Source organism: Mixophyes fleayi, chromosome 4 (genome assembly GCF_038048845.1).
Source record: "Mixophyes fleayi isolate aMixFle1 chromosome 4, aMixFle1.hap1, whole genome shotgun sequence".
Lineage (NCBI taxonomy): Eukaryota > Metazoa > Chordata > Amphibia > Anura > Limnodynastidae > Mixophyes > Mixophyes fleayi.
The window spans coordinates 223,515,106-223,587,194 of NC_134405.1; positions in this window are offsets into that span (position 1 = coordinate 223,515,106).

Sequence of the window (72,089 nt, forward strand, 5' to 3'; positions counted from 1 at the left end):
TTTGAGTATTGACGACTTGCAGCTCGATATGCTTAGAGAGTTAGAATTGGAATCGGCAAGGGAAATCTAGCATAGGCCGAATACAGTAAAGGTGTGTTCATGTAATTGCAACATAATTAGAAGAGGCATAACTCTCAGGGGGGCTGGAGGGCTGGTGCAACAATACCCAATGATGATGACGATTAGTAGCACTAGTTAGCTGCTGGTTACATCTTGACCCCTCCAGTTGCTAGTACTTAAATCATTAGTGTTGCATATCAAGTTGTGGCCATCTATTTGCATTACTTAATTGACTACTGCAGGGAAGATTACAGTTTGAATTTTAAAGGGGAAAACAACAGGTGTAATTTAATTTAACTTAATTTAATTTTAATTTATTACCATTTAATTTGTATTTCGTGCTTGTATTTAATTATATTTTATTATTGCATTTCTCAACACAATATTATCTTTTGTGTACTATATATGATACTTCAATTTATAAATGAGACACCACTGCTAGCCTGAAAAACAGTGTCTAAAAACATAATTTACTCAAACAGTCTTGTCCTAAATGCATCTTTTAGGGAGTTTTGAAGGTTCTCAGTATCCTTCCAATTGTAAATGTAGCAAATGAAGATAATCCCTCAGCGTAGAAGACAGAAAAAGGGAAAAAACTTATAGTGTAGTATGATCAACACTATACAGACCATATACAGGTTAGTTTATCCATGCTCACCTTAAATTTGTGAATGGCAGAGAACAGAAAAAGAGAGGGAAAATTATAGTGTAGTATGTTCAACACTATATAGATCAAGTACGGGTTAATTTATATATGATCATATAAATTCATGAGCGGCAGGCTTAACAATCACTTTATTGGAGTCCAGCTTCCAACATATGCAGCCAACCAAGCACAGATTCTTAATACTCCCTTTGCAGCAAGATAGTCTCCTCCAATTAGGAATTTGTTCAGAAAATCTTTTACATATTGTGTCTTCACAGATGCAACACTGCATACCCTTTTCTTATCGTCTCTCCTGAAATAGAGCAATTACATATTAAAGACATTGCAAATAAAATACAGTGTCCTTGTAGTGGATCTACCGCTGTTGTAATATTCATGAATAATAAAGATTTTGGGGTATATTTACTAAACTGTGGGTTTGAAAAAGTGGAGATGTTGTCTATAGCAACCAATCAGATTCTAGCTGTCATTTTGTAGAATGCACTAAATAAATGAAAGCTAGAATCTGATTGGTTGTTATAGGCAACATCTCCACTTTTCCAAACCAGCAGTTTAGTAAATCTAGCCCTTTATCTTCATTTTCTATATAACACTTTGTTACATTATTATATTGTGTACAAATAGGTTAATGTGATTTTGTCATAAGCTTTCTCTATGCCATCTCTCCGCTATCATGGGAAACATCTTGAGATGTGTCCAACTGAACATATGCACATAAATTAAAAAAAAAATTGTGTGCGTACTTCTACCTATGTACGATCTGAGTACGTATGCATTCTAAATGCTCACCATAGTGTCTGAAAATAAATAGCTTACACATTCAAACATAAACTGGAAGTGTGTATGACTTTCTGATAAAATTATGTTCATGTGAAACAAGAACATTGGGAAGTTTGCTAAAGAATATACACAAGTCGGTTTAAAATAAATTTTTCTTTTACTATTTTTTTCTTTGCTATATGACATTAGCAATGGATGCAAATAGAAGTACAACATTGCATTTCTGACATGATTTAATGCAATATATATTTTATTTCTCTACAAACTGCTGTTTTGTGGTCAATGATACCCATGGGCACAAATATTTTCTTAAATCACAGACATTTGTCCTTTCCTCCAAATTAGTCATTTTTATTTTTGTGAATGTGCTGACCTCTTCTGGTCACTAGATATTTTGTCAACGTTTAAGATGCAACAGAATACTATCGGTGCAAGTTGTTGAAACCAAAACTAGTAAAAAAAAAATCACCAAGTTTTAAAATGTTAAAATGTTAACATTTTAATTAAGTAAATTATATTGATAGACTGTCAGTTATGATCAGATATATGTACAAAGCTTGCTTAACAATTCTAAAAGGGAGATCATACAAGATGATATCACTCATTCATCCGATTATAATCTATAACCATTTACATATTGCTGCATTATTCATTTCAATAATGTTTAACAAGGAATATAGTATCAGACATTGTTCTTATAATTAATTTACTAAAGTGTTAAAGTACTTTACATATTTTGAGGAAATAATGCTTGAGCTGCTCAATTAAATTTAATAACTGTCTGGATATTGGTTCCCAAAGTTATGAAATGATAGTAAAACAAGACTTCTGCAAATGTCTGGAAAAGTACTTTTGTAGACCTTACCCTGTTCTTAGCCTAAAAAGAGGAGGAGAATATTTCAGTATTAAGAAGAAGCTGTATTTTCTTAGAGTTTTAAAGTGGACCTGTCACAGCCCACAAAATAATGTCTCCAAAGTGTGTGGGTGACAGGTCCACATTAAATATATTTTTCTTCATAATAATTTCAATTATATTTTTTAATAGCAAATTTGTATCTATTTGATTAATAAACACAAACTCATTCCCCAAATCATTGCTCCTTGCTACGTCCTGTCCTGTAGTGAACTTGATTGGCTAATAAAGTGTAAGGTTTGATACCTTATATTTTACAGTAGAAGTGTTTTATTCCAGCTAGAGTGACCACTTGTAGTGGGCACTGTTGAGTCAGTAGTGAGGAGACAGAGAAAATACAAGAATGTGAAGCTCGCTCCCTTATTCTTTCCTCTCCACCCTCTACCTGTCATCTCGATCCCATCTCCTCTCACCACCCTCCTCATTTAAGCACGCTCTTATCTCTCCTATCCTCAAAAAAACCAATCTCGACCTCACCTCTCTTGCTAATTATCGCCATATCTCACTTCTCCCCTATGCCTTCAAATTACTTGAGGAGATTGTCTGCAGCTGCCTCACCAGACACCTCTCGGACAATTCCCTCCTTGACCCTCTCCAATCCGGTTACCGCCCCTCCACTCCACCGAAACTGCCCTGGCCAAAGTTACTAATGATCTCCTATCAGCCAAATGCTCCTCAACCTCTCAACGGCCTTCGACACCGTGGACCACCCCCTACTGCTGCAAACTCTTCTCTCTCTCTTCCTCTCTGGATCTGTCCACACCTGGTTTACCTCATACATTGCTAACCGCTCCTTCTCTGTATCTACGTCTGGTTCTTCCTCCACTCCCTCCCCTCTCCCTGTAGGATTCCCTCAGGGCTCTGTTGTTGGCCCTCTACTGTTTTCGCTCTATACTTCCTCCCTTGGTGCTCTCATCTCCTCCTTCGGTCTTCAGTATCACCTTTATGCTGATGACATTCAACTCTACATCTCTTCTCCTGATCTTTCCTCCACCCTCCTCTCTCGTGTGTCTGACTGCCTCTCTGCCATCTCCTCCTAGATGTCCTCGCGCTTTCTCAAAATTAACATCTCTAAAACTGAACTCATTGTCTTTCCTCCCCATAGACTCCCCTTCTACCATGACCTCCCTGTTGTTATTAAAAACACCACCATTTCCTCTGTCTCCCAACTTCGCTGCCTGGGTGTCACCCTCGACTCTTCTCTCTCTTTTGCCCCCACATTCAATCCCTTGCCCAAGTCTGTTGCTTCCAATTACGCAACATTGCCCGCATCCGGCTTTTCCTCTCTCAAGATGCCACCAAAACTATTATCCACGCACTCATCATCTCCCTCTTTGATTATTGCAACCTCCTCCTTACTGGCCTCATCTTCCTTTCACACCGCTCCTCCTCTGCCTCCCCTCTCTGCCTTGCCTTACACTGGCTCCCCTTCCCCTACTGACTTATTTTCAAACTCCTTACCACCACTTACAAGGCTCTTTTCTAGTCTACTGTCCCCTATATCTCTAACCTCCTCTCCATTCACACTCCTGCCCACTCCCTGCGCTCGACCAATGACCGTCGCCTCTGCTCCACTCTGATCACCTCTTCCCACTCCAGAATCCAAGACTTCTACCGTGCGGCCCCCCTTCACTGGAATGACCTCCCTCGCTAGATCCATCTCTCTCCTAATCTGTGATCCTTCAAACAGGCACTTAAAACTCACCTGTTCCTCAAAGCCTACCAACCATACACTTAACCCCCTCATCTCCTCAACTCATTATCCCCTCTCTCCTCCCGGCCCTTCTTTTCTCTTCCCCATGCTGCAACTGGCTCCCCATTGTGCCTGATTTTGTTTACCCCCCTTAGGATGTAAGCTCGTATGAGCAGGGCCCTCTTCCCTCCTGTCTCCATACCTGTTCTTCTGCTCCGTCTTTACTGCATTAGTCTGCCTGGAGTTTCTGAAGTATTGGTATTTTTTGGTTATTGTTCTGTACTGTTTCTCTCTGTAGAGTCTAATGTTTGTACTGTGTATGGTGCTGTGGAAACCTTGTGGCGCCTAACAATAAATGATAACAATAATAATAATTATAATACCTCCACAGTCAACATGCAGTGATGTTTCATTTAGAATGCTGTCCAGACTCCACTGCTGTCCAGAGGGAAACACAGGATTTCTAGAGGGGAGGTATCCAAGTGTTAGATATCGGAACAAAAAACTTGAGAGAATAAGCCATCACATTGCTCCCCCCTGCTTGACAATGGCCCCCTCCCTGCAGCAACCCACCCTGCTTAACAATTTTCCCCCCTGCAGCACATTGTCCCTCCTGCTAGACATTGCACCCCCAGCCGCAGTAAACTGCCCCCTCCTGCTTAACAAATTCCCCCTGCTTAACAATGTCCCCACCACAGCACACCCCCAGCCCCGCTTGACAGTGTCTCCCCCTGCAGCACACGCCCTCCCTGCAGCACACTGCCCTCCCTGCTTCACAATGTCCCCCCCCCGCAGCGCACACCCACTGCAGCACACCACACCCCCTGCTTGACAATGTCCCCCTGCAGCACACCATGCCACCCCCAACTCCCATACACAATTCTTTACTTTACTTACTTTTCTTCATGCTGCTGTTGTTGCTCCTCTCTGCTGGACTCCTCACTGACTGTCGCGATGTGATGATGATGTCACTCCTGACAGTCAGTGAGGGGAGAGAGGGAAGAGAGTGGAGAGGGGCGGGAGGCACGTTGCGTCCTATTGTTAGTGGGGGGGGGGGTGGCAGTGATCAATCACCCCACCCCGCCATTGATCTGAAGCTGTTCTGGCAGCCGTTAAGGTAAACTCAACGGCCGACGCACAGCATTACACAATATGCACAATTTCATTGGCGCCCCTCCAGAGCCCGGCACCCTAGTCAGCTGCCTAATGTTGCCTAATGGGCCTGCACATACACAATTTTGTATTTTGATATTTATTACTTAGTTTTAAGTGACTGTTTGAGAAAAAATTTTGGGAATAACGTTCAAATGTTATCTACCTGCAGCTGTCTAAGAGAAACTGTGGCTCTACAGCTATTGTGGAACTAGAGAAGTCATGATGGTGTAAAATGCTGAAGCTTATAGTTCTTCTGCAGCTGAAGCCTCAGGTTACCTATTTCTGCCCTACAATGTTTCTGAGAGGGTTTATAGTAGTAACACAATAACAAAACTTTTAATATCTGTCACAATTCTGTTTTTGAATTAGCATTAGCCTACAATACATTTTACATTCCTTTAAACAATCACATTTTGCATAATTTGAAAATAAATAAAATGTGTGTGTACAATTACACAGTCGGCATCTCTGCAGTTATTATGTAATGCACACAATACTTACTGCACTGCTCAGGAAAGGCCCAAATGGAAACTGTCAGCCAAGGACAACATTAAGTGTCACAACTTACCTGTCCTCGCTTCAGCACTTGCGGCGCTGCTGCCTGGCACTTCCGCGTGTTTTTCAAATCTGCTTTTGACTCACCAGTCCTCGTTCCAGCGATGTCTTGTCACCAGGGACCTGCAGGGCGCCTCGAAATTAAAAAAAAATGGAAATCCACGGGGAGGAGAGGAGGGAAGGGGCTATTGAATCTTACCTGCATGAAGCTGCTCCTCTCTGCTCTGTCTTCTCCCCTCCGCTCACTGACAGTGACAAGCCGTGATGATGTCATCATCGCGGCCCGACAGTGACTGTGAGTGGAGGGGAGAAGACAGAGCATAGAGGAGCAGCTTCATGCAGGTAAGTTAAAGAAAGACATGGGGAGGGGTGGGGAGTTAAGCGCAGCGGCGATTTTTAAAGGGGGGGCGGCGATTTTTAAAGGGGGGGGCGGCGATTTTCACACGGGGGGGCGGTGCTTTTCACACCGTGCCTAGGGCACCCAGGACCCTAGCACTGGCGCTGCTTGTCACGCTGCTACTCGGCTCTTCCGTGTGGCGGTTCACGTGACTGTAGCTAATGCAGGAGTTTCAAACTTGCTTTAGGTGTTTATCTGCGCTTTGACACTCGCTCAGTGTCAGAGCAACGTTGTTGCCAGCTCCTGACTCCTGGGTTGTGTCTAGCCTCCTGGATCCTGATTAACCTCCTGTGTACCAGACCTCTGCTTGCTTTACCACAATCCTGTTTAACCTCATGTGTACCAGACCTCTGCTTGCTTGATCATGATCCTAATTAACCTCATGTTTACCAGACCTCTGCCTGTTTGACCTCGTTCCTGATCACCTCCTGCATTTCTTGCTACTAATTTTCCCCACTGTACTACTCCCTGGGGTACCCTAGAGGACTGCAACCTGCGGGTTCCCGGCAGCAAACTCCACCCTGCCTTGCGGCGGTACTTGGTGAATACCAGGCAATCCGCAATCCAGACTCTGCACCTCTTGGCCTGCCAACGTCTATCAGGGTTAGTACTAGGGATGTGCACCGGCAACTTTTGGTGTCTCGTGTTTTGTGTTTTGGATTCGGATTTTCGTGATGTTTTGGGTTCGGATTTGTTTCGCAAAACACCTGCTGAAAGGTTTTGGTTCAGATTTAAGGTTTTGGATTCTGAATTTTTTTGAAAAAAGCATAAAAAGTTCAAAAATCATGTTTTTGGGCTTATTTTCACTCCTACACTATTATTAACTTCAATAGCATTCAATAACAAGCATTTCCACTAATTTACAGTGTATTCTGAACACCTCACAATATAGTTATTAGTCCAAAACGTTGCAACGAGGTATCTTTCTGGACTGCGTAGTGGAGTGGTCCCCACAATATAATAAGAAAACCATCAACTGGTCTTAATCGCACCAAAAAATGTACCTGGACTGTGTAGAGGAGTGGGTCACCACAATATAATAAGAAAAACCATCAACTGGTCTTAATCGCACCAAAAAATGTACCTGGACTGCGTAGAGGAGTGGTCACTCACCACAATATAAATTAAAAACCCTGAACTTGTATGATTTGCACCAATAAATGTATCTGGACTGCGTAGAGGAGTGGGTCACCACAATATAATAAGAAAACCATCAACTGGTCTTAATCACACCAAAAAATGTACCTGGACTGCGTAGAGGAGTGGTCACTCACCACAATATAAATTAAAAACCCTGAACTTGTATCATTCGCACCAATAAATGTATCTGGACTGCGTGGAGGAGTGGGTCACCACAATATAATAAGAAAACCATCAACTGGTCTTAATCGCACCAAAAAATGTACCTGGACTGCGTAGAGGAGTGGTCACTCACCACAATATAAATTAAAAACCCTGAACTTGTATGATTTGCACCAATAAATGTATCTGGACTGCGTAGAGGAGTGGGTCACCACAATATAATAAGAAAACCATCAACTGGTCTTAATCGCACCAAAAAATGTACCTGGACTGCGTAGAGGAGTGGTCACTCACCACAATATAAATTAAAAACCCTGAACTTGTATCATTCGCACCAATAAATGTATCTGGACTGCGTAGAGGAGTGGGTCACCACAATATAATAAGAAAACCATCAACTGGTCTTAATCGCACCAAAAAATGTACCTGGACTGCGTAGAGGAGTGGTCACTCACCACAATATAAATTAAAAACCCTGAACTTGTATCATTCGCACCAATAAATGTATCTGGACTGCGTGGAGGAGTGGGTCACCACAATATAATAAGAAAACCATCAACTGGTCTTAATCGCACCAAAAAATGTACCTGGACTGCGTAGAGGAGTGGGTCACCACAATATAATTTAAAAACCCTGAACTTGTATGATTCGCACCAATAAATGTATCTGGACTGCGTAGAGGAGTGGTCACCACAATATAATTAATAAAAAACCCTCCACGGGTCTGAATTTCCCCAAAAAAAATTCTGGACTGTGTAGTGGGGTGGCCCCGGTACTAAATTTGATACCGGGGCCACAATACCTCCTCCAAGTTCCAAGTGTAGTGTTTATAACATATTAACACTACACTAATTCTAGCACGTCAAACTTTAACAAACCAATCATTTCAGCGACAGGGCCTACCAAACAACTGTGGCTGAAATGATTGGTTTGTTTGGGCCCCCACACCAAAAAAACAATTCATCACTCCCTGTACAAACTAAACAGGCTCTACTGAGGAAAGATGTCGTCCTCATCCTCAACCTCTGATTCCTCTCCCCCTACAGTGTATACTTCCTCCTCCTCACACATTATCAATTCGTCCCCGCTGGACTCCACAACCACAGGTCCCTCTGTACTATCTGGAGGGCAGTGCTGTACTTCATTGAGGAATTGATTATTCATTCTTATAAACATCATTTTTTCAACGTTGTGAGGAAGCAACCTCCTTCGCCGCTCACTGACCAGGTTCCCCGCTGCACTAAAAACTCTTTCCGAGTACACACTGGAGGGGGGACAACTCAGGTAAAATAGAGCCAGTTTGTACAGGGGCTTCCAAACTTCCTTTTTTTTCCTGCCAGTAACAATATGGACTGTCTGACATGTCTATTTGGATGGTGTCAGCAAAATAATCCTCCACCATTTTTTCAATTGTGACAGCATCCAATGCAGCGACAGTAGACATGTCTGCAATGGTTGGCAGGTCCTTCAGTCTGGACCAGATGTTATCAGCATCCCCGCCAGCGGCTCTTTTAGGAAAACTGAGCTTTTTCCTCGCAGCCATAGATGTGGAAGAATATGAGGGTGGAGCTGTTTGCATGTCACGGTCCTCTTCAGAGGACAATCTCCTGACAAGAAGGTCTTTGCACCGCTGTAGACTTGTGTCCGCCGGAAACAGAGACACAACATACGCTATAAACCGAGGATTGAGCACGGTGGCCAGAATGTATTCCTCTGACTTTAAAAGAATGACCACCCTCGAATCCTGGCAAAGCGTACGAAGGGCTTTATCCACAAGAGCTACATGCTTTGTTGGATCGCAATGCTTTACCAGCTCCTCCCTCACTTTCTCCAGCTGCTTTTGCAACAGCCTGATCAGGGGAATGACCTGACTCAAGCTGGCCGTGTCTGAACTGACTTCTCGTGTGGCAAGTTCAAATGGCTGGAGAACCTTGAACAACATGGAAATCAGTCTCCACTGCGCTTGACTCAGGCGCATCCCCACTCCTTTGCCTATGTCGAAGGTGGCTGTGTAGACCTGAATGGCCTTTTGCTGCTCCTCCATCCTCTGCAGCATATAGAGGGTGGAGTTCCAGCGCGTCACAACCTCTTGTTTGAGGTGATGGCAGGGCAGGTTCATGCTTTTTTGATGTGCCTCTAGTCTGCGGTAGGCACTGGCTGATTGCCGAAAGTGTCCAGCAATTTTGCGCGCCACCGCAAGCATCTCCTGCACACCCCTGTCACTCTTGACAAATTAATGGTGTGTGCAAAACATGGGACGTGCTGGAAATTGCCCATATTTAATGCCCGCACAATGTTACTGGCAATGTCTGACACCACAAATCCCCATGAGAGTCTAAGTGGGGTAAGCCACTGGGAGATAATTTCCCTCAGTTTTTCTAATATGTTGTCAGCGTTGTGCCTCTTATTAAAGCCTGTAATACACAATGTTGCCTGCCAGTAACACGAGCAGCCATTTTGTAGATGCTGCTACTGATGCAGCTGTTGCTGTTGCTGCGGAAGGCGATGCATCTACCCAGTGGGCTGTCACAGTCATATAGTCCTTCGTTTGCCCAGAACCACTTGTCCACATGTCCGTGGTTAAGTGGACAGTGGGTACAACCGCATTTTTCAGAGCACTGAGGACACTTGATCGTACTTCTCTGTACATTTTTGGTATCGCCTGCCTAGTGAAGTGGAATCTCGACGGGATTTGGTACCGGGGACACAATACCTCCATCAACCCTCTAAATCCCACTCCACTGATGGCGGACACCGGGCGCACGTCTAACACCAACATTGCAGTTACAGCCGCAGTTATACGCTTTGCAATAGGGTGACTACTATCATATTTTGTGGTCATGGCAAACGACTGTTGGACAGTCAATTGTTTTGTGAAAGACTTAGCGGTCTTACGACTTCCCCTCTGGGAAGATAACCGACTAACAGCAGCAACAGCAGCAGTGGCAGTAGTAGGCGTACCGCTGCAGGATTCCTCAGATGAATCCCATATTGGGGAGGACTCAGTCTGGCTGCTGACTTGGGCTGCAGGATTCAATCTGATGGAGACCGTGGAGGAAGTTGACGAGGAGGGTGTTGCTGGTGTGTATCCAACTGGACCACGGGATTTAGGTGTCCCTGTACCGATGACGGTCCTAGCCCCAGTTCCTGAACTAACCACTGAACTATGAAGGTTATTCAGGTGACGTATAAGGGAGGATGTCCCTAGGTGGGCAAGATCCTTACCCCTGCTTATTTGAGCTTTACATAAGCTACATATGGCCATACATTGGTTGTCCGGATTTGGATAAAAACAACTCCAGACCGAAGAGGTGCATTTTTTGGTCTTCTGACCAGGCATGACGATGGGCTTTTTCATCCCATGGACATCAGCTGTTTTCCCCTCTGGTGCCTCATTTACAATAACCACATCACCATCCTCATCATCAAGTTCCTCCACAGCGCCAGCTACATCATCAATAGCCTCCTCCCGAGCCACCTCTTCCCGTACAGTGATGGGAAGGTCAGGCTTGACAACCACCAACACCCTTGGACTCGCCTTGGGGATTTGTGATAATTTCTCTTTAGAAGGCAGAGTTGTTTGCTGTTTTGTTGCTGACAGCATAACTCTTCAATTTTTTGTAGGGGGGGAGGAGGAGGAGGGCTAAGATCCTTGGGTAAAGATGGACCACTAGTCATGAACACGGGCCAGGGCCTAAGCCGTTCCTTGCCACTACGTGTCGTAAATGGCATATTGCCAACTTTACGTTTCTCCTCAGATGATTGTAAGTTTCTCTTTTTGCTTTTTTTTGAGAACTTGCGCTTTGTGGATTTTACATGCCCTGTACTAGGAGATTGGGCATCGGGCTTGGAAGACGACGTTGATGGCATTTCATCGTCTATGTCATGACTAGTGGCAGCAGCTTCAGCATTAAGAGGAAGTGGGTCTTGATCTTTCCCTACTTTATCCTCCAAATTTTTGCTCTCCATTATATGTAGCACAAGATACTGCAGAATGTGTGAACTTGGTAATATTGCAGTACCAATGGGCTTATATTGCAGGATTGGTTTTGCAAATTTTGTTGCAATTTAAAATTTTTAAAAAAAATTTTTGGTATTTATTTTTATAACTTTTTTTACATTTTTTAAACACTTGGGAATATTGGGGAAATAACTATACCCTTAGAAGCACAGAGCACGGGACACAGGACCACTGGACTGAACAGGACACAGCACACAGGACCCAGCAGCAATACTGAACTCAAAATTGACAGAGCACAGCACACAGCACCACTGGACTGATACTGCAGAACACAGCACAGCACAGCACAGAACTAAACAGCACAGCACGAGATCTACCAGAACAGAGGACCACCTAACACACCCTCCCTCTACCCTGATCAATGCCCGAGTGAAGATGGCGACGACTAACGGGGAATTTATAGGTTCCGAGTATCGCGAGATCCGACAGCGGGATTATGACTCCGAGCTTTGGTTTCAATTTTTCATTTGGCACCAATACCCGGATCTGTCTCGGATCCGACTCGGATCGGCAACGTTCGGGTGGGCTCGGATTCAGGAAATCCGAGTGCGCTCATCTCTAGTTAGTACCAAGGTCCTCTGCTTCAGATTCGTAACATAAGGGGGTATGCAAATACTAATGTACAAACCAATTGTTAGGAAGAACATAGAAACTCCACACAGGGCTGAAATTTAAAAAAAATCAGTTGAAACGAAACATGTGTCGTTGTCATGCCTCATTTAAAAAAAAGTGGATAGACTTTGCCAAGCAAAAATGATGATTGACAATTTCACATATAGGCTTCAGGTGCCATTATTAGATCTAATTTAAATTGAAAAATTGGTTGACACAGACAAGTTAAAACGATGTTTAAGTCTAGTGTGAGCATTAGTCATTAATAGAGCTCATATCGATTTTGAACGAAAAACCCATGTAAGATAGAGTTTGCTTTAAAGTTTGAATGGTTCTTTCTGTTTGTTTGTTTGTTTGTGTGTGTGTATAAATGGGTTGCAAGTGAGTTTCAGTTGAGTAGCTTTGCAAGGAGCATTCTAAAATCAGGAGGCAAATTCAAATGCTCAGTTTGAGATCATTTCCTTTGCTAGCCTATGTAATCTAACAATTTATTTGATAATTCAGTGATGGCAGCAGCAGATGGAATGTTGGATAGAGGTGTGAAGTGAGCCATCTTGGTCAGGCGGGCAATAACAACATACAGCATATGGATGTTTGATATGGACATAAACCATATAAGAATTAACAAACATTTTGTAGTCCTTAATTAGTCCAGGGGATAAATGTATCATGGTGCGATTTTGCATTTCCAGCAATTTTCTCTGGCAAGTTTAAACTTGCTGATGTATTAAATGGCATTTTGATGTAAAATAGTTTCTTTCAAAATCGCTACAAATTGCACTCCTGATGTTCTGCCACACTAGCTATACAAATCGCCAAATGTATGAAGCTGTGATTTTGCAAACTTGCCGAGTTTGAATTTCATATTGCCAGATACAACACGCTGCTTTCTATAGTCGAGATTGCCAAACACATTACTGTTACACTGCAGGGCAATGTTAATATAACAAGAGGCACAATGGGAGTTTCAATAAAGCATATTATTTCTTTTAGAGGGGCAAAAATAATTGTGATTTTTCTTATGGGGGACAATTTATTTTAATAATAATTAGTGGCCCAAATTAAATTATAGATTATAATACTATTTCATCACCAGTGAGACAATAATTATATTTGTATGATGTGGCAACACTTGCATGCTTATAGCGATATTTCCAGATGGGGTCACCATTTAAAGTACATTTTTGTTGCACTGCAAGACGTTGCATTTTATAGGTGTTATTAGCAAAGACATCAGTCATTGATCTATGCAGGTTAAGGAGGACTATAAAAAGGGACCCAAATGCTTATTACTCTGAGGGTGCTTGAAAATGGTTAGGAAAGTCTTGTTGGTTGTCTTTGAGCAACATCTGATTTTGAAGTCAGCACCAACAGGGAGACAGAAACATCCACAGCACCTGGCTCCTATTAGACTGCGCCGGCCATGTAGGTCTGTTTTTGTTTTTTTGGTGTTTGTTGTTTTTATGTGCAGTTGCAATCATCTGCCTGCATTGTTGTTTAATTGTAAGTGATTCTGGATATGGGTGTCAATCCTGGTTTATGACACCTCTGTCATAGAGGGGTGATAGAATTTTTCTTTGGCCTTTAGAAGTTCATGTTCATGTGCCTTGATACATCTGGTGGCGTGCTTCTCTCTGCCCCAGGTAAGGTGTTGTGGTGCTGTCTGCTGCATAATTTGGCCTTAAACCAAGTCCCTGACACCAGCAATATACAGTAACAAACCAGGTAAGCTCATTCCAGCAGCTGATGTTAATAAATAGGAGGGGGGTGGGGTCATAGAAAGGATCGTCCATACTTATTTTTCAGGTGAGAATGGTTTTTAAGTAAGTGTAATTGCTGTGTAGTTACCAGTAACCTTGTTTTTAATTATTACCTATTCTTGTATAACCAACATCATTATGAACATCATTTTAGGGGTATATGTATGTTTGTTGAAATAACCATTTAGGCATTATTGAATGATAACAATATAATAAGTGTACCCAGATTACCCAAGTAAACAACACACATGTGCATAAAGAAAAAAATATTTCCTAACCAAATTTAAATACACAGAAATAGCACAGTCTGTGTTGCTAAATCTAAAAAGGCACTTTGCCATAAATGCAAACCAATAATTGATTTATTTTTTTTGCTGCGTGCTCTGGAGACTTGGCCCAGCTGGTAGATGGCTGTCTGCTACCCATGATCCTCCCACTGCTACGCACAGGTGTAGCGGGTAATGACGGGCTTGTGGTAGTGGTCTAACACCTGAAGATGTGGGCACTGGTAGACGTGACATTATTTGGCCACAAATTGTATTTAAATTTGATGACAGACCATGGACTGTGGTATATAACCTGTAAAAGAAGTTAGGATTTTTTTAATTAAGCAATGTTTAGCTTTCATAGAAATAGTTAATGTAGAAGCCAATTTGTTATAAATGATTAACTACGACTTCCGGTTCCAGTGGCAATGTGACCTGTCGCCGCAAGCAGAGCTCCACTGTAGACACGGCAGATAAAAGTGTACAAAACTGCATAGCGGTTAATTGATGTGGGGAAATTCATTAACTAGACCACAGTCTTAAGTAGACTACAGAGATCAATCTTACGACAGATCGAGAAGTATTTTGCGTTCTCCATGCTGTCTAAACAACAGCGCACCAAATCAGAGAAAATGCGCGGGGATTGCAATATGGCAGACTCGGCCAAATCACCAACAAAGCAGATGAAGGAGAGTCTGGAACAGCCTATACAATCAAATCAGTATATATCATTGTCACAGGCAACTGCTCCTGTTTCATACACTGATGTCGTGAAATCAATTCAAGAGACAATGGGGCCCCTTATGCAGGTTCAAGCAGGCAAGCTACAAGAGGCCATTAAAAGAGCAAATACTTCAGATGTCACAGTGTCCATGACGGAAGGTCAAATTGTTGAATTATTTCAAGATGAGGCGTCTCTCAAAAAAGTACAGCCTCAATGTATAGTACACAAAAAATACAAAATAAACTATACAATCTTGAAAATCGGTCTAAGAGGAATAATCTGAGAATAGTAGCAATGCCTGAAACTCTAAAGGGTCCAGATTAACATCGCTTCATAAGTGACACATTACCGGAGTTATTACACTTACCAACAGACAATGCTACATTTGCTATAGAACATGCACACAGACTGGGTCCCATGAGAGATAACACTGATTCCAGACCAAGAGAGGTCATATTTAAATGCTTAAACTACGTGCATAAAATGGCTATTTGGTCAGTTTCAAAGAAACGTAACAATTTATTCTGGAAAAAACATAAATTACGCGTCTTTCGAGATTATTCTGCAGAGGTGACCAAAGCCGGATAGATTTTTCACAAATCTGCACCATATTGGTGAAAGAAGAGAAAAAATTTGCTTTACTAAATCCGGCACACTTAAGATTGTTTCAAGGAGGTGAGCACAAATATTTCACTACAGCAGCTGATGCTTCTACTTATTTGCAAGAAGAACAAATTGCAATGAATGATCAACCAGAAACCAATGATACAACGACTGACCCTGATTGAGGAATCCATCCGATTTAAATCTATCATTACTTTTCTCAGTACTGTTACCTTATAATGTTGTTCTTATAACAACCCATACAACCTCAAGTAGATGCTGATCTTTACCTTCTTTGATGTTTCTTGGTTTCGTTATACAGTTAACATTTTTCAAGATTGAAGCGAACACATTACTCAACCAAAAATATGTCATCTCTTCCCTTTTCACCAGAGATGGCAATGTATGGACATTTCAGTATTCAAAGTTATAGAGGAAGAATATTTCCATCTTACATATATATATCCCCACTTACTACTAAGATATTATATTATCTTATTGTTTTCTGCTGAGTCCCTTAAGGAGCTTTATTTGCTTTCAATGTCTTATAATGCAGCACATGACTCTTTATCCCAAATAGATTATTTTTTGATAGCTGACAATTTATCATCCCATATTACGGAAATAGATACTGAACCAATTTGTCTTTCGGATCATGCTCTTATTTGGTTTAAGATTAAAACCCCTAGCCAACGAGACCCCAGTAAAGTATGGAGATTCCCGGCATACTTTACTAACTCTATAAAATTTAGCAATATGCTTGATGCAGCCTGGATGACTTACATAGGAAATAACCAAGATCATAATCAGGACCCATTACTACTATGGCAGGCAGCCAAAGCAGTGGTAAGAGGAAATACCCTCACATATAGCGGCCAACAAAAAAAGAACCAGGCTAACTTACTTAATATGACACAGGATAAACTAACTGAGGCTTATAGACAATATACGCAAAATCCAACTTTATAATCTAAATTGATATACCACAAATGTAAAACACAATTTGATGACACAGTGACACAATTGGCTAGTTGTTATATTTCACATAAGAGATATCAGTTTCACTGTCTTGGTAATAAATCGGGCAAACTTCTTTCTAACCTGGTAAGGGGAGAACAGACCCCTATATCCATTCAAGCCTTACAGAATGACTCAGGAGACCTAATATATCAAGGGGAACAAATAGCTGCACAGCTACTAAAATTTTACAACAAATTATAAACACAGGATTCTATAGATGAAGAAAATAGGGAACAGTTTTGGAGTCAAATTAAGACTACAATAAGAGAGGAGAGTGCTGAACTTCTGCCTTCTCCTATTATGGCAGAGGAAGTTTGCAGAGTGATACAGGGCCTAAAGACAGGGAAGGCACCGGGCCCAAATGGCCTAAATAGCGAATTTTACAAAATGTTTCCAAAGAGTGTGCAACCTCATGGCTGAAGTGTTCAATACTATAATATCCAAACAAGTAATTCCGTTGTATTTCAACTCAGCAATCATTAAAGTCTTACCAAAACCAGGGCAAGATCCAACACTACCGGGCTCATATTACCCACTTTTAAATGTAGATTGCAAATTATTTACAAAAATATTGTCCAAAAGAGTGAAAATACTTCTCCCCTCCATAATAGCTACTGATCAGACGGATTTTGTTTGGGGACGCCACTCAGTGGTTAATATAAGAAAAATAATTTCTGTAATGCAAAATTTGGAACATACAGGGAGACGGAATCCTAATTTACTTCTTTCATTAGATGCTGAAAAAGCGTTCAACATAGTAACATGGGATAATTTATTTATTTATTTAAGAAAGTTTGGTATCTCAGAGTTGTTCATTAATACATTGAAGATGCTGTACACCAGTCCCCAGACTCAAATAACATGTAATGGTGTTCTTTCAGCCTCCTTTCAGAGGGGTACAAGGCAGGGTTTTCGACTTTCTCCACTGCTATTTGCGGTAGCCTTGGAGCCCTTGGCAATTGCTTTAAGACAAACTAGTGATTATAAGGGCATATCAGTGGGGAATGTGGAAGCCAAGTTGTTAATCTTTGCTGATGATATGGTCTTATTAGTCTCTGGCCTGCAACTCTCAATACCTAGGATAACACACATTATTGACACCTTTGGATCCTTTGCGGGTTACAAGGTGAATTATCAGAAATTATGCCACTAACAGGTGGGAACAGAGTTGAAGAGATATCACATGTATTCAGGGCCGTCTCTTCCATTGGGCACGATGAACGGGTGCCCGGGGGGCCTGCAGGCAAGGGGGGGGGGCGTCCAAATCCTAAATAAAAAAATTGCGGTGACATCAGCGGTGATCCGGCTCCCTCCCTGGTCCCCTCTTCCATGCTGTGCTCGCAGTGAATGCTGGGCGTGATGTCACGCCCAGCATTCACTGCAACCACAGCACGGAAGAGGGCAGAAGAGACCCAGCGGTGCGGAAAAAAGAAGAGGATCGGACTTAAGGTAAGTTAAGGGGGCCACTATATATATATATATATATATATATATATATATATATGTAAAAAAAAAGTGATTAAGTGATTATATATATAATCACGTTTTTTATTACATACATATATATTTTTTTACATACACACACATACTATATATATATATATATATATATATATATATATATATACATATATATACATATATATATATATATATATATACATATATATATATATATATATATATATATATATATATATATATATATATATATATATATATATATATATACATATATATTTTTTTATTATTATTTTTTTTTAGGGGCCCGGTACACTGCATTGCCCGGGGGCCCATAAAGTAGTTAAGGTGGCCCTGCATATATTGTCAAAATTCACTCTGACTCAAACCTACCGATAAAATATTTGGGAATCAATATCCCACCATAGCTTGGATTGTTGTACAGGGCAAATATTACTCCAGCCTTGGGAAGAATTCATAAATTAATGGAAAACTGGCAATTTCTTAATTTATCATTGCTGGGATGAGTGGCTGTAGTTAAGAGTGTGATTTTTCCAAAATTGTCATACCTTATTCAAATGTTGCCTAGTGGTCTTAATAAAGTAGACGTCAAGACATGCATGTCAGCAATCTTTAAGTTTTTATGGCGTAACAGCAAACCCAGGATAGCTAGAGCCCATCTACAACTTCATAGGAAACAGGGGGGTGTGGGGGTCCCTAATATACATGCATATACACAAGCAGTTATGTTCCATTATATATTGGATTGGTTACATGATAAAAAAAATATACAAATAGGTTATTGGGAAGAGCAATATTTCACCATTATTCCCCAACTGCATTGTTACACTCTCCTAGATCTATGATTCCTTCGACTATTCAGTCCAATATTTTATTTTTAAGCACATATAAGGCATGGGTCAATATTAACAAAAAATATAAGCACAGACACACCAAAACTAATTATATCCCAATACGGGATAATCCCAGTTTTTCTCCTTGTGTGGAGAACATAGTCTATTTGCTGTGGTGAGAGAAAGTTTTTCAGGCCATAAAGGACATTTTTGACCCAGGAGGATGAATAAGGTCATTTTGTCAATTAAAAGAAGAATATGATCTACCAAATGGTAATTTTTTATGTATCTGTAAACTCAACATTATATACAATCTTTACCCAATCCTTTTGATTTAAACGAAAATGGCATACTGGTGGATGATGTGAACTCTTTAATACATTTCTTGAGAGGAAATAAGTATAAAACATGGTATTTTTATTTGGATCTGATACAAAAGACACAAGTTAACCTTTGGAAAGGAGTCTGTAAAAGTTGGGAGATAAATGTTGCTAGTATTGATTATCCAGATATATTGCTCAAATATCATGACTCTATTATGAAAGCATTGTCTTCTGCGATGTTCAGGAGTTTCATTTAAGAGTGATTAACAGAGCATATATTGCACAAAACCAAAGGAAATATATGGTTCCAGATGAAACTAGTCATTGTGTAAAGTTTGAGAGGATGAACACCTTCATTTTTCATGCTATGTGGGAGTGTCGTAAAATAAGCAAATTTTGGGATAAGGTGCTGTGTTTTATAAATACTACATTCTCTCTTAAATTGAAGAAGGAAGTGATCCCCATGGTTTGTGCAAACTTCGATATATGGAAATCAGAGTTAAAAGGTAAAGACATTTTCCCCATAATTATTCTTATACTACCAATATCAAAACAGTCATATTAAAAATTTACGTACAATACATACTCCACCAATTTTAGATACTATGAAAATTTTATTATTAGAGCATTTATACTTTGATAGATGAGCAACAATCCCTGATGTAGAGAAGGGAGTGGAAAACTTCCACAGAAAATGGCGTAGATATATTGATACAAAGGCTGAAGTTCAACAGAAACATATTATGCATCTATTTGAGTCTACTATATGGCACCTATATAGACAACTTGGAACTGATTCATAATTTGTGTTGTGAAAATTAAGGATTCAAATAGTTTATATTGATATTGGATGTGTAGTGGTAAAGGAACTTCCTGCTACGGTGGAAGTAATTGATATGGATGGCACCGGCGCGGGTTGCTTTTGATAATATACTAATCATTTCATGCCTCAAGTGATGCTACATGTTTGTGTGGATTAATGATTTAAATATTTTGATACTACACATGGTCTTTCCTTTTCTTTTATGTGTTTATTCTCTTTTTCTTTTTCATTTTATTTGAATTTTGTTCTTTCTATTAACAAACTTTCCAACAGGAAAATATTATTGAACAGTGAGAATCCTGTATGGGGTCTTGCCCCTTTAATTGTTTCTTGTTTTTTATATATACAAATATAGGTTTTATTATTGTCGTGATGCAGACAAGAATTTGTTGGTCTAGAGAATATATATTACCTTATTTCTAATGTCTGTAATTGTACAAACCTGTCTTTTTATGACCTATGTTCTGAAATTTGTACATCTCTGGCTCATTGTTTTATACAATAAAAATTATTTAACAAAAAAAATGATTAACTACAGACCTTCATAGCTAAAGGAATTCCAATTAGATTAACAACTTCTGTTTTAAGGATGAGCAGTTTAACTTCAAAAACTTAGATATAACTCATTTTCAGTAAAGATAAGCAAGATAAGCTGTCTGTCTTGCTCTAAGTAAGAAAGATTTGCAGATGTCTTTGTACAATTGATTGAAGGTCATAACTACAATGTAAAGGATTGTGTTAATTATTATATTATGTAACCACAAGAGGGTATGCCATGTTTTCTGTATAATATTAGTATACCAGTTTCTGTAAAACAGAACTGATTATTCCAGACAACTCTGTGTGTGTCTCAGATCAACTATCCAGTGCGCACTGTATACCTGAAATAGAAGGGATTTTACAGGTGGCAAAAGGTCTTCTACCTTTAACAAACCTTATTTAATGGTCCTGTATGTTTCGCTAGTACAGAAATCCTCTTGTTGGTTGTTTTTGAATCCCCCTCAGCAGGGCCATCTTAACAACATTATGGCCTCCAGGTAAAGCAGTGCACCAGGGCCCATATATATATATTGTGGCAAGAGCCCGCTACTGCTGAAACACACACAAACTACTTCTTCCTTTTTATGTAGTTTTATTGTCAGGATGGTAAATGTTTTGACATCATACAGTTTTTTTGGAGACCCTAAACACTAGCTAGACAAATACCAGCTCTCTAAAGACCAGCCAGCTTCCCCAGTGTTAGTCTCCCTGAACAAATGATAAAAGCAAGCTTTTATACATGATACTCCTCCCACAGCCCTAACTTGATGGGCAGGTGACACACCCACCTTTTTTTTTAGGAGGAAACTCCCATCAATGGTTCTGTTTGCACCGACACACCCTGTTTGTTTGCTGTGAGGAAGGAGCTTTTAAACCATGTAAGTTAACCAAACCTAAATTATTGTTTGTCGCACATAAGTCTTTACCTGGTTTAATATCAATTTAGCACTGCACCAAGTCTTATATATAGAACACTTTTTTTTACATGTGCTCACTCAGCATCCCTTCAGCTAGAGAATCAAATCCCCCTTAACTAACCTTTCTTGTTCTCCGAGTCCGATCCCCTTCTCTTCTTCGTCGCTGTCGCTGTTCTACGCTCCTCCGTGCTACGCTCCTCCGTGCTGCGCTCCTCCATGCTGTGCTCACAGTGAATGTTGGGCGTGATGACATCATCATGCCCGACATTCACTGTGAGCACAGCATGGAGGAGCGTAGCACGGAGGAGGGGACCATGGAGGGAGCTGGATCACCACCTGACCTGAAAAAGTTTTTTGTTTTTGTTTTTTTTACAGGAGTCTTGCCTCGGGTCCCCTTGTCCGCTGGGCCCCCTGGCACCTGCCCATCGTGCCTAGTCGGAAAGATGGCCCTGCCCCTCAGTGAGTCCTGGTGGAAGGCCACCAAATTCACCTGCACCTCACTAAACTGGCAGATGGACTGTGTAAATTAGGAACACTTTGCTGTTCTCCTTGGCTCGGGGGGGATATTCTGAAGAGGCTGTTGGTGCAGACTTTGCATGCTGCAGCACTTTAGTGACATCCGGCACACTTTCCAGGGTCATATACTCATCACCTTGTATGTCTGGTGCCTCCATATCCTATGTGTCCCCAATACTGAATACTTGGGCTTCTGAGGCTCCTGAGAAACAAAATGAATACCCATCATCTGGACAAAAGCAGTTAAAGGCAATTATCATTACAGGCAAATGATTCATAGCACCCTGCCCCCCCCCCCTTCATTACTACATAGGTGGATATACCTTCTAACAAGCCATTCTCCTCCTGGGTAATGTCTGCTGGCGCTGGGGGTGTCTGCTTTTGGTGAAGGTTGTGTGTACAAAGGTTGGAGATGTTTGATATTAATATATTTTCCCATTTACATGCTGTAGGATTACTTTTTTAACATAAAGGATAAACATTTGCACCATTATACATTACTAACCAGCCATAGGTTGAGACAAAAGTCTGTCAGTGTCCCTCACATTAATTCCTTCGAGGAGCTCAATTGGGATGAGCTGCTTTAACTCCTCCTCGTACGACATGTACTTTGTCACTAGAGCTGCCCCACCACCAGTCCCTGCTGCCTCTCTTCTCGCCTCTGCCATTTTCTCTTTAACTCTGCACTTTAAGACACTGATACATTTGTGACAGTTTTCAATTGTGCGCTTAATGGGGCCAACTGCATTCTCAGCATCACATAATTGTGACCACCGCTGCTTCTTATGCGCAAATGTGGTCTCTGCAGCAAGGCCCACTAAAATGTGCTCATATACACGGGCACTACATTGTGTATGAGTGCACAGTTTTCTTTAAAACTAAAGCGCACTATACGCCCAAACTTTGTTTTGCCCACAGAAGGGCCTGCCTCTTCCTCCTGCTCATCCTCACCTCCTAGCCTCTCTCTCTTCTGCTCCTCACAATCCATGGCCTCATCACCTCTCCTGCCTCTCACCATCCCAACAGACAATCACATAGGGGAAAGACAAACCAAAAAACAAATAGACTGACAAATAAAACACAGGGGAAATACAAAACAACAAGCAAACACACTCACAAACCAAGAGAGGGGGGAAATACAGTATACTTGCCATCTCTCCCAGAATGTCCGAGAGACTCCCAAAATCCGAGTAGGTTTCCTGGACTCCCGAGAGAGCATCCTGCCCACTTCCAGAGAGGAGAAGATTGCAATAATTAAGATGTGAGATGACAAGAGCATGGATGATGGTGTTTGTGGCATCCAGGGAGAGGAAAGGGAGAATATTGGCAATGTTGGTTAGATGGAGGCAACAGGAATGGGCAAGGGAATGCATATAGGATAAAAATATATAAATGGATAAAAATTAGGATGTAGTCAATGATAATCCAATGATAAGGGGATGTGACGTTAGGTAGTGGTAAGTTGATAACATCAATTTTGGTATGCTGAGCTTGAGGTAGTATCCAGCCATCCAGGTGGAGATGGCAGAGAGGTAATCATACACATGGAAGAGGAGAGAGAGAGAGAGATCCAGGAAGTACAGGTAGTGTATTAGATTGTCATCAGTATAGAGGTGATATTGGGGGTCAAAGGAGCAGCATTTTCCTGGCAAAATCACATTCATCTCATATTGAACAGACCTTTAATTCTACAGTAAAGGTGTAACAATGCATTGGTCAATTCACCTGATCTGCTTAGTATTTCAGGACAAGATATTGAATGATCAGGAAGGAATGAAGATATTGCATGCTTAAAGGCATTCCTGATTTTGCAGAGTGCTACAGGGCTTTTTAAATGTGCCAATGGACCTGAAATTTACACCACTCAAAAAGTTGCGGAAACCAGTAATTTTCCAATAATTTTTAGCAAATCCCATGCTCCATCTACTGTAGGCAAGAATAAGGTACAAATCACACAAATAAAAGTTAAACCAATATATTTAACATTGTATTTTTTTTTTTTTTTCAAAACTGCAATTATTATGCACATCAGATATATAGCTGGAAGAAGAACTTACCCAGCTAACATGGACATGTAACCTTATGAACAGTTGTGTATGCCATGGTGACATACTCCGGTGAAACCATTCTTTGTAGCAGATGTGCATAGGGTCCCAACAGTAACTCATCTTCTACATTAGGGATGACTCTACGATTTTGGAACCCTTACATGAAAAAAACATTTTTTTTGGGCCTTCCCCTAATTCAATCACTTACAACAGAATCAAGACATTTTACTGTACATTGCACAAATTGAAATAATGCAATACAAATATAAATATATTTATTTTAAAGAATACTGTGATATAACATAACCTTTAAATAAAGTATGCAAAGAATTGCACTAAAGCAAACATGTCTTGGTGGATCACTATAACTACTGCTTGTGATCAGAATATAATTTAATTTACAAAGTTAACCTTTGGTGCTGTAAATAAGATGAATAACTACTCAATGTATTAGAGCATAGAGCCAACGTCTGTTCATGATGTGGGTCATTATCGGGATACCTAACAGCAATATCGCTGGTCACTTACAGTCCACTAAGTAGCAGCTTCTGAACCATAAACTGCAGACCTTGCCCTTGGTCTGCAATCCCCTAGGATGTATGGAAGGAGGCCTGGAGTGTACAACACCTGCTGGTCTTCTATATTCATTTCCTCCTCTCCCAGCATTGGTTTGATGTTAGAGCTTGTCAGTTTTGTGTTTAGAGGGTAAGGAGCCCAAAAAAATTGTCAGAAGAAGAATGGGGTAGAGTAATGTAGAGCACCTGCTTACCTTGATTATAAGGTAGTCTCCTTTAAACTCCTTCTATATTGAAGTAAACAAATCAACAGTGTATCCTCTTCCTCATTTTCAGTACTTAACTGTAATGTCAAAACTCAATTTTCTAAAATAACACAAACACACACACACACACACACACATATATATATATATATATATATATATATATATATATATATATATTAAAGTCATTTTATCGCTTACCAATAAAACGTTGTCCAGTGTGATTGTTGTGGTTCCAAAGCACAAAGATATTTAATTGCAAAATATAGCAGGATTTACAGCAAGCCATTATCACGCATTAAAGATGTTACAATAAAGCAGGAAAGTATAAAAACACCAAATATATTACATTTTCCTTATAGTGCTTCACCCAGGTCCAAGGGATACAGTCATGGTCACATGTAGTCAGGATCAGAGGGACCGAACAATGGGCCAGCATGCTTATATGCAGCTTCAGTATAGAAAAAATACTGATGATTTCACTATGTATACAGATAACACTTAGTGAGGTCTTCATTGGTCCAGGGTTAATGACATTCCAGTTGCCTGCTGGTCATAGGTCAGTTCATTTGATCCTTTCAAAGGGTGAGTGGCAACTTCCCCCAACTGTTGTCTAGTGTCTTCCTTCTGAATAACCAGTTCAAACTGACTCACACACAAAGTACTTTTGTGTATTAATCTTATATTGCTTATATTTTGCGACCGCTAGATGCCATCACTACTAATATGAGACCAAACTCTTTATCTTTTACAAGACCTGAACCATAAATACCTTTACCATAGTATTATCTATGCATAAATAAACAATCTAATACATTTAACTAATAAATAAATGTGGATTGGAACCTTAATAAATGTGTATTATTTACAAGTGTAAGTGCGAATGTAAATGTGTGTGTTATGAACACATGCGATTGCATCATAGCACGTGGTGTATTAATCGCAATCGCACAGAAAAATCAATATTAATCAATTTGGTTTACTTCATCCAATTATTTGACTTCCACAATACATATATATCTCCAAGAAATCCCTGTGCTATATCTACACTAGCCGAAATCCATGAGGAGATGTATGCAGGAGCTTGATGATGACATCAAGTTACACATAAGCCTATATGCATTTTGTTCTGGTACGTGGAATACCAACTGGTGTGTTACAAGCGTGAATCTTTGTGTGATTTATCCCACTGGTGTTTTTAATACGGTGATCAGTGAATTACAGCACTGGGTGACCAAGTGGTTTTATGATATACTACACTATTACCGATTTCCATCTTTTGTATATGCTGTGAGATCCAGACGGAGGATCCTGTGTACCAACGTGACGTTTACATGTTATGAGCTTTGATCAAGCCTTCATCTAGTACGCATATAATATCACAAAATCAGTTATTTAATTTTATAGTACTACACTATGAGGCGCCCTGATCTTCTGTTGTTTTAGATTTATTTTATATATATATATATATATATATATATATATATATATATAAAAATAGATAGATAGATAGATAGATCAAAGGCTTTAACATTTCATTACAGTTATTGCAGTTTAGCATTTAACGCAGTTTAACGCTGCATATAAATGTTAGTTGCTGGTTACTTGAAACTTATTAATACTACGCAATATAAAATATTATGCATTTCATCTATTGCAGCATTGATTAGACCGCAAAAAAAATTGTGTTATTTAATTATGATGAACAATCTATGCTTGCAATTATTATTGAGTATATTACAATCGGGCTGACGGGTCAGGGGGGCATCTGCCCCACGTGGTGGTCCAATAGTTGGCTACCTTGAGCTGGATCACTGGACCACCTGCATTTTTTCCCTTTAAAATAGGCTGCTGAGTCCCCCCACGCTCAAATTTGCCAGCTCCCCCTGATAAAAATAAATTACATCACCTACTGTATTATGTTATTTAACTGACTGAGAAAAGGCATTATTGAGACTTAGTGATTGTGAACAGAGGACCTGATTCATTAAGGAAATCACCATTTATTTGTTGCTGTTCTTTATACTTGCAGAGGTGAACAGACAATTTATGTTCCAAATTGTTATTAACTATATGATGATACATTGAACCACCTGTTGCAGTATTTATTCAACTAAAAAATACAAGCTAATATCACAACTGGTATAAAATGTTAAAATATTTTTCACTGCCTATTGTGGCATTTGGTTGACTCAAAAAAAAGGCTAGGCTAACTGAAAGGCAAATTTCTATCTAAACAAAACAAATCTGTTAATTTGCATAATATGCACCTACCATTTATACACCTAACAAGATATTACCATCCAACCAGGACTGGTGCAAGGGCTCTCGGTGCCCTAGGCAAAATGTCAGAATCCCCCTCCCCTGCGAACACTCCAAATACCCGCCTTACAGACCCTTACATACTTGACTTTGTGCTTTTGTGTTTGAAAAAAAAAAAAAGATACGCCTTACCTCCTCCAGCGGTCCAGATGCAGTGATGTCTGATGCAGAACACTCTCCAGACTCCACTGCAGACAAAGGATTTCTAGAGGGGAGGTATCCAGGTGTTAGATTTCGGAACAAAAATCTTGACACAATAAGCCTATGAATTATGCACTTGTTAAAAGCAATGGACGGCCCTAGCATGTCCCTTCATCACACATATGTTCCTTCATTACACCACTGCCCCCCTCCTCTGCATCACACAACTGCACCCCCCTCTGTATCACTTGCAAACTATGGTGTAGAAATTATACCCCATAATTTGCAAGTCAAATATAGAGCATGAGGTGCCAATAAAATAGTCATTTTCTCCTTAGTTTGCAAGTCTACTTCCTAGATTGGACTTTGGGCACCCTATTTTTTTTTTTAAATAAATAAATAATTAGGTTGAATTTACTCACTCTTTTTTCTCCTGAAGTCTGGTCAGCAGATGCAGGGGGCTCTTCAAACTTCTTCTCTCTTCTCTCATGGCTGGCCAAACGCTCCTCGGTTTCTTCACACAGAGAGAAAAGCGCCCGCCTTCTGCAGCGCCGCTGATGATGAACGCCGCTGTCAGTGAAGAGGAGCCAGCAAGGAGGGAAGCTGAGAAGAGAACCAAGGTAAGTGCAAAGAGCGGAGGAAAGGGGATGCGGAGGAGAGGGAGAGCAGAGGAGAGGGGGTGTGGGGGCAGGGATTTAGGTTGGTAATTGGGATTTCTATCTTAGTGATAAAGTTGACATCTGTAAGCTTAGACATTGATGATGTATGGACTGAATTGCTGTCTTGCAGATACCAATTTTTATGTGCAAGGGATTTTGTCCTTTTGGAATTGTCAGTGTACATGATAGATGGTATGTTATTATAGCTGTTATGAGTTAAATCTCTAAGACAGTTTGCAGGTTAGTATCAGAGATTCATTTATAGAGATATTTTAGTTTATATAAAGTTAACTCGTCAGAGTTGTCCGTTTATAAAAATAAGAATGAATATCATTATCAATATCCTGCCACTTCCAGCTATGCACATTGCTCGCATTTTGCCTTTCCTCTTCCAGGACACTACCAAATCTCTCATCCACTCCCTGATCATCTCTCGGTTGGACTACTGCAACGTTATCCTTACTGGTCTCCCCCACTCATATCTCGCCCCTCTTTGATCTATACTCAATGCTGCTGCTAGACCTATCTTCCTTTCTTGATGCTCCACATCTGTCTGCCCCCTCTATCAAGCCCTTCACTGGCTCCCCTTCTCCTACAGAATCCTTTTCAAGCTTTTCACCCACCCTTACAGGGCCATCACCAACTCCGATGCTCCCTGCATCTCCAACCTCTTCTCTACTCTCACTCCATCCTACCCACTACAATTGGCCAACAATCGTCACCTCTCCTCCCCTCTGATTACCTCTTCTCACTCATGTATTCAAGACTTTTCCCGCCTCTATTGTAACAATACCCCTCATTCTATCAGAACATCCCCCATCTGAGACGTTTCAAACGGGTATTAAAAACCCACCTTTTCTTAAAAGCCTATCAGTCATCTGCTTAACTTGCACCATGCTGGTTACCTCTCCATCTCTTCCCTTCTCCCCCCTTCCTCCTGCTCGCTCTGTGTGACCCTGTCCTCATTTCACCCTTTGTGTCTTTGGTTTGTCCACACTTCCCTTTAGATTGTAAGCTCCTCTGAGCAGGGCCTTCTCTTTGTTTTTATTATTATATTGTATTTATTTGGCAACATGATTGTCTTGTTTTTGCTCCAATCATATATTTATCAATGTTTGAGTGAATCATTAAGTGACTGTATAATTAATACTATATATGTGTGAGGTAGAGTGCCTCAATTATTCTTCTGATGGTGTTGTCATAGATTATGAATCGTTGACAGATATTGTGGCAGTAGTTAGACCCTTTACAATACCTTGGGACTGAATATTGGTCCCTTATTACATGGACATTTGCACTACAAGAGCTGCCTTGCTATTACATCCACTATTACATTGTGTTTGTATTCAGCTATAAAGTTCAGGTATGACCACAAGATTAGATTTTTTAAAAAGATTATAATGCTTAAGTTACATATTTTGTTTTAAAATTAGTTTTGTTGGAATTAATACATTTTTTTAATATTACTAACAATTCAGTTACAGTTCTTTATTAAAATTATCTGTACATACTTTTCTAGAGACTTTTATTTGACAGTTTTATATACTGGACTTCTAAGTGCTGTGCCACTTTTGTTTCTTCCTCCTAATCTGCAAACTTGTCATGTGATTGCTCAAACCAGTTCACTATCAGTGCTGTGTCTCGGCAGGGTCGTAACGAGGTCGGTCATCCTCCCTGGATGGTCTAGCATTTGTAAAGAGCTAGGCAAACACCCATAGCAGGATGGCTATGTTTCCTCCGGCAGTGCACCGCTGTTGGGAAGGAGCATCTACAATTACAATGATTTTTTTTTTTTGGGGGGGGGGGCACCAGTGGTCTTTCTCGCCCAGGGCACTAAAATGTCTAGTTACGACTCTGCTCTGAGCTGTATAGGTTTCTATTTGTTTACTGGGAGAATTGCAAAATACAGGTTCAAATTAAATTGCTTTGCAGCAGTTCAGTGCAGAGTAGATTTATACACAAGCATGCAGATCAGGAATGTTTATAGACATGCTAGGCTGAGAACAGGGACAGTGGATCAGAGGGTATGTCTGGATATGAGCTGGGTCAGATTACACAATTCAATCAGCGACATCCACAAAGAAAATAGGATTTGAGCAAGGGATGGAGGTCCTTTGATGATTTATATAGTGTGACTTTAATTGTTGGAGCCACAAAGTATTTCCACAAAACTAGGTTTATAGCAATGATTCCAAGGAATCAAAACAGAGCAAATCTATTAGAAAGCCTATTATATACAGATCAATGAGATTGACTTTGCAACAAATCAAAAATGGTTTTTGTTCTACTACAAAGAAAAATACAGAACATACCTGAATGCAACTTTTTCTATTGCAAAAATAGCATATTACAGCAATATTACAACAATTTGTATATACAATAAATTGCATTTATTCTTTCAATATGAGCATTTTGTTATGAGATGACAGGTAAGTAAAATTTTTGTTATTTATTTATATAACACCACTATATTATGCAGTGTTGTACTCAGCGAATATTTAATCAATCATATCATCTCTGCTCCATTACAACCTAAATTCTTTACCACACTACCACTACACTACACACCAATTAACCTACCTATGTTTTTGGAGCACTCTGAGAAACCCTTTCAGACACAGATAAAATCATGGTTGGAATTGAACACATGGTTGCAGAGCTGTGATGCTGCTTTCCTATACAATATAAAGAAGGAACAAATGTGATGTTAAATACTTTTGTGTAAAAAAACCCAAAAGTATTATAGGAGCAAAAACATAGTAAAATAATGTTCAATATTTTTTACAGAGCCTGAATCTACTTTGCTGGTACAAAATTATTAGAACTAAGTGTATTAATTCATCCAAATTGAAACTCATATGATTTTCTTCAATCAGGTTTACAAAATAATTTCAGAAATTAGACCAGATTTGGACAAGATCAGGTGGATTTAAGGATGCTTTTTTTCTGCAACAGATTTTTAGAAATGGGCTCTAAATGTGATAATGACATACTCCTCCTTAAGTTAAAATCCAGCTCCCTATACAGACCCCCACCAATTCTTATGTTCCCATGATTTCGAAACTCAGCTCCACTTGACTTTTTAAAAGGATCACAGCAATCTTGACCTCTTTTCGTTTTCATTAACATCACAACTGTATAAAAAAAACGGGCTCATGAACGAGTGCTACTGAGAGTGAAGATGTGGAGGGAGAGGGGACTGTCATGACTATGCTTGTCGCCATCCTTTCTCACCTAGTTGCTTATCCTCAAACGCCCACCCAAGGATGACTCATTGTCTTCAGCCTTTACCATGGGAATATGTCAAGATATTCATTTTCTTTTTACTCTGCAGAACAAGTATTCTCTTATATTTTAAATTGAATTTCAGATTATAACTCTCCCTGTCACAATTTTTCATCCCAAAAATGTTGCAAACCCCCCCCCCCCCAAGAAAAAAAGAAGAAACAGCTTTGTGCTCTAGGCTGCAGCATAGTTAGGTTATTGGATAATCAGCCCATGGTTTTGTGCTATGTGCAGTTTTTAAAAAAACAAGGAAAGTTCAACTTTCTGAACAATTAAGGTGATTGAACCTATCTATGTTTGGCTTCTGGCTCTCTCAGTGCATTCTTGGATATTCCACTCCAGGAGCTATCTGCATTATATCTCCTAGTGTGTTCATGGTTACACTATCCATGCCAGTGTGTTGTTGATTACTTCGTCCATGCCAGTGTGTGACTGGTGTCAGGTTTCCCAGTATGAAAACCAGGGAGAGTAGTGTAAATGACAGAGTGTCTTTATTTTAAACAGGATAACACAGGTAAATACTAGATCCAGGGAATGGCACACACTGACAACACAAGCCAATAGATATCACAGGCAAACTGATGCAGAGTTCAACGAAATAAGCAATACAACAGCAGCAGATATTGGGAGTGGTAGTTGTAGCAGTAGGAGGATAAACACAGGTGATAGCTGAATGGATTAGGTAGGATTCTGTAGCAAAACTGCCCAAACACAGGTGATGGCTGAAATGCTGGGCAAACCACAGGAGGTAATAACAGACTCGGTATTTAGCATAATGCTTAGTCTAGATATAAAGGGAGTTGTAGGCTTACTATCTTGTAACAGGGGCTGGGTAAACACAAGTGATAGCTGGATGTACCACAGTAGGAGTACACAGGAGGATGGTCAGAGAGCCAGTGTCAGAAGCCAGGAGATCCAGAACAGTACCAGGGGGCAAAGAGGAGCAAGATCAAACAAAGCTGCGGTCAAGGTCTTAGAGAAAAGGTTCAAAACTAATAGCCAAGCAGAAGTTAGATATATATAGACCAATCTGCTACAGAACACAGTAGTGCAGGAACAGCAAACAAATGATGATCTGGCACCAGTCTGCTGGTAAGGCAGTCTTAATAAAGGCCGGACATAGGTGATCATGAGCCAGATGAAATGATGAGAGCCAGGATCTGGTATAGGCAAAGCAGCATCCACAGTAGAGATACTGAACTGCAGACCTTTCAAAGCTCGTGACACCTGGTTATTCCATCTACACTAGTGTGCCCCTGGCTATTCCATCGACTCCAGTGTATTCCGGCCTGTTACATCAACACCAGTGTGTTCCTGGTTGTTCCATCCACACTATTGAGATCCAGGCCATTCGCTATCTTGTGTACTCCACATCATTCACGCCTGATTCTATCCACCTGCCATTCACGTACAATACATGTGAGTTACGAAGGGATAGCGGCTAAGTCCAGACCTTTTTCCAGGGGTCCCTAGTGAATACCTACCATTCATTAGACTCTGTGGCTCCACTACAATCAAATTAGTCCGGCTGTTTGTATTCAGAAGTTCCTATGCAATTCCTGACACTATGAAGGTCAGCGGGACTTAGCGAATGGGACCGTAAAAATGTGCTTGCTGTCCCCAAAAAGGATTAATTTTGTTGCATTTTGAGAATATTTACCAGAATGAAGACATTTTAATTTACAGGCATAAAGATTATACAGCCCAACAAAAAAAGTTTTTTGGGTTGCTAAGGATCTTTGAACAAATGTAGGGTATTTTGTGGTTGCTGAATTCTAAAACAGAAGTTATTTTTTCCGAATTGGATCTAGTTCTTGAGATAATGGTTACCCTCAATTTATAGGAACTTAGTCATAATGCGTGCATTGGGGAATCTACCAGAACATTCTAGAAGGTGAAACACACACATATTCTAGATGTTCACTCCGCAATCATTCTAGAATATTCCCCCCCTCTGCTTGGTCAGCAAAGTGCATATATGAAGCACCCTTGATTCATTTTCTTGTGGGATAATAGCGTGAAGCAAGATCACTGGAAAAAGTGACATGGCCTTCAAGAGAAAACATGACATTAGGTGCAGCTAAAATCATTAACGAGCCATTGGCTGACAAGGAAGAAAATCATTCTTACACCACTTCATATCAAGCTGGGAATAAATTAAACAATTTGTTAAGACCTTGGACAAATATGTTGATTCCTTCAAATACATTTGTAGATCGTTACCTGAACTAAGCATGGAAAAACTAAAATTTTGAATCTTGAATGGCTCTCAAATTTGCAAACTTATCAAGTATTCTAATTTCACAAAATTTATGAATGGTGTTGAAACCTCTGCCTGGTGCAGTTAGTTGTCAAGAACGTCTTGGGTAACCACAAAGTAGACAATTATGAAGAACTGGTGCAAAACATGCTCACAAACTTTAAAAATGTGGGTAATATGAACATAAAGGTACACTTTCTCCAAAGCCACTTACACAAATTTCCGGGTAACTTGGTGATTTTAGTGAGCAACAAGGGGAGAGATTTCATCATGCTATAAATGTGATAGAGGGAAGGTACCAAGGCAGATGGGACAGATACATGATGGCTGACTATTGCTGGAACCTGCAATGTGATTGTCCTGATAAGCCACATAAAAGAAAATCGTACAGTTTTTTTACTATGCATCAATTATAATTATCCGAATAAGCTTACTATGTTATTGTGTTATTATACTGAACAAAATGCCATTTTGTGTTTCATGTATTTTCTTCTGCATGATATGAGTCAATTTCAATGAAATTTGTATATTGGCTCTGCCTGACCATTACATTTTATGCATGTTTATGTTTTTCAATCTGGTACCAATTATCTAAAAAGTTAGAGCCAATCTAGCAACATCAATGTCATATTCAGACTCAGCAGCACAAAGTTACCCCAAAATCACTGTATTATGATTGGCAATAAAATTAGTGTTGACCAATATTATCTTTAAGAATGGTAAGTGGTATGTGAAGATCTCCGTTTATATGGCAAAAATATCCTCTCAGTTTTGTTTGCACCTCTATGGGGCACAAGCAAAAATGAGGGATATAATCTGTGCAAGGTGTCTTTTGTCCAACTGAAGACACCTTATGCAGATTCTTTAAGAATTGAATCTCCCCCTATATGTACATAAATAAACTAAATGTGAATTAATTATATTAAAGTGCTTTGATTTTTGCTACTTACAAGGTATTTATTTCTGGGGCTAATTAGTGAACCTTCTCAGTAATATTTAAAATGCAGCCATGGCATACACACACAGTGGACTTCATTAAGGAAGCATACCCTGTGCTCTACAAAGGGTTTTGGGGAGTCTTTTGTTCAAAACTTTATTTGAAAATGGTGTGTCTGTGCATTACAGTAAACTGACTCTGCAAATCCTGACACACCAGTGCACAGACTTTGCTAGTAATGCCCACAATCCTAACCCCCTCTCTCTGCCTGTGGAAAATGCTGCTCCTACACAAATGTGGCCATCTTGCTACCTTAGCCTATGAATACTGGCAGAAATCTAGGACAATAAAACAATAAACATGAGACAATAAAACTAAAAAGCATGTATTTTCTTTTTTCCATAAGTATGGATTGATTTGCTATCACAATACTAAAGAGTTGCTGTTTCTTTTTTAGTTTATTCCACAACAACCATTAAAACAGGAATGTGCTATTAAGGGCAATAGAGGAGGAACGCCCTATTAATATTTTCTGTGCATTTGTAATGACTACATCATTTCGACAATTAAGCAAGACCTGCTTGTCGTTGTCAACCTGTGTCCATAGTTGGGAATTGTCCAAAAGTTCCAGGTACAGTCCTAGGTTTTAAAGTTTTGTTCCTGGAATTTTTGTCCCCAAAACTCACTAACTGTCCAATACAGTATATTATATTCTGTTGATAGAATGCAGTTCTTACTATCTGTTCATGGCAGACTTTGTAAGCTAATATCTATTACAGAAAAGCATTTAAAATGAAAAAAAATTATATAATTACTATCAAGTTCACTGAACATCATACTTGCCAACTTTATAATGTTCCTGTCTGGGATTTCCCTGAGGGGAGGTGGGGTGTGAGGTCGGTGGAAGGTGGGGCGCGACAAATCATGCCATTTTGGCCCCTTTCGCCAGCCGCTCACACCACATTGATGAGACAGCATCATTTTCCCACAGGGACCAGGGCCAAATTGACACAATTGACTTAGAAACATGTCATGAAGGTTCCCATCCTGCCCACTTCATTAGGAAGAATGGCCTACTCTCCCGAGAGTGTTGGAGATTTACCCAGAAATCGTGAGTCTCCAGGACATTCCGGGAGAGTGGGTAAGTATGCTGAATATATAATGATGGAGATTGTAGCACACCATCAGTAAAGTGTTCCTGAAAATTACTTTCAAATGTTATTAAATATGCTCCATTATGGTAACATACAATTGAAAATAATAGAAACTCTGTTTCCTGATCTGAGCTGCATTAAACATTCTCCCAGCCTATAAAAAATGTAAAATAACCCATAAAATGTCAAATAGTTTCATAATTTGCCTGAAACAATGATCTCTGTCAGGAGCTTTAATGTACATGTTATACTATAGATCTAAAACTTGACAAACATTTCGACTGTTTGACTAAGACTATAACTTTCTCTGTGAAATGATAGCTTCAAAATTAATATTTGCAGCATTTGAATTCTGTTTTATACTGGTTTTATAGGGGACATTGGTAATATATATTTTCTGCCTCCAACCTGGAACATATGGTGACACAGTTATCTGCAAGCAACAACATTTCATCAGCTGCTATATTACAAGATGAGGATTAAAACTTTTTCAAACATGAATCCATTATTTTAAACAGCCTCTTACACGCCATGTGCGCACCCCTTCTTTAAAGCCTATTTAGAAGGTAAACGAAAAATATTTGGCAGTCTTGGGGCTAGTTTTAATGAGCAGATGTCTACAGCTCATAATAAATATCATTCTTGCAGCAGGAAAACATGTTAGATGAATGTATAATAAATATGATTTATTCTGTCTCTAGTAAAATACTAATTATGTATAGTTCAGTCTGTGACACCAATAAGCAGGCATGTTAATTGAATGTCAAGTCAGGAAAGTGTCTGGTGCACCATGCATTAACAGTGGAATAAGAGTTATCTAGATGACTGATATGATGTATTAACTTCAGAAGCGAGCCGGCCAAGAACAAGTAATTCACAAGTAATTCACAGTTTCATTTGAAGGGTAGGCAATGTACAGTAAGGGCGTGCCCAAGTCAAGAGCACGCACATTCATCCAATTCAAGCAATGGGCTTCTCTGAGGAACGTGTTTTTTAGCCGTATCTCTTGCACCTACAGAAAGGTGTAAGTGCCGCTTGATAGTGATGACTGATGCTTTTGTTTGCTAGAACATGTGTTTGCAAGATCAACTGTAAAAAATGCATTTTATGTACAGTAGGCATTCATAACATGTATTTCATGTATTTAATGTAAATAAATTAAATGTATTTTTATTAATGATTATAGTAGTAAGAGGTGTTAATGTATATAACATTTTTTTCCCAAGCGTTCTGATGGGGCTTTACATTGCACATACGCATGGTATATATCTTGTAGTGTGTTCTGCTGTGTGCATACGGCAAGTTCCGAATAGTCAGAGCGTACTTATACCTATATTCAAATGGAGATGTTTATTGAGATCTGCTTGTACTTGAATACGTGTACAGAAAAAAAGGGTTTATTCTACCGCATCAACTATAGGATTCGGTCCCAGTGTTAATACATATATATTGATGATAATAATAAATCATTAGACATATTGCGCTGGGGTGCTACCTAGAAACATGATCATATCATATTAGGCAGAAAAAGACAGAAGTTTCTTTTAATTAGGTGCACTCAATCCTCTGGTATTCACAATTAAATTGAACAAGTATTAGTACCCTAATCTGTAGGTCACAGGGATAGAGAAGTTTACAAACAGGTCTTTGAAGCAAGTGATGTTTATTTGCTCAAACTGGTTGAAGGTACCAGTGAGCAGGTCTGATGAAACAAGAAGAACAATTTTCAATACAAAACAGTGCTTTTTTATACAGTTTTGGACACAGCCTCACAGGATAAGCCAGCCCCCTGTGGTCTGAGCTATTTTTAGTATCAGGATGCAATATGTTTACACAAACATGGATTTACATGCAATGCAAAGCTAACAATATTTACACTTATCTGTGATATCCTAAAGCTTGCTGTGATTTCCTGCATCTTGTTTTAGACACAGAGGAAATCTAACAGCAATTATAATTAAACCTTCCTGTGCCTCCAGGTGTGATAAGACATCACACATCAAAAGGTCTAATTAATATGGGTCCTTTCTTCAGACAGTTGCAGAACATTTACTCCACTTGAGAATTCCCAAAAAAAAGGTTACAAAACCCCAAAACAAGTCATTTCTCTACACCAAAATACAGAAAAGATTTCCTCAACAAATGCTTATTGCATCAGATATATACCTCAAAAATAATGCATTTCCTCTAGCAAAATTAAAACAAAAAAATATTTCCTTCCCTGGTCTTAGAAATAAAGATATTTCCTTTACCAAAATGCACACAAATTTCAAAATTTTTAATTATATAAATAAGCACCCTGCGCTATTCCCTTTAAATACATTTATAGTATAAATTATTTATAAGTGATCCAGTCACACTGTCTGATACCATGGGCGTTGCAAGATGGAAATTGTGGGAAATATATTAGTAGGCTTAATTGCAGAGCCCATGCTGTTAACTTTAAGGAGAGGAGGAGGAACAACATCACCAGCCCCAAGGTCTGTGCGGGCTGTATTCTGTGTATGTTTAAACCCTGGACTCCCTTCCAGATCAGGAGAATGTGCAAATCTTTAGGCTCAGTCGCATAACCCTCTGCAGTTGTAGATGCAGATGAGAGAAGATTTGGAGCAATTAACATCACGCTACAATGAAATGTCTGGGCTGCAAAGACTCATGTGTGCTGTCAACATTTTAGCTACTCATTCCAGTCTGTTTAGTACATATGGTAGGGTTCACACAGGCAACATTTTCAAGACACTTTTCTCAATTGTTAAGTGCTCTTACAAACTGTTGCACATATATATCTGCTTCCCCATTCAGAAGTTACCATGGTATGAGCTGAAATCATCATTCTATCGGCTCTCAGGTCTAAGTAATGTCCTAAATACTATGCAAAAGTTTTAGGCAGGTGTAAAAAAAATGCTGCAAAGTAAGAATGATTTTAAAAATAGAAGTGTTAATAGTTTATTTTTATCAATTAACAAACCAAAACAGGGAAGCGCGGAGTCTAATGCACCCTCGGTGTTCACCATGGACCCCTGCAAGGAGGTATGGACTTGGCTGAGTGAAGTGCGCAGGTTGAGGTTCTCCCAGATACTCACCAGTGCAGCGTTGAGAGAAGAGTGGTCGGACACTGCGGATCAGAACCAACAGTAGTGCAGTACAATGTAGATAATCAGGAGAGTAGTCAGGAACGGGCCAGGAGTCAAAACCAGTATAAGCAGGAAAGTACCAAAACAGAATCCACAGGGAGAGTCTTGATAAGCCAAATCAGGAACCAAGAAGCAATAACAAACAGGAAACGCTGGAGCAGGGTGAACCAATACTCTGGCACCCTAATGGCATAGCCGGATTAAGGGGGGGCACGTGCCCCGGGCCCCCCTCTCTCCGAGGGCCCCCCGCCGCCGTGCGCATAACTTCTACTGATTTTTTAAAAAAACATTTTAACTCTTTTTTTTTTAATGGCGGCGGTGGCGGTGGTGGTGGCGGCGCCGGCGGGAGGGGGGGTTCGGGGCTCACTTTGTTGGTGGGGGGAGCCGGGTAGTAAAAAAAAAAGATACACTACTCACCTCACCGCGGCGCTGGCGTCCCTCCTCCTCCCTCCTCTCTGCACTGTTGATACTGAATAGCAGGCGTGATGTCATCAAGTCACGCCTGTCCTTCAGTGAGGAACAGCGCGGAGAGGACCAGGAAAGAAAAAAGAAGACAGAAGAGAGGAGAAGAATGAAGCTAACAGAAAGGTAAGTAAAAAAAAAAAGGGGAATAACGCAGAAAGGCACTATGGAGGAAAAAGGGAAGAAGAGAGGCACAGTATGGAGGTAAAAGGAAAGAAGAAAGGCACAGTATGGAGGAAAAAGGAAAGAAGAGAGGCACAGTATGGAGGAAAAAGGGGGCGAAGAGAGGCACAGTATGGAGGTAAAAGGGGGACAAGAGAGGCACAGTATGGAGGAAAAAGGGGGAGAAGAGAGGCACAGTATGGAGGTAAAAGGGGGAGAAGAGGCACAGTATGGAGGAAAAAGAGGGAGAAGAGAGGCACAGTATGGAGGAAAAAGGGGGAGAAGAGAGGCACAGTATGGAGGAAAAAGGGGGAGAAGAAAGGCACATTATGGAGGAAAAAGGGGGAGAAGAGAGGCACACTATGGAGGAAAAAGGGGGAGAGGAGAGGCACACTATGGGGGGAAAAGTGGGAGAAGAGAGGCACAGTAAGGAAAAAGGGGGAGAGGCATAGCATGAGCAAAAAGGGGGGAGAAAGGCACAGTATAAGAAAAAAGGGTGAGAGACACAGCATGAGGAAAAAGGGGGGGAGACACAATAGTGGGGAAAATTAATTTAAGATAGGGTGGTTTGGGGAGAATGAGGTCCCTTTATTAAATGTGCCTATGAATTATTTAATGGCAGTGACGGTTGCGGGAAATAGGTATATTTCTGAAATGTAAATACTATTAATTTATTGCAGGGGCTGTTTGTAGGGAGGGAAATAGGTTTATTTATTAAATGTGAATACTATTATTTTAATGCTGGGGCTGGAGGAAGGCCTAATTATTAATCATGGGTGGTACTGATTTAACGCCGGGGGTGGCTGTTATTTTCTAAATGTACCCATTTTTTTTTCAAAATAGGGCCCCTAACATTCCAGGATCCAGACAAGCCGCAACTAAAGAAACCTGCAGCACAGGTGGTTAAAGTGAGAAGAACAGGTAGGAGAGAGCAGCAAAGTCTGTGAAATGTTGTGATTCTAGTGGGACAATCCCAATTTTTGGTGACCGTTCAATGGTGTACACAACAATGCAGTTTTTTTGTCTGTAGGAGGGTGGCCTGGCCATGCCCAGTGATGCATTATCAATGGTATTTTAATTTGCGGTATCATTGCTAGTTTTAGTGTGCGGTATCATTGCTAGTTTTAGTGTACATTATCAATGGTATTTTTAATGTGTGATATCATTGCTAGTTTTAATGTGTGGTGTCAATACCCATTTTAATGTGGTGTTTTGATGATTGTTTTAATGTACAGTATTTTAGTTTGTGGAAGCAATGATTTTTCTTATGTAGACAACCTAAGCGAGCCCTCTGGGAGAGCTGTAAGTGTCATACTGTGGGCTGTAGGTGATGTAATGCAGGATGTGTCACTATGCCCTTAATTTTAGATCTTAGGGGCCCCCCTGTCTTAAGTGCCCCGGGCCCCCTGAAGCCTTAATCCAGCTCTGCCTAATGGTACCAGAGTGAGGTTTAAATACCCTGATTGGAGCCTGAGGTTTCCAGCGGTCAGAACACAGCTGACCGCCGACAATCTGTGAGAGACGGCATCGCGCTGCATAGCAAGGGACGCGATGCACAGCGTATGAGTGCACTGTGTTGTCAAAAGGCAACGGGACACAGGTGAGAAGAACAAGGTGCCCGTCTCCGGCACCCATGAAGGGTGCGGATTCGACACCTGACAAATGCAAAGTGAATGAACAGAAGTGACATCTAAATCAAATCAATATTTGGGGTATCCACCCTTCAGAACAGCATCCATTCTTCTAGGTACACTTGCACAAAGTTAAGGATTTTATAGGATTATAGTCAGATATATGATTAACCAATCATTCCAAACAGGTGATAATGATCAACAGGTGTTGTGGAGCATACAGACGATTTTATTTTCCTTATTTTAGAGCTATGGAAGGAAAGTTCTCTGACGTATATGTGTGCCATTATTTACCTGGTATGTGTATTGTAAATGCAAATGTCACTTGTACTGAACATACACAGATGCTGCTGTTGGTGATGAAATAACATATTACTATTCAACAATGTTTTAGCTTATGTAATATTTGTATTGTACAAAAAAAAAAACACAAAACATTTAGTATACCTTCATTTAAACAAGTACCATTAGCTTTTTAATTTTTACCAAAATGCACATTATTTTCTAAAATTCAAAATAATAATTAGCAATTTTTTCTCACAATATTGTATATAGACAACATTTACAAACATATGTGAATTGTTAGCATGAATTTGGTTCTTGGGTCATCCTCACTATACGTGATGGGTCGTGCGACCCTTGTTTGCACACTGCGCCTTGGTGGAGTAGTGGAAGCTTATGTAGCAGGTGTACTGGGCTGGCTATTTTTGGGAGATGTTGATTGTCCAGACAATGGTGCAAGTATAGCACGTTCAAATTGGGCAGAGGAAGAGGCCATCTGACATGTTTGCTCTCTGACCACACTAGTTAAAGAATTAATAGCTATTGTCATCAAGTTTGTATCAATACGGTATGGCAGAGACCATTGAATTTGAATTCTGAGATATTTCAATGTTAACATATTCAAACCCTTGCACATTGTCAGGATCTGCCTCACATCTGCAGCATTACCTCAGGAGGCTGTTTCATCTCAGCAGCTCCTGCCTCTGGGGCTATTTTGGACTTTATTGCTTATGTTACCCTGCAGAACATATGAACCACCAGATGTGCAACTGTTCTGTCTTTTCCCACTACCAGGGGTTAACAAGCACAGCTAATCATTCACACCTGATTGTCTCATATATAGGCTGGCTTCTCCCTATTCCCTTTGCTGGTCATTAATGTTTCTGTGCCTGTTTAAGTTTGTTACCTTGGACAAACTGCCTTGCTTTCTCTGTTCCTGTGGATATCCTTGCTTAGCCAGTTCCTGCTTCTCTGTAAGCATTTACCACTCACCTGTATCTTATCTCCTGAAGGTAAACCTGATATCTGCATTATACTTGTTATTCTGCAATGCCTAGAAGTCTGTTTATACACTGACCCGGTCTGTGTTTATATTGCATGACCTGGACTATGTTTTCCCTGCAATAAACCGTTTAATGTTTTCAACATATGTCTGGCCCCATGGCTGTAATTATGAGGACCTAGTTTGTGGAACAGATTTGTAACAGAATGACCAGTCCAAAAACAGCAAATATGAAAGATCCTGCTTCAGATTTTTTTCCTGGGACTCTCACTGCCATTGTTTCCATTTGTTTTCTCCTGCAAACATGTAGGCCTTACAAATTACTGAACAACCTCTGCTTCAGACTCTACAAACATTCATAATTTTGCTACGCTCTCAGCTGGCTTAATTTTCTGCTTTTCTCACAGATCCACTCAGAAGACTCTCAGATTTTGTTTCTCCCAATTCAAATACTGCTGATTTGCCTCAACCATCTTTCTCTGCTGCTGAATCAGTGCAAATAGCACCTCTTAATAGTGCTATTACAAATTTGCTTTTAACTAAGAACTACTGTGTAATAAACTCAAGGTTAGCAGGTGATCCACTCCCCCATCTGACCAAAGAGGAACAGCTGTGCAGAAGGACTAACAAATGATGTCTTTACTGTGCCAGTGATGTACATTTTTTACAAGACTGTCAACTTCTCAGACCACAACAACCTACAAATCTGTCTTCTGTTTACTCTACTCCTCATTCTGGATTTGTTTGCGCTTCACTTTCTATTTCTATATTTCAACCTGTTCTGCTCCCTGGCATGGGGCCCAATCCACCAGCTCCAATTGCCTGCCTCGAGGTGCTAGCTCTAGTTGCCTGCCTTGAGGTGCCAGCTCCAGTTGCCTGCCTCGAGGTGCCAGCTCCAGTTGCCTGCCTCGAGGTGCCAGCTCCAGTTGCCTGTCTCGAGGTGCCAGCTCCAGTTGCCTGCCTCGAGGTGCCAGCTCCAGTTGCCTGTCTCGAGCTGCCAGCTCCAGCCGCCAGTTCCGAGCTGCCAGCTCCTGCCTCCAGTTCAAAGCTGCCAGCTCCTGACTCCAGTTCCATGCTGCCAGCCTCTGCCTCCAGTTCTACACTGCCAGCTTCTGCCTCCACTCTAGAGACTTTGCCTGCTTCAGAGGGGGCGCTGCCCATACAGTCCGTTCTAGAGTGGGCGCTGCCCTAACAGTCCGTTCCAGAGAGAGCCCTGTCTCTTCAGTCTGCTCCAGAGAGGGCACTGTCCCTCCAGTCTGTGCCAAAAATATTGCTGATGGCTCAGCCCGAATTGCCACACAGTACGAATCAGCCCGAGTTGCCTTCTGGCCTTATCCGGTCCAAGGCTTCTCACAGTGCTGTCCGGTCTGAGTGGTGTGCCCAGTCCCTGCTTTCTGTCAGGTATGCCCTACTTTGCCATCCCAGCAGGAACTCCTGCTTTGCCATCCCTGCCGGGAACTCTCCAGAGACTGCTGCCCAAGTTGGAGACTCTCCTGAGTCTGCTATTTAGCCAGAGCACCCAGAGTCTGCTATTGAGCCAGAGAGCCCAGAAGCCTATTCTGAATCATCATATTCGCCTTCAGTCTTCTTTGACCTCAAACAGTTTACTTCAATATTTCAACTTTGTATCAAACAGTTTCAAGAATCTCCAGATAACTTTGTTGTATTTCAGAGGGGACCCACAAACTTTGGCCTTCTCATTACTTAATTCCAATGACCCCATTATCCATAATACCATGGACTTTATTAACGCAGTTTGTCAGAAGTTCTCTCCATCTACAGTCAAATCTACTGGTCATAGTTCTTCTGTTCCCATTTCAGCCTGTTTCAGGTCCTACGCTTATTCACAAATCATCTATGCACATTGCTTCCATTGGTCAATCTATATCTTCCAAAAATAAAGAGAACAATTAGGAAAAACCCTTTCCCATCTGCATCAATCAAAACAAACCTTGGTTAACGGCTTCATGGGCATATCACCATCTTGTGATAAACTGAGAAGTTCTACTCCGATTCTTGGCTGGGATGCACACTCTGAGTGCAAATTTCTTGACGACTCTAGAGAGTTAGTTGATGAACTTTCCTTTTCTTATGTTTCTGAAGAGCTGGGTCTTGCTTACAATCCATTGGACAAGGATGCTATTGTTTTTCCAGGGAGATCAGATAAGAAAAAGCAGAAGAAGAAAAAAACGGAAAGGAACTTTTTATGGGTCGTCTGGAATCCATTCTTGTAAAGGGGGGATAATGTCAGGATCTTCCTCGCATCTTCTGCAGCATTACCTCAGGAGACTATTTCATCTCGGCAGCTCCTGCCTCTGGGACCATTTTGTTACCCTGCAGTACCTGTGAACCACCAGAGGTGTTGCTGTTCTGACTTTTTCCTACTACTAAGGGTTAACTAGTACAGCTAGTTAGTCACCTCTATTTGATTGTCTCATGTATATGCCAGCCTCTCCCTATTCCCTTTGCTGGTAATTAATGTTTCTGCACCTGTTTATGTTTGTTACCTTGGACAAACTGCCTTGCTTTCTCTGTTTCTGTGGAAATCCTTGCTTAGCCAGTTCCTGCTTCTCTGTAACTATTTATCACTCACCTGTATCTTATCTCCTGGAGGTAAACCTCATATCTGCATTATACTTGATAGACGCATGTAAAATATGTTTAGGTTCAGCAATAAAAACTAGTACAAGTGTCATCAGGATTGCATGATTTGTAAAACATGTATTCTACTTTGGTATATTTAAAAATTACATACATTTTTAATATGGTTTTAAAGGTGCATATTCTCTTTTACTCTTGCTGATAGGAGAGAGGCATGTCCATATCCTGAGTGTTTTCTCCAGAGGAAGAAGCAATTTTAAATCTACCTCATAAGAGGTACACGCTGTTATCAAAAAGACACAACACCTATGCCACTTGGCGCTCCTCTCCATTGTCATTTTCTCCTTCACACTCCTCTATATATCAAAGAAGCATTTGCAGCAGTTCTCAATGTTTCTTTTTAAAATTCCAACAGCATTAACAGCTGCTTGTGATCTTAGACTGGTAGTTCCATCTTGCGGGCGAAGCCTATATCTATGAATGTCTCCATTTCTCTGGAATCCAAGTAAACCTTGGTGTATACAGAGCAAGCCCACAGAACTGGACAGCTTAAATTGCAGAAACAAATGTAGAGGGAGAGCGCAACCATTTCCCAACTACTTAAATATTTTCAATTCTGGGCACTCTATCTTCCAATGGCCTTGGCAGCCATAATAAAGACATCTGTCCATTTCTCGGCAGTGAATTCTCACATCCTGAAGCACATAAAATGTCCATAGCTGCACAAGTTCACCTAACTGCCCAGCTGGAATGGCTCAGATCTTCTGTGGCTGGTGAACTAATGGGATATAGTGAGTAGCCATCTCTTTCCAATGAAGCAGATGCTCCTGAATGAGGATGTCAAGCCATATGCAAATGGCAATTAGTCTCGCCAGGAAGGTTCTGGCAAGTGAGCTCACCTTTAATGGAGTCCACCAATCCATTGTGAGATTCTGGGATTCATTGGCATACTGGGCAATTCAGAGACCTCGTTACACGATCCAGGCCAGTCTTTCGGAGGCCTTGGCAGTGTGACTTGGAGATTAAAAAATCAGCTTCAATGTGGCCAAACACTCATTGCCATTACGCACTAATTTATCATTCTCCTCATGGAGTAGTGTGGCCCAGCTCAAAGCAGGAAGATAACACGTCCCAATTTGTTCTGCTCTGTCGGGATCGATGCTACTTTTAGGTCCAACTGCAGGTGAATCTGGGTCAAGAATCTTCAAGACACTTCGGGAATCCCATCAAAGATGCAGCAATTGTAGGTTCCAAAACAAAAATGGGTACATGACACATTATCACCCACACCCTCCAATTTATTGTAGGGTTTATTGACCAATCGAAGCAAGTCAAAAAAATTCTCAATAAAAAGTGGCATGTATTGTTAAAAAAAACAGTGTTGAAACCTTTCCTTTCCCAGAAACTACAAGTGATTTTTAGGAAAGCTCCTATTCTTCAAATCAGGTTAGCTCTCATGGTACCTAAAAATGTAAATATCAAAGATACAAATTGGGTGAATATAAGATGTAAAAGGTTTTTTAACTCCCGAGATTTCAGAATATGTAAATTTGGCTTGAAAGTTAATACTCATACTTCCAAAGTGAATAACAAGGAGTATAAACTACACAGCAATATTGTCATGATTCCACAGTCAAAAGAAGTGTTCTGTTTCTGGAGCAAGCTGGGTGTTTCTCTTCTGCTTTTAGTTTCTCCAAATCCTTTCCCTAAGCATGCTCAGTGTGTATTTCTCCTGCTGCCTCTGATTATTCCTTTGTTCAGTCTAGGCTCCCCACTTTCCAGCTGACTTATTACTTTTAAATATAGACACTTTAGTATCAGAGTTGGTGTACACATTGTTTGTTACCTGCACAGCTTATTTACAAGCTGTCACTCAGCTAGGGTCAGAGAAATGTAGAAGAAGGCTGTATTGAGAACCAAGAAAATAACTGAAAATGCCACGGACGGGAAGTAGTTGTTATGATTCCTAGTGCATTCAGGAAGCAGCAACAGAAGTATTATGAACCAAATGTCTTTATTCAGGCAAATATAAAAACAAGGAATCAGTTTGTGGGATGTGCAGACTTTCAGGTAGCAGTATGAACAGGTATAACTCCAATACACAGATATGACCAGGTGTGATGGATGGCAGGAAAGTCCACAGAGCAACAGATTCCAAGTAATCACAGATACAGTTAATTGCAGGGACAAGTACAATAAGTTACCGAAGTCCAGGAGGCACGAGGCTGTCCAGGGAAGCAGACAAACTGAGTCCACTGACCAAGCAGAGATCAGGATTGCTGAATCCGATAGCCAAGCAGAGATCAGGATCACAAGCGAATAAGCGTAGTCCAGTAATCAAGCCGAGGTCAGGTCAACAGGTAAACAAGCAGGGACCAAGAATCAGGCAGAGGGTCACAACAGGAGGTCAAACAGCAGCTAAGCAAAACAGGAACAGGGATAACAGGAGACAAGCAGCAGCCAGGTCTGCCCTGAGCACAGGTTGAGGCAGGTATTAGAAGCTGTGAGCCAGGTGCAGTTCTAATCAGGGAAGGAGGATTAACTCCTTCAGGCATGGTGGATAGTTCAGGGGCAGAACAGCAGCACCTGGATTTGAGGTACTGCTGCCACATACAAAACATAGGCAGTTGTTACAGTTGTAGAATATCAGAGGCGCTAAGAGACAGTTTCCCACGGAAACGGTAGAGCCAATGTACTGAGAGCAAGGATCAGTAGGAGAGTATGCATATTATACAGGAGGCTGGAAGTGGTGATCTGTGGATAGATGTTCTGGAGACTCAGAACAGGTAGCAATAATCTGCGGAGCGTTACCACTTGACAGTGGAATAGGCACAGAGGCTGTGATGATCTGCGGAAAGATGTCCTGAACACTCAGAGAACAGTTAGCAATAATCTGCAAAGCATTACCACAGTGTAGTGGGGTAGACACAGAAGCTGTGATGATCTGCAGATAGATGCGCTGGAGACTCAGAGAACAAGTAACAAACTAGAACCAGGGAACAGGACGTCTAAACAGGTAGATAGACCTGAAGATCTAGCAAATTACACAAGTAAGAGGTGTGTTTTTATATAGTGCGGTCAGGCATCCGATTGGTTGAAGGAACTGAATGGAGAGAAGTGCCGGTTCACGAATGCGCAATTCACCAGTCGAGATAGCATCCTGCCAGGAGAGCTGCAGCGTCCAACCAGGAGAAGTACAGCCGTCGTGAATTAGTGAGTAACAGCGGGGAGCCCGTCGCTAAGCAGGTCTGATGTGTGACACAAGCATTGCCAGAATGTCCAGCTACTTCAACTTTGTTACCTGCAGAGCTTATTTACAAGCAAAGCCAGAACATTCAACTACTTGATCTTTGTCACCTGCACAGCTCATTTAAACCATTACCAGCTGTGAACAAACCTCCTTTCAGGGAACACCAGGGGCATGTTAGACTCTGTAGCACTTCGCTCATTAGTATCGACTTTTAGCATGTATAAGTCCATTCTCCCAGTGAGACTTTTTTACAAGTATTGTCACCAGTGTGTAATCTTCAGCTACTTTGTCACCATTATGTAACCTTCATATATATTGAGACTTTGCCACCTGTGTAAAATTCTTAGCGCTTGTAGCTCTTTGCTACCAGTTTGCAATTCTCAGCTTCTGTGACCTAAGCTATCAGGGTGCAATTCTCAGCAGGGCTGCAAGAAAAATTTTGAGCCACAATACAACAAATTCTTGGGGCCCATTTCTGAGCCACAGAAAGGGGCATGGTCATACCAGGTGGGTGGCTCTTCCCACAACACAGGCAAGTGATACTCAATTCCTGGGATTTTAGTCTTGCTGAAGCCTGGCTACCTTTAAAACTTAGAGTTTAATCATTTGCTCCTGATTCCTGTCAAGTTTGGATTTCAGACATTGAGGTCCATCCTTATAACTTTACATACAATACTTCAGTGTCTGTTGCAGTTTGCAATTCTGTACCTGTTTAGAATTACACACTTTAGGCGTACAGCTAAAATTTTCCAGTGGGGTGCCAAACAAATTCACAAGCTACTGCTCCCTATAAAGAATAACTGAACCCTAAGAAATTTTTTTACGTGCCGGAAAAATAAACATTAATATATTTTTTTAAAATAAAAACACATAAAAAACCACAGCATGCTCCCCCACAAGCAGATTAACGCTAGTGCTGCCAATACTGGAAGGACAAATGCTGTTACTTAGCCAAAATTTAAATTACCACTCGCTTTGTTTTAGACGTAATTTTATTTGAAATAAATAAAAAACACTCCTGTAATACTTACCAACATGTAGGTTCTTCATATATAATCCATGTCCATAAATTTATATCCCTTGATCTAGCATCTTGTACCTGAAAAACAGCCATGGAAAAAATAAATAAATAAAAACAACAACAAAACATCCTCAGGTCCTGCAGCTTGAAGAGTAACCCAGTAATCCAGATGGATCATTGCTTGGCAAAATAGAAAATAAAAAAATAGTTGAAACAGGGGGCGTGGCCTGGCTGCCATCTAACACGGACGCGTTGCACTGGAGCTCCTCTCACTAATTACAAAATTCATCATTTTCTGGCATCTTATTCCTACCCTAACAATTGAGAAGTGCCACACTAACTCGCTGGGCATCTTTAACATTTAACATCCAACGTGCAGCCCGGTCAGATGGTCCGGAGATGCGGGTGCCCGCCTACTGACTGCCGCTGACCTTTCCGACCTACCTGGAGGCTGATCGCGGCGGGGTCTAAATCCCTGCTGAATATTCTGCGGATCGAGTGCGCTGGTGGACATCCACCCGTCAGAGGGTCCCCTCGCGTTCCTTGGTCCGTATGAGGCATTTAACCGGATGCTGCGGGCGCCATTCCCTCCTTCATTTCCGGTGGTTTAGCTGGAGCAGGGCCTGCTGGGAATCCCACTGGAACTCTGTAGTCGCAGAGAAGTCTCAGTTTAAACTGACAAGATAGCGGTGCCTGCGTTTATGGTTACACTGCTGAGGCTAAGGTGAGAGAAAGTTACCAGCTCCTGTTGATTGAAGTCAGACCTTATAATAATAGTCTGCTGTCAATGTCTCTATTCTACCTCAGCAGCTTGTCAATAGCAACTGTATAATCATTACTATCTGTCGCTGCCATCTAGTGTTCATTACACCACACTGCAGTTTGTGCCTATTAAATTTCAAAGAGTCACTGCTGGAGCCACATTTGTTTCAGAAATTAAAGTGGACAGCCTGGACGCCATTCCAGACAGACAAGATACTGCAGGACTCAGCATTAAAACTTGGACAAAGCGTGGCGTGGCCTGGCAGCCACCTCGGTAGGATACGCTAGTGAAGGGCTCCGAGGAAATAACAGGTTTCTTCCTGTGACTTTCACTTTTCTGAGGATGTAAAACCTGGGGTTGCAATCGTCCAGAGCATTACTAAAAGGGCAAGTACTTCCTATACACAAGCAACTCTTTATTTCCATCCTCTCTTTAATCATGAGTAAATCCGCCTCCAAAATAAAAAGAGGGCAAAATGCTGAAATTACCCAGCACTTTTCTAGACAAGACAAACCAACTACGGCCGGCTCCCCGAGAAACGGGTCATCTCGGGAAGAGGACATGGAAGTGGAAGATGCTCCGGCAACAAGGAAAGACATTTCAGACATTCGCTCCCTCCTGGTAGATCTTAAACAATCTCTCACAGCTGAATTTCAGAAGACAGTGGGGGAATTGAAAAAAGATATTTCTGACCTGAACCAGCGAACCAATACCTTAAAACAGTCCCAATCACAATGTAAGACCTTCCACAATGAAACCAACCAAGACTTGGAATACCTCAGTAGGGAGCTTGAATTCCTACGAGACAAGAACGAGGACTTCGAAAACCGGGAGAGAAGAAATAATCTCTGTATTTGGCATATCCCCGAGGACATTGATGCTCATTTATTGGAACCTTATTTGACCCGCCTCTTTATCCACCTGGTTCCCTCCCTCTCTGAGTCCCAGATTCAGATAGAGAGGGCTCACAGAGCCCTCCGACCCAAACCAAAGGACGCTTCCCCTCCCAGAGATGTCATCCTGAAGTTTCTTTCTTTTAAAATTAAGGAAAAGATCACAATGAGTGCCAGGAACTCAAACTTCATCTTCTTTGAAGGCACCAAGTTACAAATTTTTCAGGACTTAGCTCCATCTACGGTCGCTAAGAGGAGGGATCTTAAAGAAATCACAGTCGCTCTAAGGGACCAAGGTTACAAATACCGATGGGGATTCCCCTTTCGCTTGGTGGTGCTGTCGGAGGGCCGTTCAGTGTCCATCAGATCTTTGGAAGAGGGCCGCCATTTCCTACGCCAACTTCAGATCCGAGCCCCTGCAGGTCCAGCTCCTGAGAACGAAACTCAAACTCACAGCATATCTGATTGTTGATATAAATTGTGTGTTGACATATCTTTTTTTTTTCTAGAATAACTGTCCTCAGGTAGTGCCCCAAGAGGCACATATTTCCCTTATTTCTTTTTCTCCAGTGTTAAATTATAATGTATAGTCAGTAAGTTCCCTATAAGGGAATCAATACATTCTAATGCTTTTGTACTCGTCTAGGATGTCTTTTGCCCACGCACCCTGGTTTGGAATTCCCTGTTGGCAGTAAGGGAGTCTGGGGGCCTGGAGGGGGGAGGTGTCATTCCCTCCCTACTCTACCCGGAGAAACTCCCCAATATAGCTGTAGGATCAGCAGTGTCCGCTGGGCATCTTTCATTCCAGAGGGCGAGCATAGTCTTTCTTCTCTTATTTGAATAAGTTAACAGTTGTTGAGTTTGCGGTGTTTTTTGTATTTATACCTACTTGACCCTAACAGTCACAATGTTATTCTTTCTTTTTATCTTATATTTAAATGCTCTGGACGGTGGCGGCCACCTAAGGCCAGTGCCACTCCCCCACAACACAAAGGAACCGCCATAGTCAGTACGAATTAATAGATAGCACTTTTGCGTCCGCCTTGAGAGCGGTTACTAGTTCCGAAATCGAGCCTTCCCTCCTTGGGGCTCCTAACAAGTAGCAGACTTCCCCCACCAGGGAACCTCTGACTGCTTCCCCCTATCCCCCCCCGCTCCTTAAATTCCCCTACCCTTCCTCCCTTTCTCCCCATCCTGATCCATTCCCTAGGTTTACTCCACTTAAGCTACCACCTTATTCACATTACCCTGTACCGAATTTTTTGCTACAAAAATGCCTCTTACTGTTTTATCTATAAATGTAAAGGGATTGAATACCCCTCAAAAGAGGTCATATTTGCATTCCTATACTAACAAATGTCATGCTGATATTGTATAATTGCAGGAAACTCATTTTAAGAAGGATCACCACTCCTCGCTGTCCTCTAAGAAGTACCCCACGGTCTATTACGCAAACTACACCTCCAAACGCCATGGGGTTGCGATTATGATACATAAGTCAGTTCCCCTTGTGGTGTCCAAGACCATTGCGGATGCAGAGGGTCGCTACCTCATCATATTGGGTAAGATTGGGCCTATCCCGATAACTTTAATGACAATTTATGCCCCGAACACGGGTCACTCTAATTTCTTTCACACCATTTTTCGGGAACTGCACTCCCACCGCTCGGGTCGGGTGTTACTGGGAGGTGATTTTAACACAATTCTTTCCCAAACTCTAGATCGCTCAACCGGGCCACTTTCGCGGGCACATACACCTGGTTCTAAATCCTTAAACAAACACATGGTAGAGGCGGGTCTGTTTGATTCTTGGCGGGTCACATTCCCCTCGGCAAGAGATTATACATTTTACTCTCACCCCCACAATTCATACTCGAGAATTGACATGATTCTTTGCTGCCCACATCTTATGTCGTCATTGATCTCGGCAGATATTCTTTCCAACCCCTGGTGTGACCACTGGGCAACCAAGGCTACTTTTGATTTTGCGTCCACCGGAGGAGTGGGGGCAACATGGAAACTGAACGGAGCCCTTCTTAGGCTCCCTCAGTTTCAGAATCTTTTGAATGATAAGTTGGATGAATATTTTGAGATTAATACCACTGAGGATGTAAGCTTTTCCACCACATGGCAGGCACACAAAGCAGTTATCCGGGGGGAGATTATCAAATTTGCAGCAACCCGCAAAAAACAACGGTTGGCTCAGATTGAATTACTTTCTTCGCAGATCCTCGCTCTCGAAACACAGCATAAACAAACACATTCCGCCCAGTTGTTAACCCAATTAACTAAAGCGCGAGGGGAGCTTAACCATCTTATAGCCGAAAAGACAGAAAAAAGCCTCCGTTGGGTAGGACAGAGGTTCTACGAAAAAGGTAACAAAGCAGACTCATTGTTGGCAAATAGTCTCAAAGCCAAAAGAGCCTCTCAAACAATTAGCGGCATCCGTGATTCAAAGGGTATCCTGTCACACGACCCACGGGTTATCAATAAATCTTTTTGTTCCTTTTACGAAGCCTTGTACAGCCTTACAACTCAGGGGGAGTAATTGACTTAGTCAATTACTTACGTTCATGTCACCTTCCATCTTTAAGTACGTCCAAAGCAAAGGAAGTGTCCGCGGAAATAACCGAAGAAGAGATTAAATGTGCTCGCAGAAACCTTCTAAAGCACCAGGCCCAGACGGCTTCATTATGGCCTATTACAAAACATTTGCCCCCAAATTACTTCCCAAACTATCTACCCTATTTAATGCGATATTACGGGGGGACACTTTTCACCCTGACTCAACCTCGTCTACTATCATAGTTCTACCTAAAGCGGGAAAAGACCACACCGCTTGCGCAAATTATCGCCCTATCTCCCTCCTCAACACTGACGTGAAACTCTTCGCCAAAATTCTAGCTAACAGAATGAATGGAGTCTTGGCCGACCTCATAGACCCAGACCAGGTGGGATTTATTCCTAATAGACAGGCCCCGGATAACACTCGCAGAGTAATTGATTTAATTCACCATGTCAATTCAAACAAACTCCCCTCGCTACTTTTGGCTCTGGACGCGGAGAAAGCATTCGACAGGGTTTCCTGGCCCTTTATGTTCTCCGCGTTAGAGGCTTTTGGCTTCCGAGGACATTTTCTACAAGCCATTTCGGCATCATACTCTAATCCCACCTCACGGGTTGTGACTAACGGCCAGGTGTCCAGTCATTTCCAACTACACAATGGCACAAGACAAGGCTGCCTGCTGTCCCCCCTATTGTTTGCTCTATGCATTGAACCTCTAGCAGCCAAAATACGCCGCAATCCTGACATATCTGGTATCTCCCTGGGTTTAGAACAATATAAAATCTCCCTCTTTGCCGACGATGTATTACTAACATTGACAAACCCGATGGTTTCGCTTCCAAATTTAATGTTAGAACTAGAACATTTTGGTAAGCTATAGGGCTACAAAATCAATTACTCTAAGTCTGAGGCATTACCACTTCATATTTCTCGTACCACTAGAGAAGCTCTCCAACAGTCTTTTACATTTCAATGGCGGCCTCATTCAATTAGATATTTGGAGATAAATATCACTAAACACTTCTCTGGCCTTTATAATTCAAACTATCTACCTCTACTAACCAATATCCAACGAGACTTATCTAAATGGGAGCCCATGTACATTTCTTGGATAGGCAGAATTCAGGTAATTAAGATGAACATCCTTCCCCGCCTACTTTATTTATTCCAAACTCTCCCAGTCCCAATCCCTCGCAAAATCTTAACACTCCAATCAACCTGTAACCGGTTTATATGGCAAGGAAAGAAACCTAGATTGAGGATGACCATGCTGGCTAAGCCCAAAGAGGCTGGAGGACTTGGCCTTCCGCTAATACATGAATACTTTCTGGCTACTCAGTTGAGTTTTGTCATTTATAGGCACCTTAACCCAGGCCTGAAAAGGTGGGTGGACATTGAAAATGCTTTGTCACCAGTCGCCCCCGTGCATCACCTACCATGGCTTCCCAGATCCAGCAGACCTGCCACGGCATACTCTTGCCCCTCCATATCTTTTACACTAAATTCCTGGGATCTGGCCAACAAAAAACATAGCCTGGCACCCTACCCGTCTCCTTTGACACCTATCTGGACTCACCCACTTTTTCAGCCAGGTAGGTCAGAAGCGATAGCTGACTGGTGGAAAAGGCATAAAATGGAACGCTTCCTCCATATCGTGGGGGAAACCGCACCTGCCTCATACGAAGTAATCCAGAATAAATGCCATCCACCATTATCGGCTCATTTCCAATATATACAAATCGGAACTTTGTACAGTCACAGGCCAGATCCACCCAACTGCGTAAAAGATCCCCATTTGAGCGACATTGCATACATTCGGCGGGACGCAGGGGTAACATTACCATTCTGTACCACATGCTCATAGCCCCTCTGGACCAAACTCCCGAACCTCACGAGGAGGCTTGGCAACAAGATCTGGGGATGACTCTGGACAGCGAGGAGTGGTCTATCATTTGTGCGAGAACTGCAAAGGTCTCCATAAACGCAGGCATTCAAGAAAATTGCTTTAAAATTTACTCGCGCTGGTACCTAGACCCAGAAAAACTACACCGTATGTACTCATCTGCTTCTGACCGTTGTTGGCGTTTGTGTGGAGCTAAGGGAAGTTTCCTGCACATTTGGTGGGAATGCCCGGTTGTCCAAGCTTTCTGGAATCTAACTCTGGCTATTACACGTAAGGTAACTGGAATCAGAGTTACTAAAGTACCGGCCCAGGTGTTGCTAAATCAACCTATTCCTGATATTAGCAAGGCCGAAAACTGTTTAATCGCCCATATCTACCAGGCTTCCAAGCTACTTATTGCAAGAGCATGGAAGCAACCGTCCGCTCCTTCTAAAACAGAGCTGCTTAATCGTATCTGGTTCATCTCCTCTATGGAACATATCTCTGCTCTACTAAATGACACTGTTCCTAAATTCCGGGAAGTTTGGACACCGTGGTTCAAGTGGCAAAAATCTCCTGTTCCGGATACTGTTTGATTCGCATAACCTAACCCTATACCCTCCCTCCCCCCCTTCTCTCCATTCCCCCCCTCCTCTCCCCAAAAACAAAAAAAAAAAAAAACCACCGCTTTATCATAAATGTTTTCAAGTCTTAATAAGTAATAGATTACCCTATCTCTTCTTTCAGCACTGTTTTCTAATTATCGCTAGGGCTAAATTTTATATGTGCCAATTTGGGTCTTCTATTTTTGTATTATCTGCCATTTGTTGTTGGCACAACTGTTAAGTATGTTACTTCTTCTGTCTCTGCGGTTTCAAAATAAAAAATAAAAAAAATAAAAATAGTTGAAACAATGCATTCTAGTTCTTGACAGCAAGAGCTCCAGCTGCAAAATGATAAAATTACTTATGCTAGGTCTATAACATGGGAATTTCCCCTGTCCTCAGCTCTGAGGTCGTGGGACCAAGCAGCTGTCATTCTATCATTATGCTGTGGAAGTTCTTGCTGTCAAGAGCTAGTTTACATCATTGCAACTATTTATTTTTTTATTTTCGCAAGCAAGAATCCCTCTTTCAGCAAAGGGCTGAGAGGACCTAGGGAAATCCGTTTTTTTGGGTGTTTTTTGAACCCCATCTCCATAGGAAATCCAGCCCTATGCTGACCAACTTAGGGTTTGTTGCTTTTATGGAAGGGGAATCCCATGCTGCAAATTCCCTTGCTAATGTGCCACCAGCCCTGGCTGGTCCGCCAGCTGTTGTGCCGGCACAATGGTGCCATTGCCATTTGAATGTTGAAATTGTGACTATCAACAGTCGACAGACACAAAGTCGACAAAGTCACCATTTTAACCATGTCGACATATTGAAAACTGACATTTTGGTGTCGACGGTCTGACTATCAACAGGTTCACCGTTGACAGATTGTACCCAACCCATTCAATGCATCTTTAGATGCATTTGGCTTGGCATACTGTGCAAAATGCGTTTTTTTCAATCACAACTTAAGGCTGCTTTTTTTAAATTTAGTCCAACTCTACATCATACCCTATGTGTATAAACTGTTTATGAAGGTTGCAAATAGGTAGCAACTGTATTGGAGCTTCATTTTACTGTACCAAACCTGCAGAACAGTTTACAAATATCTTCAACCACAAATAGAAATGAGAAAACTTATACAGGGGGAAACTTCAAAGAATGATGGAGGAGTATAGATACCCAAATGTACTCATTCCACAGAAAAAGCTTCATGGGGTTTGAAATTAAAGGTTTATAACATGATGCGATTAATTCCGAACTAGGCATTTGAGCCTATAAAGCAACAAGGACAGAAGTAGGTATATGGATTATCTCCTGGAAAAAGACAATTCACGGTTCCCCCCTGGATAGGGCCAGTTCCTGCTTTCCCCCCTGGATAGGGCCAGTTCTTGGTTTCCCCCCTGGATAGGGCCAGTTCATGGTTCCCTCCTTTACAACATAATTTTACTTGTTCAACCATTTTAAACTGAAATGTGTCATTGCTCTTGCCTTGTTTAGACACAAAATCCTCTAAGATGGCAAAATACATCCGTAAAAGACATATCTGCATCTACATTCGGCTCACAATTCTGCGAATACATACATAATGGCCTCTGCCTTTGTTAGGCACCCCTTCCCTCCTCACCACACCTCTTCAGGAGCAAGACCTATGTGTGTAACTTTGCATAGGTGTAGAGACTTACCAAGTTTTTGTGAGCATGCGCAGATCAAAAACACGCAGTTTGCATTACATAAATGGGTGTCTGTTTAAGTCTGCATCAGCCCCTCTGTCTCTATACTTGTTGAGCTGGCTTCTAATTGTCTGAAAGCGAAAACACATTGTTGCACAGTTTTAAAAATTTCACTGATTTTCGTGGTCTGTAAATTTAGTTATATTGGTGAAGAAAACATATATATATTCAGGCTTACATTCCTTTAAATGAAAAAATATATAAGATTTTTTTCTGGTGTGTAAAAAAACCTGCATTCAACATTAATCATTGTGTAGCAATGATTTATAGGAAATGAATCGATAATAGATGAAAATGGTCAAAAAGTCTAGAATGCCTTTTAAGTAGTGTGCATTTTCTATTATGGATACAGCTTGTAACTTTTGTCAATACAGACAGTGCAATTGCACTGGAGCTGGAAGGATGAAAGTGGATCTCTTAGGGCACACATTTTCACCACTATTAATCAGCATGTTGTTGTTGATAAAGATATTTTACTGGGTACTATTACTTTTTTGCATTTAATTACTGAAAAACAAATTGGGTGTTATTGATATAATCCAAGCTCCCTTACATGTGCATTTGTCTTTTATGTCCCTGTTGTAAACATGTTCTGTTTCCCCTACTGTCTGGCACTGCATATCCTTACAACAACAAAATTAAGAAATATTACTAGCACTTTGCATATTAATACCGATAGGCATACTATTGGGCATTAGTAGGTATGTGCATATTAGTACTGATGAGCATCTTACTGGGTGTTACTACTGGTGCTCTTTATATTGTTATAGTTGACACTATGGGGCATATTCAATTAGAATTCGCCCCTGCGATTACATGCGGCTGCACAAGTCCAGGTACATATAGAAGAAACATGATTTGATTAATAATGATTTAACTTCTCTTGGTGATAACTGTTCGACAAGAACTGCTGGTTACTCTACAGCAATAATTAAATTGGGTGAGGACACCTTAATTGATGTCTTCATTAAGTAGTTGTAATGTTGCCATCATTTAAACAAATTTAAGCCAGTCCTGGTTTTTCCTTTCCCAGCTCCATCTAAAATGGTAAAGAGTTTAATTAAATAACCTCAAAACATATTATGGTTGCTTAAGCAAATTAATGATTGACTAAAACTGCACCATCCACCCCCGCCTTAGTGGATGGGGCTTCAATGTGCAAGTCTATGATTTAGATTTAACAAAAAAATCTCAAATTTCATCAACTTTTTAACTGTTTCATTCATTATTCCAAAACTATAGAAATTTCCTTAGGCTGGTGATTTCAAAATTAATATTTACACCCCCAGAAACAACATTTCATCAGATTCTATATTAAAAAACATATTTTTATTTATTCATTCTTTAACAAACAATACCTTACTTTAAACAGTCTCTTACAAGACACGTACATAAAGTTCCTTAGAAGACTTTTCAGAAAGTAACAGAAAAATATTTGGCAGTCTTGGGGCTAGTTTTAATGAGCAGATGTCTACAGCTCATAATAAATATCATTCTTGCAGCAGGAAAACATGTTAGATGAATGAATAATAAATATGATTAATTCTGTGTCTAGTAAAATTCTGATTATATATGGTTCAATCTGTGATACCAATAAGCAAGCATGCTAATTGAATGTACAGTCAGAAGAGTGTCTGGTGCACCATATGTAATAATGAAATAAGAGTTATCCAGATGACTGATAAGATGCATTTACTACAGAAGAGAGCTGGATATCTCAAACCTAGAGGGCAGACGTGATTCAACAGCTTTGCATAAATGCAGACATTGAAATCTCATCATGAACATCATGCACTCTATATATGGCATAAATGAAATGTGTATATTTCTTTAATTTTTCACTATAGTAGCAAAGCACAAGTTATACAAACATACTGATACATACAAACATACTGATACATGTGTATATTGTGCCCCTCTGGAAAGAATCATTCCATTTTTAACTATCAATATTCCATATCAGGACTGTCCTTTGAAATGCTAGGTCTATAAGACACAAGATTGCTACAGTTGTTGACCTAATTGAATCATATGATATAGCACATATTACAAAGAACTGACTAGCCCAAAACACAGCCCCTATTTTGGAAGCAGCAGTCCCAACCAATTCCTCTGTGATACACAGCTCAAGACAGGACAACAGCGAATGTGGAGTTGCTTTAAAAAACATTTGAATATATTGCGGCTTGGAGTGCTACAGGTTTTAGTTTCGGAGCCATTCTCATCTGCCGACCCCCCCTTGACATGGGATATTGCAGCTATTTCTGCAAATAAGAACAGCTATTTATGCTGGTCTAGTTCAGGAGCATCAAAGAGAGCTTATTATGGGGGATTTCAATGTGTGGGTAGATGATAAACTCTCACACCTTGGTCAAGCTCTTCTCTGCACAAAAAATGTTTTTAATTAACACAAGTTATTCCCTCTACTACTCTTAAAAATAGTTACACATTTTAACTTGTTTTCCAGATTTGGTAGAAGTCTTTGGCTGAAGGATAAACCTAGTGACCTTTCCAGGTTCTGACAGCAGGGGGTAAATGTATGAAAGTCTGATTTGTTCAAGTCGCCGGAAATCGGCGAGTTACAAGCCAGCGCCGCTTTCAATTTTAGCTGTAAACTCGCCGATTTCCGGCGACTTGAACAAATCGGACTTTCATACATTTACCCCCAGATCTTGATCCCTTTCATGTAATGGGTGACTGTGAGGATCCTTGTTCTCTTGTCCATTGCTATAATAAGGATGCCATGGCCGAAATGGATACAATTGTCCTGTTTGTATACAACCAAGCATCTTAGTTTGACAACAGTATTGGGGAGCTGCAGAAGAGAGGTCACAAACACTCATCATGTGTGGAAAATTGGTGTTGTCCTTGATTGTGGCTTGAGACTTAAACATCAGTTGTCAGCCATGATCAAATCTTCATTCTTTCATCTGATGAACATTGTCAGAATCAAGCATTTGATTCCCCCAGAAGATCTTCCTACACTCATACATGCAGTTGTGCCCTCATGTTTGGACTACTGCAATGTGCTCTACCTGGGTCTCCCAGAAAAGGATTGGTTCAAAATGCAGCAGCCAGCTTAACAAACCTGCCGCTTTCCTGCTCTTTTTCATTTTTAAGGTGTTAACTTTTCTAAGTTTACATCATGTGTTTTATTCTGCAAATGCAAAGTGTTTTGAGTCCTGTTGAGAGATAAGCGCTGTATAAATAATTGAATTATTATTAATATTATTATTTCTTATATACGCATCACATCACATAGGGTTTATATAACAGACGTTATATTCATCTACTGCTCTTGAAAAGTTTACAGATGGCAAAGTTCTGAAAAGACAAGTGCAACCATATATGCATTATTTATGCATTATATAGTGGATTCCAGGCTCCTGTGAATCCCATTGCACTTGCCTATACTGGTAAAAAAGAAAAGTCCCACTGAAGGATAGATAATCCAAACAAAAAGAAAGATTAGCTGGCGTCTGTCACAAATAGTATTATTACCTGCTCCAGGGAAGATGAATCAATTTACAGTATAAAAAGACATCACCTGCCCAACTCTGTTATCGGTATGTAAGTTTGTTTGTGCTGTGTAAAATTGTATGTCATATACAAAAATTAACAAAATAACTTTCAAGCCTATCTTTAAAGGATCAATCAGCATGAACTACCTTCTACTTCTTCTAGAATGTATAGAATCAAGTACACTTTGCTTAGCAAGTAACACTACATGTAGATTTGTCATTAAAACAGTGTTAGAAAGACAGCAATGGTGCAGTGAACGCAATCTTAGTTGTAAGCATAGATTCTTACATCAACCAATATCTTAGGGCTTTGATGACATACTCTACATTATATTACAGTAGCACTTCTTGTGGGACAATGGTAATTGAAATGTTTCTCAATGTTGTTAGATATGACCATCAGATATATGTTATAAAAAATGCACCTGAACAATTCCATTCACACATTATACCACAATTTCCGAGAATATAATTGATGGACCTGCATATGGTTATATACTGACGAGTCACTTTCTAAGCCTTAAGTAAGAAAAATCATTATCATCATCTTCATTTATTTATATATTGCCAGCAAATTCGGTAGCACTTTACAATTGGAGACAAACACAGTAATAAACAATACTGTGTAATGCAGACAAAGAGGTAAGAAGGCTCTGCTCACAATGGGCGTCAAATCTACATATTACATTTCGGTCCAGCCCAGAATGCAAAGATAAAAAGTTATTTGTATGCTGTATGATACAGTTACACAGCAATGTTGGTTAGGGGGTAAGAGGGTAGTTGTCTTGTGGAAATTGTGCAAAGGGTGGTAATAGGGTAACCTAGAGATGTTATGAGGATGGTTGAGGAATATTATAAGCTTGCCTGAAGAGGTAGGTTTTCAAAGAATGATTGAAGGTTTGTAGATCAGAGGAAAGTCTTATTGTCCAAGGGAAGGATTTCAATAGATGGCAGCTCAATAAGAGTCCTGTAAACATTAATGCGAGCACGTAATGTGAGTGGATGAGAGACACAGATCTTGTGCAGGATGGAGGTTTTGAATTGGGAGGCAAGTGAGGAGATGTATGTTTGTGCAATTTTGTTGATGGTCTTGTAGGTTACTAGAAGTATTTTATATTGGATTCAGTGAAAAACAAGGAACCAATGTAGAAACTGACAGAGTGGTTCAGCAAAGGAAGAATGATTTGCCAGGAAAATCTATCTTGCCGCTGCATGCAAAATAGATTGTAGGGGTGAAATTCTGTTTCGAAAAGACTAGTAAGGAGGGAATTACAATAGTCAATGTAGGAGTTGGCGCAACTGAGCAAAAGGTGCAGTCTAACACGCCACTGGTGTTCACCAGGAACCCCCGCGAGGAGGTATGGGCTTGGATGCATGGGACGTGCAGGTCGCGGCCCATGATGTCAGTCACTGGTGAGGCAGCAGGTGAACAGAATGGTCAAACAAGCTGGGTCAATGCAGAGATGTCAAGCTAGAGCCACATCAGGAACCAAGGGGTAGTGACAAACTAGCAAAGGTCAAGCAGGAGAAGACGGAGCAAAAATAGCAGGGTTGGAGCCAGGAAGTCAATGAAGCAGGATCGAAAAGAGTAGACAACAGCCAAGGTCAAAATCTTAAAATCAAAGGAAACAGTAGTGAGCAGAAATGCTGGAGTAGTATACAGACGAAACAATACTATGATTACCAGTGGGGTGTCCGACTAAACCTTGTATAGGCAGTTGTTAATTAGAAGCGGCAGTCAGTAGCATCACTGACTGTCGCCTGAAGAAGTGGAAATCACGTCCCTTTCCTGGCAATGGGGCGTGCATGTGCAGACTGGCCAAGAGAAAGCCGAGGACTGCTTTCCATTGCATTGCAATAGGAAAGCCCGTCTGGCAGTAAGGAAGGCATAAAATAAAGTCAGGGAAAAATAAAGTAACAGACTTAATTACAGCTATTTTTAACAAAACAGATATACAGCCATGGCCAAAAATATTGCCGTCCTTGCCGGGTTTTTTCTAATAATGCACCATTTGCTCCATAAAATTATTGAAATGAAAACATATTTTGGTAATCTGTCTGGGGAGGTCAGACAGAAGATTGTAATACATGGACAATCTCAAGGATACAAATCAATCTCCAGAGGCCTTGATGTTCCCATTTCCACTATACTTAATTTTATTAGGAAGTTTAAGGCCAATGGCACTGTAGCCAACCTGCCTGGATGTGGCTGCAAGAGGAAACTTGATTGCAGTGCAGGATTGTTTGAATAGTGGAGAAAGTGCGTTGATCAGATGCCAAACAGATTTCAGCTAACCTTTTGACACAAGGTACAACAGTTTCAGCTTTCACCATCTCAATAAAATGGGGTTATATGATAGGAAGCCTAGTAGAACCCCACTGCTGAGAGAGAGACATAAGAAAGCTCAACTGGAGATTGCCAAGACACACCTGAACAAGCCAAATTCCTTCTGGGAGAATGTCCTGAGGACAAATGAATGCAAATTAGAATTTCTTGGTAAGGCACATCCTTATGTTTACAGATAGCAAAAAAGAACACCTTCCCTACAGTCAGACATGAAGGGTTTGGGGTTGTTGTACTGCATCTGGCACTAGGTGCCTTGAACGTGTACATAGCATCATGATAGATTGCCAGGCCATTTTGGAGAGCAATGTTGAGCCCAGTGTCAGAAATTTCAGTCATAGGTCTTCCAGCAGGGCAATGACCCCAAATACACTTCAAATGGTTCAGGAATGGTTCAAGACAAGATGCTGAACTGGTCTGGATTGGACAGAAGTTAGTACAAATCTAAATCCTATAGAACACTTGTGATCAGAAAGTTTGGGAAAGGGCACTCTTCAAATATGGAAGAGCTAGAGAAGTTTGCACAAGTAGAGTGGACCAAACTGCTAGTAGATAGGTGCAGCTCATCCATGGCTATAGGAAGCAGATGTTTTCAGTTATTTTGATCAAAGGCTGTGCTGTAAAATTTAAAGTATAGGGTGTCAATTTTGTCAATGCCATTAATTTTTATTTTTTTAATTAAAAGGATTAATAGTATTAAATTCAAAATCCAAAACAAAGGTTATATACTATTAACAGAGAAAGAATTGTGGAGACCAAGTACTGTTGTTAATTTCAATTTATGTTTAGAGGAAATTGCACTTATTTCAAGAAAGTGCAAAGGGTATATTTACTAAACTGCGAGTTTTAAAAAGTGGAGATGTTGGCTATAGCAACCAATCAGATTCTAGCTATCATTTATTTAGTACATTCTACAAAATGATAGCTAGAATCTGATTGGTTGCTATAGGCAAAACCTCCACTTTTTCAAATCCACAGTTTAGTAAATATACCCCCAAGTGCTACATATGTATGTAGGTTCAATTATCAAAGAAAATTACATAAAACAATTTATGTTCGAGTACCACAAATAAGTGTACTGTACTGTTAATGTTGTTACAATATGAAAGCTGCATTAAGGTTGTTACTAAAACCTTGCCATAAATTATTGACAAAAAGACCAACTGACTACAATAACTGACTAAATACGCCCATTACAATCACCTATGATAGCGCTACATGGCCACAATTGTTATATTTGTTTAGTAAAATTGCTTAAAATGTTGATAAGAAACATTGCACATACCTCTTGAACAACTGAATCCACCCATATAGATAGATCTTTGATTGTGAGCATTAAAATCAGCTTTGCCAGAATAGTTTGGCTTCTGATGAACATTACTTTTCAATTGATGCATGGGATGTGGGACCTATCCAGGCTTCATTGTCCCAGTCTTCAACTCTTCATATCCTGCAAGGTTTGTTGCATTTTCATAATTATCTGATAAAATGCTATAATTTTATATGAGTGAAAGGTGTCATGTAAACTGAAGTAGCAATTTCACTTACACTGACTATTAATCTGCAATTGTGTAAAGCCTTGCACTGAAAGGTGTGTTAATTGATTTAGTTGACATATTAGTGAAACTAGAAAATGTGGCAGTTGGTGCAGATAGTGGAAAACAGGTGTTGTCTGAAACATTACAAAGAGTGGCAATCTGTGTAATCTTTTCTCACCAGTAAGAGTGAGAGCTGAAAAATGGCAGAAACTATCAAACCATTGCAATACAGCAAAACGCAAGTATACAGATTTTTTTCTCTTCAAATGAGAACTCCTGTCACATTTGCTCACTATAAGTAAAATCTATTTTATGTCAAATGTGCTATGCAACTGCCTTGTATCAATCAGTAAATGTCAATGAACAAAATGGCTAGAACTTATATTAAGGTTGAGGTTACAAATGATTATTTCATGATATCTGTCACTGTTTTTCTTAGGGCTACATTTATTAATAAGAGGTAGCTCAAAATTACAAAGTAAAAAGGTAGTTTTTATACTACTACTGTTTTTCCATTAAAAAAACACATAGACCTAAATTAGTCTCATTTATACACAACTTATACATGAAACCACAGTGTGAGATTTCTGATTTTACCAACAGTCTGTATCTCTGGATATCACTGGTTGCATGATAATGGTTTTTAAAAAATGGATGACATGTAGACCATCCATGTCACAGCAAGACCCACCTGGACATGCATGACATTTGGGTGTGAAATGGTTAATCACAGTCACAGAAAACACCGGGTTTGTCTAAAAATGATTGGAATCCCACAAAATTATATCTCACACTTACTGTTTAAATCATTGTCCTGCCTCCACTTAGATATAGTTTATTGGTTGCCATACGTGGAAAATCTTCAGTTACTCCCTTCCCAAAGTTGAATCACAAACTAATTTAATAAGAGTTACTGTATACCAAATAATTCCCTTGATAAATGTAGTGTTATAAAAATACAAGCCTTTATCACATGTGGATTCTGTAAGAACACAAAAAATAAAACATTATTGAGACTTAATATGGCAAAAAAGACATAATGCTTATTGATTAAAATTGATGACAGCAAATAATAAATATAAATACAAAAAGTTCTCTCAAAATAAAAAAATAAATAAAACACAGAAATTATAATATCACATAATCTTTTGAGCAATCTGACAACTGGAGAAGAATGTATGGGCAATGCATCAGTAGAAGCCAAACCCCCAAACACTAACAATGTCTAAAATTATTTCAGAACTTTGTTTGTTCTTTGCCAAACACGCCACCTTTATGATACTGTGGCAAGAGGAGTGCTATTATACTAATCTATTTAACAATTGTTTTAGGGAAAACTGTGCATTAGTCCAGATGAGGTGAATAGCTAGATTGCTGTTCTTAGCAGAGTGCTGATTACAGAAACTGAGATAAGATGTTTTGCAGTTGTTATTGTGAATAGTTATGTGACAGCAGTTATCTGAATCTAGTGTTGTGAATCCTCACCTTTTTTTTTATTTCTTTTTTTAATCAAGTTATCATGCATACTTTGTTAGAACTTTGATGGGCAAATAAATATAAATATGAATCTTTACTTCTAATCAATTTACCTTTCTTGCCATCTCAATTGAACTAAGCATTGTATAGGGATGCCAGGAGTACATGAATAACATATTCATAAATATAAAATGTTGACTTTCAGGGATGACAGCTGAAATTACAGTTTGTTAGGTAAACTGAGAAAGACAATAAGTAAGCAAACACCAAATCAAGTGTTAAAGTCATCTCTGTAGCAATGTAATGGTCTGACTCCTTTCTGTACCAAGTCCATACAGGTGTAGTACTGCATTTCTACCACCAGTGGCCACCATGGGGATCATGTGCCCTAGAAGCAACTGTGCTGCCTCACTCAGCTGTAGCTGATAACGCTAATGATAAACCCTTAAATAGAACCCTCTTGCAATCTGGCCTGGGTGGATCATTACAGGTCTTGGTTCCTGGCACTGTGCTATTTCAGTAGCTTTTGTCTTGGTAAACTTGGCCTTTGGCTTATCCTGACCAAGCTTCTGAAACACTGGCAAGTGTAAAAGACTTTATCTCTGAACTTTGTGTTATTGGCTGGTTATTTTGCATATTGTGCATTGATTGCTGTGTGGATTTTATGTCATTCTGAACCTGCATCAGAGAATGCTTACCTTTGTCTTCCAGCACCAGTATATTATTTATATGTAGTTGCTTATATCTGTCTTTCCCTGGTCCTTCAGCCATTAACAAACTTACTGTGCATGTTGTAATCAATACATATCCCTTTATCACCTTGATCACTGTTTCAGTGTAATAATTGCATCCTGTGGTTTATTGAATGTGGAACACCTTCCACTAATAGCATAAAGTGTGAATTTAAGACAAATAGTGTTGAAAAGACACACCACATCATCAATCCTTCATGAGATCTGCAGTGGAGTTTTCCAATCTAATCTGCATAACTGTCAGGTAGTGCATGTTGCTTCAAGGTTTTGTAGCCTTCATTGCTGCAAATATATAGGCTATCAATAAGCTAGGAACAAGTTTCTCAAGAATAAGTTATAGTGTCAGTAATGTCACTGGTCTCTAGCAAACTTATAGGCTGCGTATTCATGTTCAGCCAGCAAAATGGTGCCTCCAATGTGTGTAGGTGACAGCAAGCATTGTTATTTATGATCCTCTATTCATCCTAAAGTCCCCATTTCAAAATCAATTTATAATGTAACCATAGATGTTCTTTTTTTTTCTCCTATAATAAAAATTATATATATATATATATATATATATATATATATATATATACACACAAGAAAACAGATACCATATAAGGGGCGCTTAACCCACTACTGGACAATCAACATGCAAGATACAAGGAATATGTATAAAAGGAAAACACAGAGTCCAATTTACAGGAGGCAGCCAGTCCTAAATCAGATGGTGAGTCTGGATAATCTAAAAAAAGGTAAAAAGAACAGGGCACCACATAGTTTATTACCAGATGTATATAAACACAAACAATATGCTATGATGAATTCCCAGACAGAGAAAGCACGTGACTTTCAAGTTAATAACCCGTGAAGTCAATAACACATATATAAATAAAGTGACTCATATCCCAGGTGAGATCACCAATAGTAGAAGATTCTGTGTACCAGATACCAGACTTGAAAGGCACAACTGGATTATAGATTATGTTTCTATGTCTGTTCAGACGGCCAATACTGACTTCTTCTCAGCAAAATACACAGATTACAGCTGACAAATGCTGCTTGCTGCTATAATCCAATGTAAGAACCACCTCATCACTAGGAACCAGTGTTAAATACATTGATTGAAGTCAGACTGAGTTCTCTTTGAGGAGGAATCAATGGTGTAGGGGGGATAAAGTACCAAGCAGTCCCACTTGGGCCCCATGCACTATATTGTTGCACACTGATGCTGGCGCAGTGCGTGTTACTTGTGCTGTACAATATGATGTAGTGTGAGTGTGTGTGTGTGGGGGGGTATTTGTTTCTCCTAATGACCCTCAATATTGCATTGTTAGCACCCCAATTACATCAATAAATAACCCCCCACACACACTCATACTACAGCAATACCCACCCACATTACAGCAACCGGCATCACCCCCCACATTACAGCAACCGGCATCACCCCTACATTACAGCATCACCTCCCACATTACAGTAACTGGCATCAATAGATATATTGACACAATCACAGAAAAAAATTATGACAATCAGCGTTTTTGCCTCTCAATTAAAAATATTTGTACACATAAATATGCAAGAAACATTACAGCGCAATAATGAGCAATACATAGTGTTTTAAACGTCATTGGATACACAGTAGTGCCCCCAGTTCAAGAAAGGATGGTTAAAAACACATTGCACACGAGAAAATATATGAACTTACCTGATCATGGTATCCTGTGTTCTGTTCTCCTACTGGGCGCGCTGGGCGAGGAGGGATCTGCAGCTGTCAGCTCACATGGGCAGTCAGGAGCAGGAACAGAGCGTAGTGGAAATTTTTTTAACATTTGTCCCCATTCTTCATTTCTACCTGTGTTTCATGATGGTTGCATCCCTGACATTCCCATTCTTAAGATGTCTCTCCCTTTACACTTTATTTTACCTATGCCCCTGCACCATCTTCTTCTTTGTCCCTCTCACCTAACCCATCTTCTCCCCTGGCTCTCTCACATGTCTTCCTGCACCCTCTACCCCATGGCCCTCACATGTCTTCCTGCACCCCCTTTCCCCCTGGCTCTCTCACCCCTCTCTCTGCACCCCCTTTCCCCCTGGCTCTATCACCCCTCTCCCAGCACCCGTTACTCCACTGGCTCTCACCCCTCTCTCTGCATCCCCTTCCCCCCTGGCTCTCTCTCACCCCTCTCCCAGCACCCCCTACTCTGCTAGTTTTTTTTCCCACCCCTTTCTCTGCATCCCCCTTCCCCCCTGGCTCTTTCACCCCGAGAACCCCCTCCCCCCCCCCGAAAATCGCGGCACCCCCGCTATCCCCTCCCACCTTCAGAAAAAAAATCTGGAAACTGTGTCCAGATTGAATGGAGCAGTGTGCAGAGCATAAGGGGGAGGGAGCAGGGGAGCGTGCAACAGAGGTGGCTGGTTCCTCCTCCACATGAAAAAACAGTCAGTATTTAACTTATGTGCAAAACAGAAAACTAGTTTTCACCCCTTGCATTGTAACATGGTTTTGTCCAGGAGACTTAAATAAGAAACTTCTTAATTTAAGTTCCTTAATGAATCAGGCCCTAGATTATTTTCACCAGAAACATTTTCACTTTTAAAAAGAAATCAGTTTGTTTTTTGGATTCTGTTGCTAATAGTCTGACACCAAAAGCATTGTTTTTCACAAAGAATATACTAATTAGTTTAGAACATACTTGCCAACTCTCCCGGAATATCCGGGAAACTCCCGAAATCTGTGTCAGTCTCCCAGGCTCCCAAGAGAGTGGACAATTCTCCCGATTCCCTGGTTGCTGTGGAAAGTAAATGGAGGAGGCAGGGCTTATCGGCGGCACGGACGCGTCATTGTGGCCCCTCCCCTTAGTTTTAATGGGCTAAAAAGGTGGTGACAGCTTTGGGGGCGGGGCTAACGGCAAAATTCTTCTAGCCCCACCCCCACACACCCACCTGACCCCCGGAACTCCCGGGACTTAACCTGCCAATGTTGGCAACTATGGTTTAGAATGATATCTGTCTAACTCTGTCTGAATATACTGTCTATTACTATTAGATATATGCAGTGCAATGCATTAACAATAACCAATAGCCACTAGTCTGTGTAAAGCATATTAAGATTGAAATTAAAAGCAATTGATCAGCAAACCATTGTAGATGACTATTCTCTACAGAACTGACAGGATTCTATTGCTTTCCTATGTCTCTGATTCACCCTTAATGCTATTTTATCAGCAGAGCACCGCTGCTAAATGCTTCCCTACACGCTGTCTCTTCTAAAACGACACTTGAGAGAACGAGGGCAGACAATATATACCAAATATGGCGATCCAATACTCACGAGGGTTTTGCAAAAAAAAATCACGGAAATGACATTTCACCTCGTCTTGAGATCCGAGTTTGGCGAGTCACAACTCTGTTTCACTCAGATCCCCAACATCTGATTTCACGTAATCCAAACCGCTCATCTCTAATATATATATGTGTGTTCTATAAAAACTATTTCCAAGATATGTTGTGAAGAGATAACATAATTCTGCTAGTCCACATGTAGAACTCTAGGCATGTGGCGGGTCCATTTTTTTTTTTTTACTGAGCACTTCACCGAGCAAAGGGCCATTGTGGCATCATGACCAATACATTTCTTGCACGCTGGTGGAAAAACAATTATGGTCCTGATTATCTTATGCACAACATCCATTAACTATTGGATATGCAGCATGTTACATAAATATATATATTTTGGCTACTAATGATAGGTACTCACTGGTGTTTGAAATGTATTTTCTAACCCTTGTTAAAATTCAAATATAAAATGCATGTGAACTGCATATGCGTATGGTATGCATTTTACTATGTCCTTAGAGATTAATTTAAAGCTTTAAAATGCTTTTTGCACTAATTAAAATATAATAATCAAAATAACACCAAAGATCAAGGTCAGCACATATAAAAATGCAACTATGTATGGTCTCATTTAGTAGAAGGATTTTTATTTTCACATCCATTTACATGCACTTAACTTGCATTTAAAATAGCTTAATTTGATTAAACCCTATACAGAGGATACTTTTCACATGCTCACATTCTGATAACTTTATTTGAGCATATGGGCAGTCTGAAAAGTTCTAGTTCCATTCAATTGTAGTATCTAATGGCAGTAAGGGTTATGCAACAAGTTTGTAAAATAGAACATATAAAAAATAACATAACATGTAGCAATACAACAATAAAACTATGGATCAATAATGAAATAATGGAACATTTGCATTATAAATAATGGAATGTAGGAGACCTATACATAAATATGAATAGGGTATTAAGAAGAGTATTAAGAAGGAAAAAAAAAAAGTATTAATGGTCATTCCTATTGCAATACAAATTATAGTTATGAATAAATAAAATGTAGATGGGAATAAAATGTACTTTGTTCACGAGAATCTAATATCGGCAACCTTCATTGAACATTTGCGATTGTCCTCACTAATCAGCTGTAATCTACATTAGTTCCACAGTGGTGTTATAACAGTATGTCAGTCCTGTAAATGTTTCTATCAGTGCAAAGCACTTAGATGACCCAAAGTTTACAGAACTAAATACAATGTACAGTGTACTAAAAAAGAGCCTGGCGCAAATCACATAAACCTCCAACAGGATTTCACAGGTATGTGAATTGCCCCCTATGAGAGGGAATGAAAACCAGGGAGTGGCTAGCAAAAAGCCGGCGTTGTATTTACCGTATTAACGGTAATTACACACACTATTAACATAATACTTTCTGCAGTAACGCGGCCAATTGAATTTCTCCCTTACAATATACCAAACTGATGTAGGGCATTGGCAGATGTGTTAACGTATAGGGGTTATAGAACTATTTTACCTAAAATAAAAAAAAAATGTTTTTAGTATTCATTCAAATAAAACACAGTTTTATTTGCCTTTGGTGTGACATTACCCC